Consider the following 72,089-nt stretch of genomic DNA (forward strand, 5'->3'; position numbering starts at 1 on the left):
TTTAGCGCACACATATTGCTCCTTATAGAAACTCTACATTCTGTATGAAGGTATATGTTGTGACCATTTGAGGGGATTAGATACCATCTCCTGGGGTAGATGGCAGCAAACAGCAGCAATACAGTCATACAAGTCCATTATTTTCAGTGTAACTGGCCTCAACCAGTTTTATTAGCATAATCAAAGTAAACAAAACATAAATAAAAACCTTGCCTGTCCGGCACTTACTTAAACAATTGTGTCAACGCACTCTCCTGTACAGGACATTATGTCCCACACATAAATCAAACATGTATTATTGCTCACCACAGCAGAGTCTCTCAGGAGTCAACTAACCTCCTTGTCACGGGCACTAGGAGTCTTTACCCAGGTATCACCAGATGATGGACTTACCAGAGTAGTATAGTTGGTAATATGGTACTCTGGTAGCAGGGTGACCACGGAACAGGAGACAGCAGATGGTGAGAGAATGCTTGAGGAAAGTCTATGACTAGCAGCACTGGTAATGGGTAGATAACTGTACACGAGGAACTAGATGGACAAGGAAACGTGAGGGTAGTCAGTGGTCTGCGTATAGCAAGTTGTACCACTGCTATAGTGAGGAGGAATGTCCAGGAGTAGCGAGGAGGTGGTGAGAGTCAGCGGTCTGCGTGTAGCAAGTTGTACCGCTGTCTAGGTGAAGAAATGGAATCCAGGTGAAGGTAGGTAACAGGGAAGTTAGTGGTCTGCTTTAGCAAGTTGTACCACTGCTATGTGAGAGGATACTTGAAACTGGTGTCACAGGGAACAGGAGACAGTGGTCTGCATATAGCAAGTTGTACCACTGCAATATATATGTGAGGAGGAGCACGAGGAGATGAATGCAATGCAGAGTATACACGGGCACACGGAACTTGATCCCACGATGATATGCACAATACAATGATAACTGAGCAGCACTGCATAAATATACAGAGTCACAATAACTATCCAGGCAAATAGGAAACACAGTCAAATGATAGCAATAGTCTAAGTGGATAAGGGACTCCAGAGGAGAACACAACTCAGTCCAGCTAGATATGCAATACACCAGCACAGTCTATGAGAAGTATGCATACCGCGGTTCAGGAGAGCAGGCTGTCAGAGAGACGTGCAGGGATACCTGAACGGCTGAAGGTGGGCAGGAGGAGAGACCACTGAAAGGTGGAAGTGGTAATCAGGTTGGTGCAGCGCATGGTAGGTAAACCAGCAAGAACGAGGCAATACTCAGGAAGCAGTAGTATATGGAACTGGACACCTGAAGAACACGGGAGAGTTGAGGCGGTCTGATATCCAGTAGCAGAGATGAAAGCAGCGGAGCGCTGACCCGATGAACACAGGAGAGTTGAAGTGAGCAGGAACTCTGTGGAAGCACGGAGACAGCGGATAGGAATCAGCTGGCTGCAGACACGATGAACACAGGAGAGTTGAAGTGAGCAGGAACTCTGTAGAAGCACGGAGACAGAGGATAGGAATCAGCTGGCTGCAGACACGATGAACACAGGAGAGTTGAAGTGAGCAGGAACTCTGTAGAAGCATGGAGACAGCGGATAGGAATCAGCTGGCTGCAGACACGATGAACACAGGAGAGTTGAAGTGAGCAGGAACTCTGTAGAAGCACGGAGACAGCGGATAGGAATCAGTTGGCTGCAGACACGATGAACACAGGAGAGTTGAAGTGGTCTGGAAACCACAAACGAATAACAGGAATCAGCAGGAGCTGAATACACGAGGAAACACAGGAACACCTTCAGAGGCTCATGGGGAATGAGACTCCAAGATCAGGCAACGAGGTATTGACCACAGGTGCTTTAAATAGGGAGTGTTGCCTGATCAGCCAATTAACTAAAAGCTACAGGTACTGAAGGCTTGAAAGGGCTGCACATGCGCAGACCCTCAGGATGGTGGACGGCCACGGTTCCTAAATACACGAGAAGTAGCACTCACAGTCCGGTGAGTGACACTCCTCCCCAGGTCTGAAAGAGAGATTGAGGGAGAGCTGCAGCCTTTTACAGCCATCACTCAGGTGCAGCTCCTAATTAATCTACTGTGAGCCTGCAAACCAGAAGACCCGGTCTGGGCCTTTTGCATGTCCACCCTGCTCTCTCCATACAAAACACCAGGGACCTTTAACAGCTTTTCCTGAAGCCGAACACAATCTTTTGGATGCTGCTTCCTAGACAGAGCAAACTCTCTGGTTTTAGAAGCCTGCAAGTCTGACAGCCTGAGACATGAACACCTGCCATACAAACCAGTGACTCTGTCACAATGTGTGTATTCCGAAATGTTAGCAGTTGAATTACTATTATTGTATATTGCATTACATACTATTAAATGCATAAAAGAAGACTGGGTATTAACAAACAAAGAGGTAACCGGGTCCTGTTCACAAGGTTATAGGACAGGAAATCTAAATTTAAAATAAGAGGTTAAGGGCCTAATATTGCATAATGGGACATCCAGATTGCAATGGGAAAAACTGTTTTGTGAAGCTATGAGCCAGCTGTACAGCAATGTTGGTTTGTTATCTGAATGTTGTTTCAATATAGACAGAGAATAGATGGAAGATTTGAACTGTATAGATGGATGGTAATCAGGGAGAATAGCCTAGGGAAGTTTAGAATATGGTTTGGGAATTTGATAAGCTTGCATAAAGAGGTGTGTTTTCAGGGAACACTTTAAGTTCCTGGCAAGAGGAAAGTTTTATTGTATGAGGAAAGAAATACCAAAGAATGAGTGGTAAAGAACAGGCAATTAATGTAGGGGCTGACAGAGCAGATCAGCAGTACAAGGAAAATCAGTCTAGCCACTGCATTCAAAATCCATTTTAGTAAGTGGTTAGCACTTCTGCCTCACAGCGCTGGGGTCATGAGTTCAATTCCTGACCACGGCCTTATCTGTGTGGAGTTTGTATGTTCTCCCTGTGTTTGCGTGGGTTTCCTCCGGGTGCTCCGGTTTCCTCCCACACTCCAAAAATATACTAGTAGGTTAATTGGTTGCTATCAAAAAAAATTGACCCTAGTCTCTCTCTCTCTCTGTCTTTCTGTGTGTGTGTATGTTAGGGAATTTAGACTGTAAGCTCCAATGGGGCAGGGACTGATGTGAATGAGTTCTCTGTACAGCGCTATATAAATAAATGGTGATGATGATGATGATAATGAAAGTCTGACTAGTGGATTGCAATAGTCTATGCGAGAGATAATAAGTGCATGAATGAAAGTTTTTGTAGTGTTTTGTGTAATATATGAAAGTCTACTTAGATGTATGTAAAAGGATTTGGATACAGATTAGATGTGGGCAAGAATAGTTCTGAGTCAAGGATCAGGCAGAGAACTTGAGAAATTATTGAGAACTCAGCGGACTCCTGGGGGTCTGATGATCAGGAACTTCATGGCTCAGAGGCTACTCACCCATTCAGCACCCAACTGTTGTTTTACTTAATGCTTGTCAATACAACTGAGTGGAAAAACCCTAACATTCATCCTGAGCTGTGGTTCAAAACATCCTCCTGCTTGCAAGTGTTTACAGATATCAGCTTAAAGGTACTTAAATGTAATTAATTAAGATTCAACAAACAAGTCATGTTCCAACAGGTCAATTTTATTTAAATGCCACTTTGAAATTTGTGTAAGTAGAATATTTAATAGGCAATGATGGAGTGAGGAATATGTTTGCTATATGAGCTTGATAATTTATAACATAGACCACAAAGTTTCACAACTAAACAATGGTATAAAATGTACTATATTCAGAATTGGAATTTAGTGGGCTCAGTGTACTGATACACCATTTCTTTTCATCTTCCCTATCATTCCATTCAATGCTTGGAGATCAGATTACTGCTAATTTGACAACACACCATTTTATTCAAAAATCCTATAGTGGTTTTGCTACACTGGGGTATACAAAACAACAAAACTTAAATCATAGTCACTATGACCAATGCCAGATGTTATTTTTTTATCAGCATTAACCTACAGCTATCCAAGAGCTCTCATTTTTCTCGAAACTATCAGTACTCCTCAGACATGCTGACATAACCCATTTCATGAGGGATACATTTGTCTGGTTTCTTACTTCACCCTTTTGACCAAACTATCCTGGGCTCAATTGATGTAAAAATATTATTTTGCATCAACTAACTAGCTGAGCCCAGGTCACTTCTGTCAAACAATTAGTAGGAAATGCTGAAGCAGACAAATGATTCCATCATGTAATAGATCATGATAGCACGCCTGTCTTCTAGATAGATATGAACTGCATAGACTCCAGCTGGGATAGAGACACTGGATAACCCACCTGAGAAATTAAACTGGATTACACCAAGTGAATCTAATAAACACATAGGAAATGGAGAGTCCTGCGTTTAGGATTATTATTATTATTATTATTATTATTATTATTATTCAGATATTAAAAAAATATGATTTTCCCGTTTTAAAGCACACATCACTATTTATATTTGAAACACTAGGAATATTTCCCCAACAGTAAATTTTTAGCTGTAGTTGAAAAATACATTACCTATTGTAATATGAAGCTGTACATTCAGGGCCTCATATACCAGCTGGTTACAGCTGCAAAAGTTCATTACACCAGAGTATAATTTACTGGAATCAACGTGTAATTGCTCTGCCCATTGAATGATCAGTAATAGTTATTATTCTAAATTAGAAACTCCATCACTTGCACTTCAGTTTTACAGACCACCATCATAGTAATAATTCTACCTATAAAATATTCAAACATACCTCTCCTGACAACTGTTTGCTTTTATTAAAGATGAATAATCCCATTAGCTCAGCATTATCCATCTGCTGTTGTCAGTTTTCTGGCTTCGGAGTCTCAAAAACAATTCCTTTCTACTCCAAAATCCATTACAACCCCCAGAGCAAAGGTGTAATATAACAAGAGACAAAAAGTCTCTATGTTTAGAAGACGGCTTAATTCCCCACTGAAGTACCAGACGTGTCATTTCTGTGAAAACCCAGATTTTTACATTCTCTGCACATTTGTAGACTCACTTTAATAGCGGCCAAGTGAACTAAACCTCATGTTCTATTTCTCTTCAGTCAGAGAAAAATTACAAAACAAATTTAATGCTGACACACTTAGGAGCAAGGTTTGTAGAACACTGATATAGAGTTTGAGCTACCAACAGGCAAACTGGTATCAGATTTAGTGGAGGTAGAAAGAATTCATTTTGATTAACCAGGGTATCCCATCCATTTGGACTAAGCCAATGGAACTCTAGCCCCATCCAACACGGTTCTAGATTTTCCAATCCCAGGTGCCCCTATGGTCACGCCGGGTGTTACCGAGGTTATATAACTTGGACTAGTGTTGATATTTCTGATTATCTGTGTGCAATTGATGAACCCTGTGCAAACTGTTTAATCCTATGTAATGATTATAATAACTGCATTGGTAGTGTGTTTTAAGGGCATGCTGGAAGCAGAAGTGTAGCCACCCACTACCTCCTCCCTTTTGTTCACATATCCCAAGGGGAGGGGGGCAGTAGCTTTTCTTTTGTCCAGAGACTGTAAGTGTAACAAGAGAGAAGTTGTAATCTCTACATGAACTCTCAAAGATTGGTCTAGGAAGTACTTGCCAGCTGCTCATAGTGGGTGAGGATAGGATGCAAGGGGGTTCTGGGAAAGATCCAAGGTGGCACTGTTTGGCCACATGACTGGAATTCCTTTTGGTCTAGAGGGAAGCGCCTACATGATGGAGCCAAAGTGTTTCTAAGAACAACAGAAAAGATGTGAGTGTGAGCTAACTGCAGATTCTTGGGCTAGAGGTTATCTCCCATCCAGATGCAGAGGTCCAGCCTTTCCAGGGCCTGTGACTGTTTAATTAGATACTCTGAGATGTTGTTGCCTTTTTATGTCATGTAAATAAATGTTATATGAGTAGATGCATTGTAAATGCCATAAATAAAAGTAGTCTTTGCTTTCTGATAAACCTGCTTAGATGTGAATAGTGAAATCATCAACTAAGAGTCTGTAAAGTGGAAGCCTTACCCTGAGTTGACCTAGGGGTACACTCCAGGACCCTCTAACTTGATGGAGACAAATCTCCATCCTTGAGCCGTGACCTTCATATCTTTCAAAAGGTTCATTTATTTCTTAACCATACAGAATTTTTTTTTTCATTGCTCTCTGTTGTACAAACTAGTTTACTTTCATGTGTGTATCTATCATTCTGTTGTGAAGCTAATTTAAACAAACTCAATTTAAAAAATAAATAATGAAGTATTAGGTATTCATGTACATATGCTACCAAACAACAAAATGTTTTGTGAAAAAAATGATATATGAATACGAGCAGCATGGTAGCCCAGTAGCTAGCATTGCTGACTTACAGTGCCAAGGCCAAGGACTCTATTTTGTGCAGGGCCCTATATGTATGTAAAGCTTGTATGTTTCCCCATGTTTGTGTGGCCACTCGGGTTCCCTCCCATAGTCCAACAAATTACTGGTGGGTGTGTGTTTATGTGGTAGAAAATGTAGACTGCAAGGTCTGCTGGGGCAGGGACTAGTGAGAATGATTAAAACATTGTTTGTATTGCCCAGTTTAATATGATGGCACCATATATATATATATATATATATATATATATATATATATATATATATATATAAAACGGTAAATAATAATATACATAAAATATTGATATTTGTTTGAACAAAGAACAAGGGGGTTGGAAGGAGCGACAAGTATAAGATGACAGTAAGTGTGAGAAGGCAGTAAGAACACAAGCTAAATGTATCTCACAGAAACCAATGGAACACCTTTACGCTTCCGGTTCCTAAAACAGAAAACAACACAAATGAAGAAACTGCCAAATGTGTCGTCACTAAGGACCATTGAGGACCACAAAAGTGTAAAACCACAATGCAACTGCTTTTGCGTGATGCCTCATTTCTACTTTTGTGTAATTGTGGAGAAATGCCTGGATTTGGAGAGCAAGGTGGCAGTGTCTGCAGAGGTGTAAAGGTTTGCATCAGCCAATGCTCTCTGCCACCTCTTTGGTTCCAGAGATCAGGGCTCGTTCATATACATATAATGGAAAGCATTTTGTAACTTCTAATTACACCTCTTTGGGAAAGCACATTTGTAGACACACTTTGGCCAATCTAATAAAAAGTTTAAAACACATAAAAAAGACACATGTAAAATAAAGACAGATTCAAAGTTCCTGCTCTCTTATGATTCATTTCAGTCAACGATTAAGTTTAAACAACTAATATTTCAAGAAAAATCTGAAACATTTAAACAAATAAAGGTGATGCTCCTGAAGTGGAAGTAGGTTGAAGTTTGATTGGACTTTGATATGACATTTTTATTGTTAAGTTCTCCACATTTTTTGGACCATAAAGTGGGTGTGCACATTGAAATGTACTTGGCATAGAAGCTCACTTGGGCACATAAATAAGCATCTATTAACAGTATATGAAAAAGATTTGCCGTTGTGGACTTTCCTTGCCTGTGGGCACAGAAGCAGATGTTGTACTGAGCATAAAGGAGGTTGGCAGGACAATTTCCAAAATGTGTACAAAGATCAAGCATAAAGTTAATAGTTTAAAAAACACATACTCTATACTTGAATGCAAACCATCTTCTTTGATAGCTAACAAGATTTTAATATTATCACCCCTTTTAGGTTGAAACTTATACCCCATTCACACTGGCTAAAAAACCTGTTTTTTGCCGGAGCGAGCTCCGACGACCCAGGTCGGGGCTCAGTGTGAATGGGGGTCAGTGTAAAATCCTGGTGACCTGGGAATTAGACCTGGGACCTTTGGAGAGTTATTCTCATTTCAGTTTTTCAACCCGGGTCTCACAGAAAGAAGCTGAAAAGGGGATTAGGGATGCTGGAGGATGACGTTATTTCAATGCTGCAGAGAAGAGAGAAAGGAGCACATATGTGTCTAAACTGCATATTTGTATATGTTTTTTTTACTTTTATAATATTCTGACGTTTTGGAAAAAACACGCACGTTCTGATTTATATTGGATTTATATTGGTACATATGACATAATATGTACCCTTTAAAAAAGTATTTTACACTTTGAATAAAAATCTTTTGTTCAGGTAACCCTTTGTCTGCTCTACTCGATTAGTGATGATCGATCAGCGGTTATGTTGGTACGACTGAGTTCTGCAGAGGTATTTGTACGTTCTCCCTCATATGTTGTAGAATCCACAGACAGAACATATAGTTCAGAGTCCTGTACGTTTCACTCTGGTGGAAACTGCTCTTTCTGTATTTCACAAATTTTGTGTAAAATACAGCAAGCAGTAACTACATGGGGCACAAGTCTGGCAATGCGCTTCAATAAACTCTGCCAACGTCCTTTCAATCGTCCAAAGACAGAGCTGAGGGTATGGGTGAAGCGAATTTGTTCCACAGAAAATTGATGTCGCTGTGTGAAGCCCTTCATGAACCATCGGCGCAAAGGGGTAAGCTGCATCCCCGATGATGTGTCCTTGGATCTCCACCGCATTCACGGTCTTGAATTTCTGCCTCACCATTTTTCAGCCAATCAAAGCTCCTCTTGTGATGACTGACACTTATTTCCAGGGCAGTCCCGGGTTCAGTATTAACAGGGTCGACCATGGATGGGTCCAAGGTACAGTGTGCATGGGGTCTCTGAGATGGGATTGTCACATGCTGGTCTCCTGCGGCGCCTCCCCGGGAGCCGGCGTGTGCATCTACTGCTCTCCCGCTCCGTCCCTGCCTGCCTGTCTTACCTGCATAACCGCTGCGGCTGTCCTGACGCCTCGCTCCAGCGTGGTCTCTGTCGGCTGCTGTCAGCGGTGCTGCGCATGTGCAGAACAACCAATCCCTTTCTCTCCTTCTTCTGCCTCTTATTGGCTGCCCTAATGAACCAGCCCTATATCTAACCTCTCTACCCTAGAGTCTGGGCTGGTTCTTTCAGTCAATTTCTACCTACTGTCCTGGAAGAAGCTTCTGTTCTATTTCTTTCCTGGTTCCTGTGGGTTCCATAGCCTCCATCCTAGTGTACCTGCTTCTCCGGGATTCAACGCTGCAAATCATCCCTACCAACCACTTCCAAGTGGCAACGCTGCAGAACATCCCTTCTAACCACTTCTTAAGTGCCAACGCTGCAGATCATCCCTACAAACCACTTCCAAGTGGCAACAGTGCGGATCATCCCTGCTAATCCCTTCCAAGTGGAAACGCTGCAGATCAACTCTGCTAATCACTTCCAAGTGGCAACGCTGCACATCATCTTTACTGTCACTCCCTAGTAGCACGCTGTGGATCATCCCCACAAACCACTATCCCTAGTGGTAATTTCACAGATCATCACCAAACTCCAGTTGTCAGTAGTAATGGCTACAGATCTCCAGTTGCTCTACATCTTCTATATCTTCCGTGGCTTACTACCTATCAAATCCTTCGCTCATTCTCTTGTGGTTTGCTGGGAACTTCGCTAGGGGGTCGCGACCTGCAAGTGGAAGCCGCGAAGTCCATATTCCCTTGCGGGAATCCCTGGCGAACACCTTTCACTTGTTAGACTCCGCGCCTCTAGCTGAAGTCACACCAATCCCAGCTGAACTGCCAGGATCTAGCTGTCCCTCATTGGTATCGTGACAGGGATGCTCTGTGACTCGGCAAAAACCCAGCTTGAAAAAACTGGGATATTGCAGTGGCGGCAATGTGAAAGTGATATTACAGTGTAACTTTCATACATGGGTGTTATTCACTCAATTAAAGGAATGTATATGATAGAGAGGGGTAGATTTAACAAACCTTCTAAGAAGGAAAAGTTGAGGTGTTGCCCACAGCAGCCAATCCAATTCTAGTTATCATTTTCCAGAATGTACTAACTCAGAAAAAGTACTACCCCAGAGAGTTCATATGCTATCCACACAACTGCAATATTGCAGCCGATATCAGACAATTTACCCGATGTTGAAGAGTATGTGACTATAAAATAACTATGATGACTACTACAAAAATGATCATTTCCATATCCGCCATGTTGGTAAATGTGGTAGAAGGATCAATAGTATCGGCTGGTATGCTGTTATATTTTGACCACATACCAAGCCCCAGTTATGTTGGAAATTATTTGGCTGAATTGCTGGATCAAGCTAAATTCAACCACCTACATGTGTGGCCAAATTGCACATTTATCCAGTCACCCCAGGACTCACGGCAGGATCAGCCATTGTGTAACTATTTCTAAATAGTGTTATCAAGTTAATCAGATCCATGTTCAAACATTGTGGTTTTTGTTATACCATATGGTACTAGCAGGATAATCTATTGATCATCGTTTATCAGACACACAGTAGGGAGGAGCACTTTAGCGCCATTTAATGGACATTTTTACTCCAATTATATTTGCAAGATGATATAAAATTCCAAGTACTTATATGCATAGGACTCTTACAAAAGTTTGAAAGGGGAATAAAGAAATCAGGAATCTTTTTTTTTTTGACAATTCCATAAGATTATGGAATTTTCAAATAACTATAATTTTACTTGTTCCTCAGTTTTTATGACTGCCCTCTGTCTGTTACATGGCTATGATGCTATAATCCCAAAAACTGAATTAGCCCTACAGCTTATTCTAAAACAGTGACAGCACTGGTCCTAATGCAGAATGAGTTCTATACCCCAGTCATCCATCATCCAGATGATCATCAGCTATGTTAAATCTTATGTTGAATCCTATTAGTTCATTAAATAGTTATTCTCACTAATTATGTTAAAAAAGGTAAAGCCCTCCTGCTATGTTTTACATATTTTTATAGTTAGAATGACAAGATACCAATGAGCAACACAATGTTAAGTGATATAATCTTAAATGATTGAGGGTGGGCAGTTTTAGTGCTTTTTCAATACTTGAAACTTATGCAGGATAGGGCATGTGACCTTCTTCAGAGGACATACACCAAAGACATTAGGCTCCTAATTTTTAGATCATTTATATTCTTAGTAGGGATACTGTTATTATTATCCTTTATTTATAAAGTTTAAACTTTATGCAGCACGGTACTTTGAAGGGATTGTAATTTAAACAAATGACATACAAGACAAAGTGAAGTTGTAAATTTGGCCCTGGGGAAACGAGTTTACAATCTAAGAGATGTTGGGTACACTTGATGTATAAGGAAGCAGGATAACAATTGTAGCTGTTGGTGGGGATACACGCTCACAAATACTGGCACTATCCTAGCTACTGCCAGTGTCCTAGTTCCTGGCTCCAGATAGTTGATGATTATAGGCACTGTGCTAGCTCCTGGCTTCAGGCAGTTGATAATTACAGGCACTGTGCTGATTACTGTCTCCAGGTAGTTGATTATTCCTGGTGCAGAGCTAGGTCCTGGCTCTGGGCAGCTTCTGATTACAGGCACTGTGCTAGTTATTGGCCCCAGGTAGCTGATAATTTCAGGTGCAGAACGAGTTCCTAACTCTGGGTATATGGTGATCAACGGCATTGTGTTAGTTCCTGGGTTACTTGTTCTGGGCAGTTAGTGATTATAGTCACTGTGCTAGTTCCTGGTTTCAGGCAGTTAGTGATTACAGGCTCAGCACTAGTTCATGGCTTTGGCCTGTTGATAATGGCATACACATTGCTAATTCCTGGCTCCAGGCAGTTGATAATTACAGGCACAGTGCTAGTTCCTGACCCTGGCTGCTGGTGAATGTTCCTGACTCTAAACAGTTGATAATAACAGGTACAAAACTGTTTCCTATCCATGGCTCGTTGATAATTACAGGCACTGTGCTAGATCCTTGCTGTAAGCAGTTGAAGCTGGATGCTACCAGTCTTTACAATAGAGAATGAGTTCTGTATTGTTCACTAGCCACTAGTGATCGGGTTCTGCACTTCAGTGTTGTACACTAGCCGCCAGATCATGGGGTCTGAATTGTACATTAACCCTCAGGGAATAAGAATTGGATTAAACATTAGCCATCAGAGATTGGAATGTTTACTATTGCATATGGGCCAGCAGAGAATTGAATCTATATTGTACATTAATCGACAGAGAACGGGGTTTGTACGATGTGTGAGATCACTTCTGGTATAATGTTTTGCACCACTGCTGGGTTTTAATGTTAAATGGAACCACTGAGTATAATGTGTATATAGTAATGGTTATAATCGGAGATAGGGCTTGTGCCTAGCTAGAGGAGTCAATTTAGTCTTCCCTTACAAAAAATAATAATGTAAATAAGAAAAGGACAATAATATTGGCAAACTGTTTTTTTATACATGAATGAAAAGCAGTGTACTATTCAAAATTGTAATGTTGCATCTATCAAGATTTGTCAGTGTTAATTTGTGTCTGCTCACATGGGCTTTCAAAACATTACAAATAAATACACAATGGCCAAAGATGTAATGAATTAACTAGAAACAACACACAGAAAATGGTTACTTTTCTTTTTTAAGCAACTCATCTGGTGAAATGTGAACCTTAGTGCTGAGAGATTTTTATATGTTGTTTATTTTGTTTTCAATTTGTAGGAGCTTCTATTTAAATACAGCTGTAGTTTACACTTGTATTAACTATGGATGACACATTCCCCTAGGTAGTATACTGTATATGTTACAAAACCATGTGGTATCATTTCACTCCCAGTTTAGTTCATCTTAGCTGCAGCTGAGCCCTAAAATATACAGTTATAATACATGAGTGGAGTGAATAATTGTACAAAAGTATAAACAATTGTGAATTATATTCTGATCTTTTGTGTTTAGTGATGTCATAACTTTTTATCTGGTTTTAGTGATGTTACAAAACTAATATCACAATATATTTTACAGTTGGTATAATTTGTGACACCTACTGCAAAGAAAAAAGGTGGTCTTCCTCATAGCAGCCAATCAGGTTTTAGCTTGGCAGTTACAACCACATTGGATGTTAATCTATGATAGTAAAACCTTTTGTCATAATTCACAGAGGACCCTTTCCCTTTCCTTTTTTCAGACAAATTAAATTTATGCATTTCCTTCAAAACGTATCCATTCTATCTCAGCAGTGGTTAACTCACCCCTTCTCTGCGGCAATAAGATTTGGTTCTGGAGCTATCTCTGGTGCACGGTCAGCCACAACTCACCCCTCTTATGTGGGGTGACATCACTTATTTACTTGGGCTTCTACACTTTCTCTCTTGTGTAGCTCAGGCCCTGAGCTCTGACACTTCCTCCAGTGTAGCTCTCAGCAGCTTCAAGAAAACCAGAATCCAACTCCTCCCCATTTGGTGACGCTGTCACCCATATAATCTTCGATTCCCTTCCCATGAGACACAGCACCTCAACTTCATCTTTTCCCCCAATGATTGGTTTCTAATCTGTAAGCTCATTCAGAAAAATTGAGAACTTGATTTAATTGACATGTTCCCTTGCTCAACTAAACCTATCTCCTGAAGCCACAGGATATTATGAGATAAGACAGTTGTTGTCAGCGCTTATCCTTAGCAGCATGGCAGAGTGCGAAGGGGAGCCAAAGCAGTATGGCAGAGTGTGAAGGGGGGCCAATGTAGCATGGCAGAGTGTGAAGGGAGGCCAAAACAGCATGGCAGAGTGTGAAGGGGGGCCAATGTAGTATGACAGAGTGTGAAGGGGGACCAAAGCAGCATGGCAGAGTGTGAAGGGGGGCCAATGTAGCATGGCAGAGTGTGAAGGGAGGCCAAAACAGCATGGCAGAGTGTGAAGGGGGGCCAATGTAGTATGACAGAGTGTGAAGGGGGACCAAAGCAGCATGGCAGAGTGTGAAGGGGGGTCAAAGCAGCATGGCACAGGCTGATGATTGGGTGCCTGGAGAAGGGGGGGGAGCAAAAACAGCATGGCACAGTGTGATAAAGGGGGGCCAGGAGAAGGGGGGAGCAAAAGCAGCATGGAGGGTGCAGTGTGATCAAAAGGAGGCACAGCATGGTGATGAAGGGGTACAGTAATGTGTGTGTGATGGCACAGTAGGCTTGTGGCAATGTAATGTGTGTGTGTGTGGCAGGTGGTGGGTAACTAATGAGTGCTATTTTGTTTGTGAGGTGATGGTGGGGCAGTTTAATTTTATAGTGGGGACTATTAATTTAAGATGGGGTGGTTTGGGCGCTATTAATTGAATGCAGGGAGTTTGAGGAGCATGAAGTCTATTTATTAAATGTGAATATGAATTATTTAATGGCAGTGACGGTTGCGAGAAATAGGTATATTTATTATATTATATTATAAATGCTATTAATTTATTGCTAGGGCTGTCTGGAGGGAGGGAAATATTATTATTATTATTATTATTATCTTTAATCTATAAGGTGAAACAAAGGGTGCGCAGCGCCGTACATGACATATACAGAAACAATGAACCATAACACAACATGATACAGGAAGAACAAAAAATTAACAAAAATATATACACACAGACACTAGTAACATGGTAATGCAAATCAAATTTTTTCTGGGACAATGAGTGAAAGTGATGGTAGAAATCAGCAAGAAGTAGGCCGAAACTCAAGGAAATAGGGCTAAGGAAACAGACCAAGAGGTACAGAGGGGGATGGAATAGTAGAAGGAGCACACAAGGAAAGAGGGCCCTGCTCCTGAGAGCTTACATCCTAAAGAAAAGGGGGAGACACAAATAGGGTGGTACTAACTGGGGGATAGAGCCGGGACAAGGGAGTTAGAAGGAGGACTGATAGACTTGAATAAAGAAATGAGTCTTAAGGGCACGCTTGAAGCCTTTGAGAGTAGATGCTAACCTGATGAAACGTGGAAGATCATTCCACAGCTTGGTAGCAGCCCGGGCAAAGTCCTGGAGACAGGAGTGAGAAGAGGTGATCAGTGAAGTAGTGAGGCAGCGGTCACAGGCAAAGCAGAGGGGGCGGCTAGGAGCGTAGGTAAAGATGAGATTGGAGATGTAGGGAGGGGAGGATTAATTAAGAGCTTTAAAGGTGTGGGTGAGGAGTTTAAATTTAATTCTGTAGGCCATGGGGAGCCAATGTAGTGACTGTTGAAGGGAGACAGCAGAGGTAGAACGGAGGGAGAGAAAAATTTGTATTGATTTATTAAATGGGAATACTATTACTTTAATGTTGAGGCTGGAGGAAGGCCTAAGTATTAATTGTGGGTCCTATTGATTTAACTCCAGGGCTTGTTGGAATTTTCTAAATGTACCCCTTTTTTTTCCAAATAGGGCCCCCAACATTCCAGGATCCAGACAAGCCACAACTAAAGAAGCCAGCAGCCACAGGTGGTGAAAGTGACAAGAACAGGCAGGACAGTCTGTCAAATGTTCTGAGTTTAGTGGGACAATCCTGATTTTTGGTGACTGTTCAGCCCAATCTAAGGGGCAGGTCATGTATTCTTTATATACACACTGCATTCTATATATACTACACTATGGTGCCAGCTGTCCTTTGTGGGCTGACCACTCCCCCTCTAGTGTCTGGACTCACCTCTTTGATGGCTGGCCACACCCCCTCTGGTGGGCCCCTAGCGTTGCAGTCCCCCAGTGGGCCCTTCATGCCCCAGTCTGTTACTGCTGGCAGCCATTAAGTTGTGTAGGGATTTAAGATAACTGCTTTGGGCTGTTTATCCCCTTACAGTAAACATCCAAGTTAAAGACACAGACCTAACAACAGAGTCACAATAATATATATTATACATAATAGTATGTAATATAGACAGGCAAACACACACATATATCATAAATAAGCATATTACATATGGACTGTGCATACTACTTAGTCGTCCCTTTTTGGACCCAAATCACCTGTTTTCCTTCCAAATTTACCCCTACAAATCAGGATCTGTTTGAATAAACTCTTCTTTAATCTTCCCAATATATCTGTTTGGCTCCTAACTATAAAATGTAATCCACCCTATATATTATTGTATCTAATGTGTGCAATGTATTTGTGTATAGTAAACTGTGTTTTCTAATTAACCATATCCAAAATTCAGAGCACATGCAACAGATATGAATTGCTTTAGCTTTTTGAAATGCTGAGAGACAGGGAGAAGTATATGAACTTATACATGCTGATTTGTTTCTATAAACACAACTCTGAGGTTTGTTTATTTTGCATTCCCATTTAATCTACCAACCACTGCCTACGCTCCACCACCTGCTGGGCCTGCTGCCATAACCTGTCTCACAACAGGGAAAGAACATCATCTCCCAAATCTCAAGATACAGATAAAGAAGATGTGTAAACAATACCATCTCACCACAGGCTTAGGAATTCTTGCACGGCTTCTATTGCGTTACTGTTAAAAGTATACAATACGCTGATAAAGATTAACTGTTGTGAAGGTTTATTGGCTTGTAGGATGATAGTGCAGATATTTTCTTGGGTCTTGTTTTATAAACCTGTACCAATTAGAAGTAGTTCCCTGTGGTTTTGTGTGAAGATGAGTAAACCTGTCATATTTTGGTTTATTATATAACCCATGTGGTTGGGTTTATGCATGAATAACAATGGTGAACAGCAATACTTCAGGTGGAATAGTCTGATGATCTGATGTCATGTAACCTTATAATCTATTGTAAACTGTGACCATGTGATTTCTCTGCATATCACAGCATTCAGATATCCAAATCTTTAACCGAACCATCTTTCACTCTGAAACGTTGCCTGAAAATCCAGAGTTATTTCTATGAAATAAAAAACTGCCTGACAGTTAGAGTACAATTTAGTAGAACCCCTGTAATGCATTACTGTGCAGATGTCACAGAATGTCACACATACAGCCCATTCATTTCAATGGCAAAGCTGCGATAACAGTTGGGTACATTTATTCATAAAATAATAGTTTTCTTTGGTGAAAAAATGTAAATACAATTAAATGTAATATTAAATTGTTTAAAAATAAGACATATTAGTAGCAAATAAGAAAACTCTTAAATGAGGTGCAAAAAACAAGAATGCTGATAATTATTGCTTTTAAGGCCACCTCCTACTGGCATGACCGGAAACTCTTTTGATCTAGGTATGCAGTGCAAATATTATAACTACAGTATGTTATTGCACTCACACTTGTGCCATGGGAAAAATAGAGATTGAAAATGTGTGGTAGGATAATTGGTAAATGGTACAAAAGTACTAAATTGAACACGTTTGGCCCTATGCTGAGCTAGGAGCAAATCAAAAAAACAGGAGTAAATTTGCTCCTGGACAAACCATGCTGCCATGCAATGGGTGCAAGGTTTTTAGCATGCAGGAAAACACTGACTGCTTTTGCCTATAGCACAAAAATTAAAAAAAACTGAAGAGATTTATTTTTACACAGCAATTTAGAGAGCTAAGACACTCTCACTTCTAAATCTAAATATGTCCTCACATTTTAGGCCCCCTCCATGCTACATGATTTTGCCAAGCAGAAAGTGTGCTCCTATTGTTTGCATTACTCCTAACTCAGCATAAGGCCTTTTAATTTCAGAGATCCTTTTATATACCTATCTCAGTTTGAGATCATTGTTAAGATAAGTGAGCTAAATACTTCCATATGTATCTCTAGTTGTGGGATCCTTGGGTACATGTCAGAAAGAAACCAGTCAGTAGCACATACTTGCTCACTCTCCCGGGAGTAAATGCATTAAAGTGTGGATTTTGCAAGTCGCCAATATTCAGCAACTTTGCAGGGGAAATTTGAAACAGTAATGGCTTTAAAGGCAAAACTTGCCTTTATAACCATTGTACAGCACTCTGAATTGTAGTTTCCTCTTTTTCAAAAAAGGATACTGCTTGAAGCCCAACTACCTGGCTAAAAAGGGATCACACCCTGCCTTGGCCTGATTATACAATAGGCTGACTAGACTGCAGCCTATGGCATGAGACTTTTTGGGAGTGCAAAATTCTGACAGAGAGCTATAAACTGAAATTAATTTTAAAATGTAAGAGAACAGTAAAAAGAAAACATGACAGAAAAATGTAGTAAGGTTTTAACCTTCCCATGTTAAAGACTGAAGACAATGAGGATAAGCGAGTACAGTCATGGCCAAAAGTTTTGAGAATGACACAAATATTATTTTTCACAAAGTATGCTGCCTCAGTTTTTATGATGGCAATTTGCATATACTCCAGTATGTCATGAAGAGTGATCAGATGAATTACAATTACTTTCAAAGTCCCTCTTTGCCATGACAATGAGCTTTCCCCCAAAAACAACATTTCCACTGCATTTCAGCCCTGCCACAAAAGGACCAGCTGACATCAGGTCAGTGATTCTCTCATTGACAAGACGTAAGTTGATTGACAGCATGCCAGGGCGAATTGCAGAGGTCTTAAAAAGAAGGGTCAAATATTGACTCTTTGCATAAACTTAATGTAATTGACAAAAAAAGCCTTTGACACTTATGAAATGCTTGTAATTTTGCCTCAATATATCATAGCAACATCTGACAAAGGTCTAAAAACACTGAAGCAAACTTTGTGAAAACCAATACTTGTGTCATTCTCAAAACTTTTGGCCATAACTGTATAAAAGAAAATAATGGGGCCAGGTGCACACATGACTGGCCCTGATTGGTTAATATGTCCCCTCACTGGCTCCAATTATTTAAGGCATCTGGACCAATGAGTGGGTTCCAGTTCTTTTAGTCCTATAACCTGAGTAGTCTTGGATTGGTTGGCTCTCTGTATCCTTATATCCTGTACCTGCAGTGATTCTGTTGTTCCTGGTATCCAGCATCTCCAGCTTCTAAGCTAAACCTGATATCCTGTACCCGCAACGCTCCTGTAATTCCTGGCATCTAGCGTCTCTGGCTTGTAAGCTAAACCTGATATCCTGTACCTGCAGTTCTCCTATTATTCCTGCTATCCATCGTATCATGCCTCTAGCCGAACCTGGTAACCTGATATCCTGTACCTGCAGTTCTCCTATTATTCCTGCCATCCAGCGTATCCTGCTTCTAGCTGAACCTGGTAACCTGATATCCTGTACCTGCAGTTCTCCTATTATTCCTGCCATCCAGCGTATCCTGCTTCTAGCTGAACCTGGTGTAACGCCCCCTGCGGGGAAAAGACAGGGACAGACGCAACAGAAAATAACCCACCTTGTAAACGATGGTCACCTCCAGTCCGCTTCTGATTTCCCAGCTGCGATCCGATCCCAGCAGATCCGCAGCCACCTCCAATCACGTCCCTCTAAGATAGAGGCAGAGATTACGGCCGTGCCTACCAGGTAAGGGCTGTCCGAGACTACGGCAAAGGACAAGGACACGGTCAGTCCAAGCTCCTTGCCGCCTCCTCACTTTGTTCTTGCCAAGACGCGGGGGACTACAGGCACTGAAGGCCAAGACTAATCCGAGGACTAATCCCGCCTCAAGTGCCTCACACACCTGCCGGTGAGGGCCTAACCGAAAGGAGGAATCGAGCGTGATACTCACCGGGACACTCCCACTTCCGATCCGGTTCTCCTGCACCTTCCCGACTCCTGCGGATGACAAGACACACAGCCTCCCTCTACGCTCTCCGTGAACTAAGATGGCACCCACAAACTGGACTAACTACAACGGCGACCCGACCCTAACAACGTTCTAATGGTCGGCAACGCAACTAAGTCAAACACTAGGACTAACTAAATGTGGTGCACTAACGGAACTACTAGTTACACGCTACGGGGAACACCAGCCGGTGTTCACAGCCTAAACCGGAGGGCGGTTCCTAACCCCCTCACCCAGGTCGTACCAAGAAGCTGCCTTCTTGCTATGGAGTCACACACAGGCCCTAAGTACGGGTTCTTTAAGCCCGGCTGAGGCTCAGTAAAACAGCACACTAACCCGCGGGCCGACTGCCGCACGGAACAGCCGATCGAACTGAACCGCCCGACTGCCTGTACTCGGGTATCTCACACGTGTCCCTACGTCCGGAACCACAGGTCCACCTGCACGGAACCGGCCTTGAGGACCCTTGATCAGAACCACGGCCGCCCCTGGAACTGCCTCAAGGTGTGCTGTACTGCCACCAACTCACTCAGCCACCCCCTCTGGGTACCAGTGTGACCCCGGGGACCTAAGGGACAGGGAAACTACATGTGTTCTCCCCTGACTATGTGTATGCTGGTACTTACACTTGTCCCCCACAGCACGGGTTAGCACAGGAAAACCACAGGAAACAAGAGCCTACCTTTAATGGGGGCCTGACGTCTTGCCCCTGGACACAGCTAGAAAGCACACCAAAATACTGTAATGTAAACTACACTCGCCACACAGACAGAATAAATACAGTCTACAGTACTTTGCCGCTACTTACCCGAACACACCGCTGCTAGCCAACCAGCAGGTTGCTACAGCACCACGGGAGCCTACGCTCGACCGTACCTCCTAACCACGTGTGCTCACCTCACACAGGACCGCGCCTACTCTCACGAGGCTCCCACGCCTCTACCTCACACCACCAGGGCCTTATGCCCTATACACCATGGGTCTCCGCCCAGCTACACGCAGAGCCTTCTGCTCTGACTAATGGGCCTCAGCCCCCTCTCTAACTCAGGGCTCTGAGCCCACTCACTAGGGCCTTGTGCCCTACTACCTAGGGGTCCTAGCCCCTGCCTAAGGCCTGTGGCCTTCCTAACTAACTGAGGGCCTTGTGCCCTTAATAGCAGATGGGCTACCAGCCCCTAACCAGGCCCTCTGGCCTTCCTATGGCCTCTAGGCCCCTAACTACCTAAGGGCCTTGTGCCCTTGTACACCTGGGGCTCTGAGTCCCCCTCTCTAACTAACAGGGGCTTGTCCCCTTTATATAGATACTAATGGCCTACTGGCCCACTACCACGTTGGGGCCTAGTGCCCAGGTCCCTGGGCCTTGTGCCCCTAATTTACAGTGCCAACGGGCCTTGTGCCCGGCTGTGCCCACGGGCCTAGTGCCCGAATTCAACGTTGAGTATACTTACCTGCTCTGCGCAGGATACTCAACTTGACACGCCGTCTTCTGTTTCTTTCTTCTCCGGGCCTTCCAGACCCTCCAGCCGGCGGCGCCTCTTCTCCGCTTCGGCGCTGGGTCTCCAGTTGCAGCTGGGGCGGGGGCGCTCTCAGCCCTGACAAGGGCTCCCCGCCGACGATCTCCGCTCCGGCGGCTTGATTGAAGTCTTCTGGCGGCAGGGTAGCTCACGGCCCTTACAAGGGCCCCCTGCCGCCGCTGCTGCTGGCTCTGTTGATGGACGTCTTGAAGAGACGTCCTCTCTCTTCTCCGCCGACGGACTTCTGCCAAAATGGCGCCACCCGGCGACTTATATAGTCGCCGGCGTGACGTCATTAGCCGGCGCGAGCGCTGATTGGCTCGCGTCGGCGCCAATCTTTTGAATGGCCGGGCGCGAGCCGCGATTGGCTCGCGCATCCGGCCGCTGATTGGCCAGCGGGGAAAGATGAGCCCTGATTGGCTCATCCTTCCCCCGCGCACAGGACCTGCAAAAAAGAAGTTATACTCACCGCCGCTGGATCGATGGACGGGTGAGTACTTCTCCTCTTCTTTCTTGTAGCTGGGCACCATCGGGGACCTCTTCAGCCCCTCCAGGGGCACAGCGCTGCCGGATATCTTCGCCCTCTTCACGGGCACCGGCTCCAGCGTCTTCTGTCCCTCCACATTTCCGCCGCCTTTTTTCCATTGTGGTCCCCACAATCAACGTCTTCTCCTCTACGTCCACCTCCAAGGGTCGCTTACCGGCATCCCTGACTTGCGTCCACCGGGTCCTTCGCGGTAAAGCCCTCTCGCGCAGGATCCACACCATCCTGGCAACTTCCTCGCCCGAAGTCGGTATCCAGGGAGTCTCTTCCTCGGCGCATGCCGGAACCTCCCATCCGTCCGATACCTCCTCGGTTGTGCGGGAAGCTTCTTCAGAAGGTGGCAACATCCACCACTCTCCAGCTGCGCTCTCTAAAGTACAGTCTTCGTCAGGCAGTACTTCTTCAGCAGCTCTCTCTTCCGGGGTACTGATGGCTTCCATCCTCTCAGGTACCACCGGGCAGACATCTTCACATGTCTCCGGACACAACGTTGCCCCGTGGAGGGTCTGCTCAGTTCTCCCTTCGTCTTCAGGGACCAACTCTTCCACAGCCACGGACAAGTCGTCTGACGTATCCGACGTCTCCAATACCCCGGCTCCAGCATCCGGCTGACGCGGGTATTCCTGTCGCGAATCTTGCTTGGACGGGACGATCACCTGCGATCCAACAGTCAGCAGGCTCTGCCGATCCTTCCCTCCGGATTCCGACTTCTCTTGAGACCATGGATGGAAGGCTTCCTCGTCCTTCCACTCGAAGACTTCTACGTCTTCCCATTCATCGGAGACTTCTTCGTCCTCCCATTCATCAAAGAGCTCCTCGGCAACTGGGCACTGGTATGCGAAGTGTCCAGGCAACCCACACTTCCAGCACAGCATTTCTTCCACCGGTTGCCGTTTAGTACCTTTGTTCTTCTTCTTCCTTGTCTCACAACGTTCCAGGATTTGCTTCGTGAACGCTGCCACTTCGTCACGAGAGATGACACAGCTGTATCCCTCGTACAGCGGAATGATCCCCCGATGAGCCATCGTTGATCCTGCCGACTACGCCAAAATGTAACGCCCCCTGCGGGGAAAAGACAGGGACAGACGCAACAGAAAATAACCCACCTTGTAAACGATGGTCACCTCCAGTCCGCTTCTGATTTCCCAGCTGCGATCCGATCCCAGCAGATCCGCAGCCACCTCCAATCACGTCCCTCTAAGATAGAGGCAGAGATTACGGCCGTGCCTACCAGGTAAGGGCTGTCCGAGACTACGGCAAAGGACAAGGACACGGTCAGTCCAAGCTCCTTGCCGCCTCCTCACTTTGTTCTTGCCAAGACGCGGGGGACTACAGGCACTGAAGGCCAAGACTAATCCGAGGACTAATCCCGCCTCAAGTGCCTCACACACCTGCCGGTGAGGGCCTAACCGAAAGGAGGAATCGAGCGTGATACTCACCGGGACACTCCCACTTCCGATCCGGTTCTCCTGCACCTTCCCGACTCCTGCGGATGACAAGACACACAGCCTCCCTCTACGCTCTCCGTGAACTAAGATGGCACCCACAAACTGGACTAACTACAACGGCGACCCGACCCTAACAACGTTCTAATGGTCGGCAACGCAACTAAGTCAAACACTAGGACTAACTAAATGTGGTGCACTAACGGAACTACTAGTTACACGCTACGGGGAACACCAGCCGGTGTTCACAGCCTAAACCGGAGGGCGGTTCCTAACCCCCTCACCCAGGTCGTACCAAGAAGCTGCCTTCTTGCTATGGAGTCACACACAGGCCCTAAGTACGGGTTCTTTAAGCCCGGCTGAGGCTCAGTAAAACAGCACACTAACCCGCGGGCCGACTGCCGCACGGAACAGCCGATCGAACTGAACCGCCCGACTGCCTGTACTCGGGTATCTCACACGTGTCCCTACGTCCGGAACCACAGGTCCACCTGCACGGAACCGGCCTTGAGGACCCTTGATCAGAACCACGGCCGCCCCTGGAACTGCCTCAAGGTGTGCTGTACTGCCACCAACTCACTCAGCCACCCCCTCTGGGTACCAGTGTGACCCCGGGGACCTAAGGGACAGGGAAACTACATGTGTTCTCCCCTGACTATGTGTATGCTGGTACTTACACTTGTCCCCCACAGCACGGGTTAGCACAGGAAAACCACAGGAAACAAGAGCCTACCTTTAATGGGGGCCTGACGTCTTGCCCCTGGACACAGCTAGAAAGCACACCAAAATACTGTAATGTAAACTACACTCGCCACACAGACAGAATAAATACAGTCTACAGTACTTTGCCGCTACTTACCCGAACACACCGCTGCTAGCCAACCAGCAGGTTGCTACAGCACCACGGGAGCCTACGCTCGACCGTACCTCCTAACCACGTGTGCTCACCTCACACAGGACCGCGCCTACTCTCACAAGGCTCCCACGCCTCTACCTCACACCACCAGGGCCTTATGCCCTATACACCATGGGTCTCCGCCCAGCTACACGCAGAGCCTTCTGCTCTGACTAATGGGCCTCAGCCCCCTCTCTAACTCAGGGCTCTGAGCCCACTCACTAGGGCCTTGTGCCCTACTACCTAGGGGTCCTAGCCCCTGCCTAAGGCCTGTGGCCTTCCTAACTAACTGAGGGCCTTGTGCCCTTAATAGCAGATGGGCTACCAGCCCCTAACCAGGCCCTCTGGCCTTCCTATGGCCTCTAGGCCCCTAACTACCTAAGGGCCTTGTGCCCTTGTACACCTGGGGCTCTGAGTCCCCCTCTCTAACTAACAGGGGCTTGTCCCCTTTATATAGATACTAATGGCCTACTGGCCCACTACCACGTTGGGGCCTAGTGCCCAGGTCCCTGGGCCTTGTGCCCCTAATTTACAGTGCCAACGGGCCTTGTGCCCGGCTGTGCCCACGGGCCTAGTGCCCGAATTCAACGTTGAGTATACTTACCTGCTCTGCGCAGGATACTCAACTTGACACGCCGTCTTCTGTTTCTTTCTTCTCCGGGCCTTCCAGACCCTCCAGCCGGCGGCGCCTCTTCTCCGCTTCGGCGCTGGGTCTCCAGTTGCAGCTGGGGCGGGGGCGCTCTCAGCCCTGACAAGGGCTCCCCGCCGACGATCTCCGCTCCGGCGGCTTGATTGAAGTCTTCTGGCGGCAGGGTAGCTCACGGCCCTTACAAGGGCCCCCTGCCGCCGCTGCTGCTGGCTCTGTTGATGGACGTCTTGAAGAGACGTCCTCTCTCTTCTCCGCCGACGGACTTCTGCCAAAATGGCGCCACCCGGCGACTTATATAGTCGCCGGCGTGACGTCATTAGCCGGCGCGAGCGCTGATTGGCTCGCGTCGGCGCCAATCTTTTGAATGGCCGGGCGCGAGCCGCGATTGGCTCGCGCATCCGGCCGCTGATTGGCCAGCGGGGAAAGATGAGCCCTGATTGGCTCATCCTTCCCCCGCGCACAGGACCTGCAAAAAAGAAGTTATACTCACCGCCGCTGGATCGATGGACGGGTGAGTACTTCTCCTCTTCTTTCTTGTAGCTGGGCACCATCGGGGACCTCTTCAGCCCCTCCAGGGGCACAGCGCTGCCGGATATCTTCGCCCTCTTCAAGGGCACCGGCTCCAGCGTCTTCTGTCCCTCCACATTTCCGCCGCCTTTTTTCCATTGTGGTCCCCACAATCAACGTCTTCTCCTCTACGTCCACCTCCAAGGGTCGCTTACCGGCATCCCTGACTTGCGTCCACCGGGTCCTTCGCGGTAAAGCCCTCTCGCGCAGGATCCACACCATCCTGGCAACTTCCTCGCCCGAAGTCGGTATCCAGGGAGTCTCTTCCTCGGCGCATGCCGGAACCTCCCATCCGTCCGATACCTCCTCGGTTGTGCGGGAAGCTTCTTCAGAAGGTGGCAACATCCACCACTCTCCAGCTGCGCTCTCTAAAGTACAGTCTTCGTCAGGCAGTACTTCTTCAGCAGCTCTCTCTTCCGGGGTACTGATGGCTTCCATCCTCTCAGGTACCACCGGGCAGACATCTTCACATGTCTCCGGACACAACGTTGCCCCGTGGAGGGTCTGCTCAGTTCTCCCTTCGTCTTCAGGGACCAACTCTTCCACAGCCACGGACAAGTCGTCTGACGTATCCGACGTCTCCAATACCCCGGCTCCAGCATCCGGCTGACGCGGGTATTCCTGTCGCGAATCTTGCTTGGACGGGACGATCACCTGCGATCCAACAGTCAGCAGGCTCTGCCGATCCTTCCCTCCGGATTCCGACTTCTCTTGAGACCATGGATGGAAGGCTTCCTCGTCCTTCCACTCGAAGACTTCTACGTCTTCCCATTCATCGGAGACTTCTTCGTCCTCCCATTCATCAAAGAGCTCCTCGGCAACTGGGCACTGGTATGCGAAGTGTCCAGGCAACCCACACTTCCAGCACAGCATTTCTTCCACCGGTTGCCGTTTAGTACCTTTGTTCTTCTTCTTCCTTGTCTCACAACGTTCCAGGATTTGCTTCGTGAACGCTGCCACTTCGTCACGAGAGATGACACAGCTGTATCCCTCGTACAGCGGAATGATCCCCCGATGAGCCATCGTTGATCCTGCCGACTACGCCAAAATGTAACGCCCCCTGCGGGGAAAAGACAGGGACAGACGCAACAGAAAATAACCCACCTTGTAAACGATGGTCACCTCCAGTCCGCTTCTGATTTCCCAGCTGCGATCCGATCCCAGCAGATCCGCAGCCACCTCCAATCACGTCCCTCTAAGATAGAGGCAGAGATTACGGCCGTGCCTACCAGGTAAGGGCTGTCCGAGACTACGGCAAAGGACAAGGACACGGTCAGTCCAAGCTCCTTGCCGCCTCCTCACTTTGTTCTTGCCAAGACGCGGGGGACTACAGGCACTGAAGGCCAAGACTAATCCGAGGACTAATCCCGCCTCAAGTGCCTCACACACCTGCCGGTGAGGGCCTAACCGAAAGGAGGAATCGAGCGTGATACTCACCGGGACACTCCCACTTCCGATCCGGTTCTCCTGCACCTTCCCGACTCCTGCGGATGACAAGACACACAGCCTCCCTCTACGCTCTCCGTGAACTAAGATGGCACCCACAAACTGGACTAACTACAACGGCGACCCGACCCTAACAACGTTCTAATGGTCGGCAACGCAACTAAGTCAAACACTAGGACTAACTAAATGTGGTGCACTAACGGAACTACTAGTTACACGCTACGGGGAACACCAGCCGGTGTTCACAGCCTAAACCGGAGGGCGGTTCCTAACCCCCTCACCCAGGTCGTACCAAGAAGCTGCCTTCTTGCTATGGAGTCACACACAGGCCCTAAGTACGGGTTCTTTAAGCCCGGCTGAGGCTCAGTAAAACAGCACACTAACCCGCGGGCCGACTGCCGCACGGAACAGCCGATCGAACTGAACCGCCCGACTGCCTGTACTCGGGTATCTCACACGTGTCCCTACGTCCGGAACCACAGGTCCACCTGCACGGAACCGGCCTTGAGGACCCTTGATCAGAACCACGGCCGCCCCTGGAACTGCCTCAAGGTGTGCTGTACTGCCACCAACTCACTCAGCCACCCCCTCTGGGTACCAGTGTGACCCCGGGGACCTAAGGGACAGGGAAACTACATGTGTTCTCCCCTGACTATGTGTATGCTGGTACTTACACTTGTCCCCCACAGCACGGGTTAGCACAGGAAAACCACAGGAAACAAGAGCCTACCTTTAATGGGGGCCTGACGTCTTGCCCCTGGACACAGCTAGAAAGCACACCAAAATACTGTAATGTAAACTACACTCGCCACACAGACAGAATAAATACAGTCTACAGTACTTTGCCGCTACTTACCCGAACACACCGCTGCTAGCCAACCAGCAGGTTGCTACAGCACCACGGGAGCCTACGCTCGACCGTACCTCCTAACCACGTGTGCTCACCTCACACAGGACCGCGCCTACTCTCACGAGGCTCCCACGCCTCTACCTCACACCACCAGGGCCTTATGCCCTATACACCATGGGTCTCCGCCCAGCTACACGCAGAGCCTTCTGCTCTGACTAATGGGCCTCAGCCCCCTCTCTAACTCAGGGCTCTGAGCCCACTCACTAGGGCCTTGTGCCCTACTACCTAGGGGTCCTAGCCCCTGCCTAAGGCCTGTGGCCTTCCTAACTAACTGAGGGCCTTGTGCCCTTAATAGCAGATGGGCTACCAGCCCCTAACCAGGCCCTCTGGCCTTCCTATGGCCTCTAGGCCCCTAACTACCTAAGGGCCTTGTGCCCTTGTACACCTGGGGCTCTGAGTCCCCCTCTCTAACTAACAGGGGCTTGTCCCCTTTATATAGATACTAATGGCCTACTGGCCCACTACCACGTTGGGGCCTAGTGCCCAGGTCCCTGGGCCTTGTGCCCCTAATTTACAGTGCCAACGGGCCTTGTGCCCGGCTGTGCCCACGGGCCTAGTGCCCGAATTCAACGTTGAGTATACTTACCTGCTCTGCGCAGGATACTCAACTTGACACGCCGTCTTCTGTTTCTTTCTTCTCCGGGCCTTCCAGACCCTCCAGCCGGCGGCGCCTCTTCTCCGCTTCGGCGCTGGGTCTCCAGTTGCAGCTGGGGCGGGGGCGCTCTCAGCCCTGACAAGGGCTCCCCGCCGACGATCTCCGCTCCGGCGGCTTGATTGAAGTCTTCTGGCGGCAGGGTAGCTCACGGCCCTTACAAGGGCCCCCTGCCGCCGCTGCTGCTGGCTCTGTTGATGGACGTCTTGAAGAGACGTCCTCTCTCTTCTCCGCCGACGGACTTCTGCCAAAATGGCGCCACCCGGCGACTTATATAGTCGCCGGCGTGACGTCATTAGCCGGCGCGAGCGCTGATTGGCTCGCGTCGGCGCCAATCTTTTGAATGGCCGGGCGCGAGCCGCGATTGGCTCGCGCATCCGGCCGCTGATTGGCCAGCGGGGAAAGATGAGCCCTGATTGGCTCATCCTTCCCCCGCGCACAGGACCTGCAAAAAAGAAGTTATACTCACCGCCGCTGGATCGATGGACGGGTGAGTACTTCTCCTCTTCTTTCTTGTAGCTGGGCACCATCGGGGACCTCTTCAGCCCCTCCAGGGGCACAGCGCTGCCGGATATCTTCGCCCTCTTCACGGGCACCGGCTCCAGCGTCTTCTGTCCCTCCACATTGGTAACCTGATATCCTGTACCTGCAGTTCTCCTATTATTCCTGCTATCCAGCGTATCATGCCTCTAGCCGAACCTGGTAACCTGATATCCTGTACCTGCAGTTCTCCTATTAATCCTGGTATAGAGCGTATCCTGCCTCTAGCTGAACCTGGTTACCCGATATCCTGTACCTGCAGTTCTCCTATTAATACTGGTATAGAGCATATCCTGCTTCTAGCTGAACCTGGTAACCTGATATCCTGTACCTGCAGTTCTCCAATTAATCCTGGTATAGAGCGTATCCTACCTCTAGCTGAACCTGATATCCTGGTGTCGGTCTCACCTGGTACCCATCTGGGGAACCATGAACTGCAGGGTGATGCCCAAACATCCATGCAGGGGTCCCTGGTGAACACCTTCACCTGTTAGACTCCACGCCTTCAGGGTGGGTGGAGTCAAGCCATGCAGACCATGAAGTTCTGCCTTGTTTTGTGACATCTTGTAATACTCTAGAAATCAATAGCTCACAGCTTATATAATTTTATCTATCTATCCTTACGACTGGATTGGCCAAGCTCCCATCTATCTGACTTTATTTTGTGAAATTTGGCTAAATTAATCCAATGTTCTGTCACTTAGAGCTGTTGAGACATCATGTAACTTACAAAAATACCACATAAACAATTGTGTGCTGAGCCTGACTCTAAAAAACCACATACCTGTCTGCCATCAATGTATATATTTAGTGTACACAGAGAGAATTAATGTTCAATATGAACTACATCGCCCATGATATTTGCCACAGCTGTATGGTATGTCTTCAGCTAAGGCCAAGTGTTGGCTCCCCCAGCTACTTAATATAATAGTAGATTTTGTACCCAGTACTAATACAGAACTTGCAATCTCCTATCACAACCTGGATACATTTCTCAAAACAACAAGGTCAGAAAGTTAAAATGATATTGTGTTATCCAGTCTGCAATGAACGCAATCCTGGACCTGTTGGAATGTGTGGAACAAAGAAATACTGGCTTAGGGAAAAAAAAATCCAGCCGTTTGCAAGAAAACAGGAAGTAGAGCCCAGTGGGGATAAAATCAGAAATGCTGCCACAGACAAAGGATATTAGTTTTGCAGACAGAGACATTGAGAAATAAGATGCTGAGTACATACAAAATCTATGTTCCATTACTGGCCCAGTAAGAGGTCACCAGGAGGAAATGAAATCTCAAGCACTGGACAAGGAACACAGACAGTCTGATATTTATTTCATCTTCTTGTTCACCTAAACTATTGCAGAGAATATATTTGAGTATGTGGCATTTTACAATGGGCCACAATGATTAGTTGTACTTTTAATATGGCATTTCTAAAATTATACCTGGCTACACCTGGCTTTACCTGACATTTTAGTGCCTTACAAGTAGTTATGCCATGCACAGACTTCAGGAAGGCTAGATCTAAATGTACTAGGTAGTGTTTAATGGGATTTATCACAGGGACAAAACATATGGTTTTCATTCCACATGTTTTGTCAAATGCCCCATCAAATTTTTTATACATGCACTGAATTCATGTTCTATACCTACATATACGGCTTTAAAGCCCTCCAAAGGGCTGCACATAAGATTTACATTTTTCTATTTGTTTTAAAAATTCAAGAGGAAAAACAAGAATTAATTTTATATTTACTGAATATATCACCTGCAATTAATTCATGATATCTACCGTGGTGCTGGGAGACTGTATTGCAGTTAATATTAGCCACGAGCACTGAGGATCTTGAATATTGTGAACCACCAGGTACTGCAGAATACAAAAGCAACGGAAATAATGCCTGGCAATAAATACAGCAATAATAGTAATGCACAGCAATCAATGGTTGATTAAGCTTATGTGGGGCCAATGGTGTATGTACTTATGCCATGGGCCCCTACTCCACACACAATTCTCAATTATATGTCAGACATGAATTATGTGCTGTACTAGGTACTATGGGGAGTGGTAAAAATTATTTGGTAGATACTGCTGACAGATATGACCTTTGACAGCCAGAAATATTTATGCACAATTATGGGGGACACCCCAAAAGCACTGGGGAGTGCCAAATATTACAAAAATAAAATAAACCTCTATCCTCCTCTCTTCTCTAGCGATTTTTGTTACAGCAATTGGAATAAGAATATTGTATTCTCTGTCCCTGCTCTAATCAGCCTGTGACTACACCCTGCGCTCTCTCTCTCTGTCAAATGGCGATGGATTGCTGTGGAGGCGTGTATTTATAATCTTGAAGTATCGCGAGAACCGAGCCACGAGATCCGACGACGTCACGATGACGTTCGGCCTCGATTTGGATTCGGAGCGGGCGGGAGAGTACTGAGCTACTCAGCTCGGTACTCGGATACCAAAAGTTCGGGTGGGTTCGGTTCTCGGGCAACCGGACCCGCCCATCTCTAATTAAAATACATTAATCCCTTGTTTAGACACAGTGATTTACTAGAAACTATTTTGACTCGATCAACTTCAGATATTGGGATACAGATCATGACAACATTTCATAATTATCATGATTAGGCTGTTATCATGACACTGGGCACAATTAACTTGTCGATAAATCGACTAATTACTTTATAAGTGTACCAGACTTTTTACATCATTGATTAATTGATATGCAAGCGAGCTGGTTTTCATAATCATCATCTACATCCATTATCTATATAGCACCACCAATTCCACAGCGCTGTACAGAGGATATTTTTCATGAATATCAGTCCCTGCCCCAGTGGAGCTTACAGTCTAAATTCCCTAACACACACAGACTAGCTATGATATGGGTAATCGTGAACTCCTTGCCGTAAAATGGGCATTTGAGGAATGGAGGCATTGGATGGAGGAAGCCAATCATACTATAACCATTTATACAGACCACAAAAACTTACAATATTTTGAGGCAGCAAAATTATTGAACCCAAGATAGACTTGTACCTGAACCATTGAAGCAGACAGTCCTTATGGAAATACATGATATCAAGCTATCCGGTCAATTATTTCCTCACTCGCCCATTGCTAATAGACGATGGACAAATATCTCTATGGATTTTATCACTGATTTGCCATTATTGATAGGGTATAATTCTATGTGGGTAGTGGGGGACTGCTTCAGAATAATAGCTCATTTTATTTTTTTGTCTAAACTTACAACAACTAAAGGTTTGGCCCAACTCTTTGTACAGTATAATTTCAAACTTCTTTGACTACTAGCCAAGATTGTATCTAAATGGGGTTCTCAGTTTGTTGCTCTTTTATGGAATTCTTTTTATGGACTTCTGGGACGTCCCCAAACTATTGGCCCGACTGATAAAGTGACTCAGTCTTTTGAACAATATTTAAAATGCTATTTTTTTGGCATTATATTACAAGAGGTCTGGATACTTTGCTTGGATGGAAGGTGCATACAATATTTCTCTCCCTTCTTCATCTCGATATTCTACATTCTTTTGCATCTATGGTCCAGATCTTAATTCATCTTCCTTTTACAATTTGAGTCCTGCAGATTTTCCTGAGATGGCTCATATTTTGAAATCAGTATGGGGAAAAGTATATACTGCACTTCCACAAGGCGCTGTTCATTCAAAATGCTTTGTGGATTGTCATCGTAAACCCTGCACCCTAATAGGGTTATTTTTAGTATGGGTGTCTACCAGGAATATTAAGCTTAAACAGCCTTGTTTTCAGTTTGGGTCATTCAAAATTACTGAAAAGATCCAATTAATCCTACCTAAATTGTAAACATTTCCAGAACTTTTCACTCCTCATTATTGAAGCCTGATTTTCCCTCGAAAGTTCCAGAGGAAGCAACCATCTAAACCTTCTCCTGTCATTGTTCATGGTCAATCAGAATATTTTGTAGATAAGATGCTGGATTCAACATGGTTAAAATGTCAGCTTCATTATGTTATCCAATGTAAGGGATATGGTGCTAATTGTTCAGTATGTGATACAACCTCTTAAAAAACAGACACTCACAACACTATTGAACAATATACTGTACAAAACAATTCAGATTGACCAGCATATAATGTATACTCAGGTGTTAAATATATAATTCAATCCATGATTGTCCAGTATATTGCACTGCCAAGAGGCCAGGATTATATTGCACTGTCAGGGGGGATAGGTAACAAAATCCCTGGTGCAACGTATTAGTACAGTAGAAAGCACTAACAATTTGTACTTCTTTTCACTTAATCACACTAAGGCTACTTTCTCTTGGAGTAGGAGCTTACTGAAAAATAAACAGCCAAATTATAATTATTTTTCAATATGAGAGCAAGCTGATAGTACTGCCTACAAAGTTATAGAAAGACCAGTGCTGCCTTCCATAGCCTGAGGAGCTAGTGCTAACCCCTCGTCATATTTCCGAAGGAAGAAATGCCGACACTTATCCTGCTGTCATGAAAATGCAGACAGGGTAAATGGTGGTAGTTCAATTTGTCCGACACTGATAAAATAGCAACATTGTGATTGCCCACAGTCAAAATGTCAGACAAATTAAACTACCACCATTTACCCTGTCAGCATTTTCATGTCATCAGGATAAGTGTCGTTATTTCTTCCATCGGAAATATGTACCCAACCAAAACCCCAAAGTCACAGAGGCCAGACAGCAGCACTCAGTTCCAGGTAATAAGGGAACCCCTTATTTTTAACATGAGCACATAAAAATCAGGGATTGTTGTTTAAATTAAATAACCCTTTTAAAGAACATGTAACCCTACTATTTGATATTAGCACATCATATTAAGGGCCTAAATAATATAACTTAAATGCTGCATGGGAGGACACCGTTTCTCTATTCTGAATTACTTTTGGGCAGTCCAAAGCAAAAGTTTGCAGTCAACTATTTAACAAAAAAAACTCTGTTTTTTTAAAAAGTTTGTACACAGAGAAAGCAAAAGTAATGTATTAAGACTGATTGAAGAAGTATTAAACTGCATCATAAATTAAGTATTGTCCTTTGAACCATGTGTGGTTTAATTTAAAGATTGCAAATGCAATAATTTAATTAATGAATTACACATAGAATTAGTTTCTCTTTGAGCATTCTATGGTGTCCACTTCGTAAGGAGCAGCTATCACTCATTGTTCCATTGGTAGTATACTAAACAGCTGACAGCCTTGGAATAAGCCTTAAAGACTGATGCCTGACGAATTTAAACCCAGCAGCATTCATGAGCAGGAGAATAAGAGAGAAATGGATGGTTGCTAAGCAAACCCAGAAAATCCGGGCCTCTCACTATGCTGCAAAGTTACTGTATAGCTCCATGGCATTGAGGCCTCAACCTGTCCCACTTTGTGCATTGTGGGGCTGAACTACTAACAAATACTCTGCACATGCACTTGGAGGTCTTCCTAGTGCTGAGCGCTCATTCCACCCTAGTACTGACTGTACTCAATCCTCTGTGAAAGATGACGTATTTGGGCAGAGTAATATCTCAATGATACAAGACAAGCGGTAGGAAAAATCTTAAAATTCTTCCTAGAGGAGAGTCTATATATGTAACAGATTCTGGATACTTCAACTACTAATCTTGATTAGCGCTGGCTTACCTGAGGTGCGGAGTCTAACGATCTCCCCGGTGTTCACCAAGAACCGCCGCAAGGCGGGGTGGGCTTCGCTGCCAGGAGTCGCACGTCGCGGTCCTCAGGTTCGCCCCAAGATGTAGTACAGCGGAGTGGAGCTGAGGTTGCGGAGTCAGTCAAGCCGGTTCGGTACACAGGAATGGAGTCAGGCAGAATCAGAAGGCAACTCGGAGTCAACAAGCCAGGTTCTGTACACGGGTCACAAGAACAGAGGAATGGTCAGCAAGCCGGGTCAGTCCACAGGGATAGGAGAGCCAGAGTAGTCAAACAGGCAGAGATCAGCACACAGGAAGACACAGGAGACTAGAAGACACAGCAATCCATGAAGCACAGGAGCCAGGAACAGGTAAGCGTTGCTCTGACACTCAGCGAGTGTCAGAGTGAGGTTTTTATCCTGATAGGGATTCAAAATCCCCGCCTCTAGGTTGCAGTCATGTGACCGCCTCCGGGTGCGGTCACGTGGTGTTGGATGCGGAAGTGCGGCTTCCGGGACGGCGGAGAAGATAAGTCTGTTACAATATAACAGACTTTTCATGGAGAACCTCTTATTACAAAGAGGGAAGAAGATTTTAGTCCTCTTAGTAAGAAGACACTTTTCCTCTAGGACTTTCTTCTACCAATGATATCAACTTACATTTAATACTATTATGCAAAAGTGGTATTATCTTTTTGATCAAACACAATGTTTTCAATATAAATATCATACTGTTTTTAATGTTTTATTTAAGGCATTCCCAACTGTATACTTTTGTAGAGATATCCCCAAGCGTGACATCTGCTTTCCACCAACATTTCTGTAAATATAGATTCAGCTGTCTGTCTGGGGTCACTCAGTTGTATTTAACTTTTCTTTGTTTACTTTTAGCCTTTGTACGGTGAAACATTGTAAATCAACTCTGTACACTTAATATTAACTTTAACAAATCAATACTGTCTCCAACCGTCAATGCAATATTTCATTTATGATCGTGGAATAAGTACTAAATAAGTACTGTACATTAAAATATATTTGAATCTCTCTAAACAGGGGTGTAATTAGGCATTTGTGGGCCCCTGAGCAAACTTTTGTAAGGGCCACCTTGTACCTCCTGTACCTATGGTAATTACAACCTTGTCTCTAAATTATAATAGAAGGGGAAATGTCATTTTTTGGTGCTTTGTAAATCACCATATATCGCCACCGATGTTCAGCTCCAAGTTACTGTACTTACTATCCAGTAGTTTGGAGGGTGATAACTGAAGTCATTAGCAATGGGATAATAAATATGTATCACTATATTAAGGTAGTATATAATTATATTATGAGGACAATACTAATTTTGATACCAGCGGCAATAATAATTTATTTATGACAGGGCAATACTTATTATTTCTAGATGGGACACAAATTATAGTGCACACTTGTGACACTACAAGTGCCAGCAAGTCTGGTTTGGGGAAGGCCAGTAAAAAGGGAATTGCAATAGTCAATGCATTCGATAATGAGTACATGAAGTAAAGTTTTTTGTAGTGTCTTGTGTGAGATACATTGTTCAGTAAATAATCAACTCAAACAATATAATATTGATTAAACAAAATATTAAATATGTTATTTAGTATTACCATAAATGCCTTGTTTACCACTACAAACAACATGGGACCCAGGTTTTGGATTTTGACCCACAGTTCAAGAATCCTTAGACAGCCCCTAAGAATATCAGCTACAGATTATGTAGAAATAATCTTTAGATAAAGTACATGATTGCCATCTAGTGGTGAAAAGATAAAATAAATGAGACTGCACAGAAAATAAGCTTAATGGGAAAATCTACTAAAGATAGGTTCTTTTCATCTAAATTCCAATTCTCAAAAAATATTTCAATGAGACTACAATGTATCAATAATGAAGATTTCTTTTATATTTAATAAAGTACTTAATGATGTTTTTTTTTACTGTTTTGGTATAATTGACAGGATACTAAGGGTTTACTGTGCATTACAAACCACTGGGATGGCAACGTTGCCAGTTCTAAAGGTGTCAATCATCTTCATTACCCTATCCATCACAGCCAGAGCTGGTAGTTTTTGAGTGGAGGTGATTGCACTGGGGTGTTTTTATCTCCACCCCCATAGAAACACCAGCCCTGCGCTGACCATTTACACACCAATATAAAAACATTATCTGCTGTTTTTTCTATAAAATGTTGTTTTTTTAGCTCTATTTATTAGAGCATCAAAAGATGTTATCGTGGAATGATATTAACTGTTTTCCACATTGAAATCTGTTGAAAGTTTACAGTATACTGTATTTAAAGTATTAACGAAGTATTAACAATATAGTGCAAAGCCACTTCTCTGGAAAAAACATTTGGTCATGTCAGACAGTTCATTCAAAGGGTTGTTCCTGACAGCCAAACTGTGTCATACCATCATTTGACTCTTTCACTCTAGAACAAGGGGCATAAAATGCTGCAGTAATAGCAAAAAAAAGGATGAAGGTCCAAGCCTGACTTTCATGTGCCAAGGCCCCAAATTCCTTCTCTTAGGTATCTGTAACTTGGGCCAGAAAAAGAGTTTGCACGTACAGTGTGTCCAATTTATAGCTGCAGCAACTCATTAGCATCAAGCTAAAAATAGAAGTTCAGCAGCTGTCATAGATGAGGCTAACGAGGATGTAGCTATTTCAGAACCCCGTCAGTTAATCCTGATACAGAGATGTTTTAACTATAACTAGTATGGGAGATATTATTGCTATAGCAGGGGAGGAAACAATGGAGGACAGGGTTTAGAAAGATGCTGAGCAGATCCCGCAATTTATGTCTCAATTAATGCAAGACCACTGCAAGAGTTAATAGTACCTGATAGTAGCCCCCTGTCATCAAGATACAAATGGCCTTTGTGAGAGGATCTTTAGGCAGGGATTGGGGGAAACATTTTCACCATCTCTTCTTCACATACTGTATAGAGAAGTATTCTAAGAATCCATAAGATTCTCCTCCTGTGAGCTACTGTATGGTAATAGGGTGAGATGCTGCCTATAGTTAGTTGGAGGTGCAAAATCAGGGCCACCATCAGGAGGGTATGGGGAGTACTAATGTAAGGGGCCCGGACTCTCCAGGGGGCCTGCCGATGATCGCGGTGGTGGAAAGCTGATGGAAGCCCTGATCAGAGTCACTGGTGCACATACCTACAGAGCCAGATTAAGGGAGCATGTCTCCTGGGCCTCTCTCTCTGTCAAGGAGCCCCCCCCCCCCAGCATAGCCATACCCATACCGACAGTGGCACCTATCACCCCTCCCCCCCCCCCCACCGGCCCCTAGCTTGTGCTCTCTGCCCCTCTGCCCTGAAGCGCCCTGCGGGTGACATCATCACATTACTGTGCAGAGGAGCCGACAGGAACAACCAACAGCAGCAGAGACAGGTGCTGGGGGAAAGAAGACAAGAGAAGAGGAATAATTGGAAGACAAGTGGAGAGAAGATGAAAAAAGAATCAGAGAGGAGAGAAGACTGTAAGCAAAGTACTGCAGCGCAGGAAGTGCATTATAAGGTCTGGTGCCAAATCTATAGGGGGGGCTGTTAGATGAGACTATTCTGCTGCCCAAGCTATAAAAAAAATTAGTAAGGGGGGAGCTTGACATTACTTATTTGCCTAATCTGGCTGGGGAAGCAATTATCAGCATTTTATTACCAAACAGTATTTAGAGGCAATTTCTAAGTGAATGGATAAGCTCTGAAGGGTGTGTTGTGCGGTCTGTGGGGGTTGTGGTTGTTCCAGGTGCGATGGCTCAACAGGAGGGTTGGGTTACAGGTTGAGGAGGAGGGTAAATGGGGGCATCGTCTTTTCAGTTGCACTGGGCCCCACAATTTCTGATGGCAGCCCCGGGCATACTTAGATGGCATTGCAATATTTAGTCACATTTCAGTCGAATATTTGATACACTTTAGCGCTGTTATGGGATACACATAAGGTTACAACTTTACTATCAAGCCATATCAGATTGACATTAAGGAAACAGGAGGGGTTACTCTGCGTTCAGCTGTCTGTAACATAGAGGCCATCACAGCCTTGCTTACACCACAAATGAAAAAACAGAATACGTCTTTCATGAGCATTGTATTAAATTACCCCCTAACTACAGTGCTATTTGGAAACCACTGATAGATTTGACTTACTAATATGCAGTCCATGACACTATATGGATTATTTCTTAACAGTGCTCCCATCACGACAATAGGTATGATTTTTTTAATTTTTTTATTGGCGCTTATGAACCACATTTATGAAAAAAAAATCATAAAGTCAGCTGAGCGTTACTCCGCTGCCCCGGGGACACTGTCCTGGAGCATTAAGAGCCAACTCCTGCTGAGCCGGTCTACATAGCTGTGCTCATGCATCCAACCTGCCAGCTCACACATGTATAATGGAACTGAGAGGACAAATGTGTCTTTGAAATCCATTTAAGTAATATTGTGTGTGTGTGTGGGTGTGTGTGGGGGTGTGGGTGTGGGTGTGGGTGTGGGTGTGTATATATATATATATATATATTTGTTATATTACATTTATTTTTAAATTGAAATAACTATTTTGAAATCTTCTGTCTCTGCCAGCGATAGGGCTCTCCACCTTTTCAGAAATAGACCTATGTATTTGTAGCTTTCTCTGTCACACCTTGAAACATCCACTTGTTCACAACCAGTACTACAAGCTCCAAGATGAGGAGTTTTTAGTGCAGAAAGATGCCTCTTCCTATGGTCTGTGCTCAATCAAGTAAACTCTGTCGGGGAACGAACATTGGAACCTGTATCTAAGCAGTACCATATGCTGTGGAGGAGCAAATATGTTTAGCTGTAGTTTGAGCCTTATAGAAATTACAGATATGGCTCCACATTGACGAAAACCCATTGTACTGGTAAATAGGGTTGCAGGTACAAATGGCAATCCTGCAACAATATAATTTCAATGTACACAATGTAACACAAGAAAGAAAGTTTACATGTGTATAAATTTACATGTGTGTGTCAGCAAGCTAAATATAATCTTGCGTGTTACGATGTCTCGCCCTTTCTTCCTCCCTTGGCCTCACGCAGTGGACCTCTTCCCCCACCCACTGCCTTGGTCACTCCCTTGACCTTGTTTTCTCTCATCTATGTGATCTCTCTGACTTCTCCAACTCTCCCTTCCCACTCTCTGACCACCATCTACTCTCCTTCAATCTGTCCTCTTCCCCTGCTTCCCCCCTCCCTAAAACTACCCTCACTAGCCGTAATCTTGCTGCTGTTGACTCTACTTCCTTTTCCTCCTCTCTTGAAACTCTGCTTTCCCCTCTTCCCTCCCTGGTCTGCCCTGATAACGCCACCTCTCTTTACAACCATTCTCTCACCACTGCCTTGGACGCTGTTGCCCCTGCCACTTCTGTCCGCCGCCACCGCTTAATTCCCCAACCCTGGCACTCTAATTCCACCCGCTTCCTCCAGAAGTGCACTCGTGCTGCTGAACGCCTTTGGAGGAAATCTCGCTCCCTGGCTGACTTCCTCCACTTCAAGTTTATCCTCTCCTCCTACTGCTCCGCCCTTTCCCTCTCTAAACAATCTTTCTTTAAGTCCCTCATTTCTTCTCAGTCCTCTAATATCCGCCGCCTCTTTGCCACATTCACCTCTCTCCTCACCCCTCCCCCTCCTCCTATCCCACTCTCCCTCTCTGCTACAGATTTTGCTTCATTTTTCTCCTCCAAAATTGAGACTATCCGACTCGATATATCCTCATCTCCTTCCTCTCCGGCCTATCTCTTTGCTCCTCCCTCTCCCCTTATCCCACCCTGGGACTCCTTCCGCCCTACTACGGGCGATGAAGTTCACTCCCTCATTCTTTCTTCTCCCCGTCTACCTGTCACCTGGATCCCATCCCCTCTCACCTTCTTCGCTCCTTCTCCCCCACTGTCTGCGCTTACTTAGCTCACCTCTTCAACCTGTCTCTCTCCACTGGTACTGTCCCCTCCTCCTTCAAACATGCCCTCATCTCTCCTATTCTAAAAAAAACCTAATCTCGATCCCACCACACTCGCCAACTACCGCCCCATTTCTCTTCTCCCCTACGTCTCTAAACTTCTCGAGCGTATTGTTTGCAACCGCCTCACCTGTCACCTCTCTGACAATTCCCTCCTTGACCCTCTCCAATCAGGCTTCCGCCCCCTCCACTCTACTGAAACTGCCCTGACCAATGTAACAAATGATCTCCTCTCTGCTAAATCCAGGGGTCACTTCTCCCTGCTCATCCTCCTGGACCTATCCGCAGCCTTTGACACTGTGGACCACCCCCTCCTCTTGCAGACACTTCACTCTCTCGGTCTCTCTGGCTCTGTCCTTACATGGTTCACCTCCTATCTCGCCAACCGCTCTTTCTCTGTATCTATGTCCGGTTCATCCTCTCCCCCCTCTGCCCTCCCTGTAGGAGTCCCTCAGGGCTCTGTTCTTGGCCCTCTACTCTTCTCACTCTATACTTCCTCTCTTGGTGCTCTCATCACCTCATTCGGCCTTCAGTATCACCTATACGCCGATGATATTCAACTTTACATCTCTTCTCCTGATCTTTCCCCTCCCCTCCTCTCTCGTGTATCTGACTGCCTCTCTGCCATCTCCTCTTGGATGTCCTCTCACTTTCTCAAAATTAACATTGAAAAAACAGAACTTATTGTTTTCCCTCCGTCTAAGTCCTTATCCCATCTGGATCTCTCCATCACTATTAACAACTCCACCATTTCCTCCGTCCCCCAACTACACTGCCTGGGCGTCACCCTCGACTCCTCCCTCTCTTTTACCCCCCACATTCAATCTCTTGCGCAATCCTGTCGATTTCAACTTCGTAACATTGCCCGCATCCGGGCCTTTCTATCTAATGAAGCAACCAAAACTATTATCCACGCGCTCATCATTTCCCGGCTGGACTATTGCAATCTTCTCCTCACCGGCTTCCCCCGCTCTCGCCTTGCCCCCCTTCGTTCTATACTTAATGTGGCGGCGAGGCTTATCTTCCTTTCTCGCCGCTCCTCTTCTGCCTCCCCTCTCTGCCTTGCCCTTCACTGGCTCCCCTTCCCCTATCAAATTCTTTTCAAACTTCTTACCCTCACCTACAAGGCCCTCTCCCAGTCTACTGCCCCTTATATCTCCAATCTCCTCTCCATCCACACTCCCGCCCGTTCCCTGCGCTCGGCCAATGACCGTCGCCTCTACTCCACTCTAATAACTTCATCCCACTCCAGAATTCAAGACTTCTCCCGAGCTGCCCCCTTGCACTGGAATGACCTCCCTCGCTCCATCTGTCTATCCCCTAACTTGTGCTCCTTCAAACGGGCACTTAAAACTCATCTCTTCCTCAAGGCTTACCAGCCTTTCACTTAACCCTCTTTCCATGCTCGCTCTCATCTCCTGGATCCTCCTTTGAAAAGGGTGCGCTTGCTCCCCTCCAATAACTCCCTCTGTGCCGATTGTCTGTTGCCCTCCCTTTAGGATGTAAGCTCTAATGAGCAGGGCCCTTCGCCCTCCTGTCTCTCTACCTTCTCTTCTGCTCCAACCTCAATATTCTTGATTTTCCTGGAGCATCTGAAGTCTCGGTATTACTCGTTTATTGTTCTGTACTGTTTTTCCCTGTACTGTCCATTGTTTGTACTGTGTTCGGCGCTGCGGAAACCTTGTGGCGCCTTATAAATAAATTTTAATAATAATAATAATAGCACAGTTATGGAATTAATCAATTACATGGCCTTTATGCTTTAACAACTTACTTATCTAAGGCAATGAAAATCCAGTCAGAAATGTAGGAACATTAATTTCTTACATCCATGCCCAGCAAACAACAATAATTGCAATCTGGACTCCACAAATACATATAAATGCCAACACACAAGTATACAAATGAAAAAAAACAAAATAAGAAATAGATTTAAGATGATTCACTTTAGACGGGCTAATTATCTTCTCACTCGCCACAAAAGTATTAAGCAGCCGATACATGATCGGATAATGTATCCTTGTGCATAAAGCACAAACACCCCTTCAGTCCACATAACTGGACGGGAAAGTGTTATTTAAATACAGCTAATTACTACCTACATCGATTAACATAAGTTACTCACTGTGCACAAAGTTGTTAAAAAAACACATGATCAGTACAATATTACCCGTTAACCATTCGTCTGAGCAAAACAGAAAGCCCATGCATGTAAATCAGTATGTAACACATTGTTAAACAGCCAAATAGTTAGATAACCGATCACATGGTCAGAATTAGAAGCCCCTAAACATAAATGTCTAGAATAGCAGAGCAAGATGATGTTGCTTGCTATAGATTACATCTCCATGGTAACTGTATCTAAGCCAGCATAACTCTATCTTAAACTAAACATAAAAAATGATCACCAAACCAAATAGCACTACCCATAATATAAACAATATACACAAAACTAAAACGTAAAATATAAATGCCCAGAACATTTTTTAAATAAAATAGTGTTCCCAAAATCAACAAAAATATAAAGACTAAACAAAAGACAAAAAAAAAAACAGAAAAAGAAAAGAAACCACGAAAAAATGCTGAGCAAAAACACAAAAAATCAAACTCTTAGAATACTGCAAGTTAATAAAAAAATTAATATTAAACATTTCAAAGAAAACTTACATTAATATATATATATATATATATATATATATATATATATATATATATATATATATATATATATAACTGCTGGCAATCCATAAGTATTCATAATTAGTATAAATGCATTTGAAACAAAATGATACACACAAGAGAGAAAAATAAAGTATATATCAGGGCATGCCAGGATGTTTGCTAATATTTAGAAACATTTATTTTATTGATGTACATTAAGAGAGTTGTATTGCTGGTTTCATAAAGGTCACGAATTATAAAAACAAAAAGTGGTAATGTGAAGTGAAATACAAAAAGTGTTGTAATTAAAATGCAGATTCAACTGAAGTTGCTTTGTTATCTCTTTAGTTTTCCCATTAAATAAACAGTTTTAATTTGTGTATCGTTATTTACTCTCATATAATTGACAATAGTCTTCAAATAGATCCTATTTCATACAATATATTATTATAATCCATCAATTGATATACATTGATTCCATGGTAGTTAGACTTGCAGCTTAATTTTCAAAAATGAATAATGCAATTCACCTATTCATATAGGTCTTTATAAATTATATATATTTCTCAAATGACAGATAAATTATCCCAATATAAAAAGGGATTTTATTTAGCCCAGTCAGTGGTTCCCTTTAAAAATTAATTCAAATCTTGAAGTTGATGTGTTGGAAGCAAGAAAAATGGTCAAGTGTAAGGATCTGAGCATCTTTGACAAGGGCCAAATTGTGATGTCTAGCCAACTTGGTCAGATCATCTCCAAAATGGTAGGGCTTTTGGGTATTCCCGGTATGCAGTGGTTACTATTTACCAAAAGTGGTGCAAGGAAGGACAACTGGTGAACCAGTGACATTGTCATGGCGCCCAAGGTTCATTGATGCGCGTGGGGAGCAAAGGTTAGCCCGTCTGTTCCAATCCTACAGAAGAGTTACTGTAGCATAAATTGCGTATATGGCTACGTAGCCACAGACCAATCAGAGTGCCCATGCTGACCACTGTCCACCACCGAAAGCACCTACAATTGCACATGAGTGCCAGATCTGGATCATGAAGCAATGGAAGAAGATGGCCTGGTCTGATACATCACATTTTCTTTACATCATGGGTGCGTGCTGTGTCGTTTACGTGGAGAAGAGATGGCATCAGTATGCACTATGGGAAGAAAACAAGCCAGCTGAGTTAGTGTTATGCTCTGTGCATGTTCTGCTGGGAAACCTTGGGTCCTCGTATTTATGTGGATGTTACTTTGACACGTACCACCTACCTTAACATTATTGCATACCTTCATGGCAACAGCATTCCCTGATGGCGGTGGCCTCTTTCAGCAGGATAATGTGCCCTGCGACACTGCAAAAAGTGGTTTGAGGAACATGACAAAGAGTTCAAAGTGTTGACTTGGCCTTCATATTCCCCATATCTCAATCCGATCAAGCATCTGTGGGATGTGCTGGTAAAACAAGTCAAAGCCATAGAGGCCCCACCTCATAACTTACAGGACTTAAAGGATCCGCTGCTAACGTCTCCCAACATGAATCCCATACCTCAGCAGTCAGAGCTGTTTTAGTGGCATGAGGGGGACCTACACAATATTAAGAAGGTGGTTTTAATGTTGTGGCTGGTCGGTGTATATATATATTATTTATTTTAAAGAATTTACAGTATATTTTTAACAATGCTCAAAAATGCAGATGCACAAAGCTAGAGATATTTTCAAATACACTGTTATTAGTTATAATTGCAGCTCAATATGCTTCTGCCAAATATTAAATCATAGAAGTAACACACGCTGTCAACAATTGTTTGTTTTTATTTGTATGTAGTAAAAAGTTTTAGAGTTGTTTTTATTTGAAATTGCAGAGTATTTTGTGTTCATCAGTTGTAAGAATAAATTACCAAAAGAATAAATCACTGTCAATATATATACCACAATATTAATTATAGTACAAAAATCAGAATATTTCATTGGATGAAACCTAATAAAAATAGTTGGATACAGTTTGCAGTCTGAACACTAGATGTCACTGCCCTTACACAATTCATTGACAAAATAATGTCCGGTAGAATGTGGTATTATTTTACAGTTGGAACACCACAGCAACTTGTTGCATTTGATTTTCTGATTGTATAAGAGCTGTGTACAAAATAATGTTATTGTTCTATGAGGAAGAAGACATGCAACAACATAAACAATTGGTGTTATTTGCAATATCAACCTACAGAGCCTACAGTGGGGTAGCAAGTCATTTTCATATGAAATATAATAGCCGGTAAATGAAAAACAAAAATCTGTTACTGATTATACCTTTTACTGTCTAACTAATTCCCATCAGAAATGTAAATATGAGAGACTAGAAATCGGTATGGAATATAGATTGATCGATAGATAGATAGATAGATAGATAGATAGATAGATAGATAGATAGATAGATAGATAGATAGATCAGGGCCATAACTAGGGCTGTGCGACAGGGGGCGACCGCCCAGGGCGCAACACTGAAGGTGGGCGCAATTTAGTAATATTTTAGGTTAATTTTATTAAAATTGAGGGCTAGGGGGGTGACATTTGTCTTTCTCGACCCAGGCGCTAGAGTTATAAGTTACAGCTCTGAGATAGGTAGGTAGATAGATAGATAGATAGATAGATAGACTGTAGATAGATAGATATAGATATATACATAATGTATATAGATAGATAGATAGATAGATAGATAGATATACTGTATATATATAGATATATACATACTGTAGATAGATAGATAGATAGATAGATAGATAGACTGTAGATAGATAGATATAGATATATACATAATGTATATAGATAGATAGATAGATAGATAGATAGATAGATAGATAATGTAGATAGATAGATAGATAGATAGATAGATAGATAGATAGATAGATAGATAGATAGATATACTGTATATAGATATACTGTATATAGATATATACATACTGTAGATAGATAGATAGATAGATAGATAGATAGATAGATAGATAGATAGTTAGATAGATATTTGTCACTTGGATATTTTGGCACTTACACTTGGCAAACAGAGACAGGCATGAATGTCAAACCACACTCCTCTGTGCTAAGAGAGAACCACCAACCCAAACGCTGAGAGGTGACTGTAAATGCTAAAATGGAACAGTGCATCAATTAACATAAGCATCAATCCTCAAGTAATTCAGCTCCGTAGTAATTTGTCCTATAGCTGTATATAAGTTTAAGGCAATATCTAGTCATTGATGCTTATAGAGGATTTGCACCGGTTGGTGCTATAGGAAGTAAATGTATCTTGTTGTAGAAACTATTCGCTGTCCCTTTTTTATCCCTGAAAAATAATATATTTATGTATAAATATTATAGGAAGCTTAACCTGGCCAGGACTTATGTTTTACTATAATGTTGACTGTATTGTTTGTGGTACCACTTATCTGGATTTGATGATGTTCAAAAATAGTTGAGTGATGTTTATAGCTGCTGTCTCCTGGTGTGGACAGGTTTATTCTTGCAGTGCATTATTCGGGAAACTGTTCTGTCCCCAGTTCTGCCAAGATTTTTCAGCTGCTGCTGGAACCTTTCAGTGTCCTGTTGTCAAAGTTACACTTTCCTAGAATTCCTAGCAAAAAGGTGGTAGAGTTGTTTATGCTGCCCTGAATAGCATAGATTATGGATTTCAGAGAGTACAAAAATGTATTCAAAGACATTCGCGAGACCCTGAAAGGTCCATCCGTCAAAGTAACAAATAATGTGTACAAATGTTCAACTAAAAAGAACACCATTTTGTGCTATCAGGCAAACATCTAGAAACCCCTTTCTCTGGGTGCCAGACAGAGGGGAGGCATCAATGTGGATAACAATTAAATATCTATGTACTGTTAACAAAAAAAAATTCCATTAACTTGTTAACATACTGAATTTAATAACTTTTCCTTTATTCTGCTTATTTGCTCTGAGTGACTAGTTGTTTATTTTCCTAACAAACAAGCAACCTGTTCTATAAAGGCAGGAGTATATAAGAATTTTGATTTGCTTTCCACCACATCCCATATCTAGAGCCACTCACATTATAGCTACCGTGGGAAAAACAATTGTGATTGAACAATAGTTGCGATCAATTGCGTTCGCTGTCATTCTGAGGTGGGGCTCCAAACAGAGTATTTTGTGTCATTTAAATGCCTTTTTATTTTCCTTTCCAGTGGATTACAAGATGATTAGAGTAAAAACAAAAATTCTAGATTTCAATATATCTTGAATCTACATTTTAAGCATGTCCCTGATTCGCGAGCAGCCATTTATTATCTTCTAGCCTGAAAAATATACGCTTTATTAACTGATTTGAGATGTATCTCCTTTAGAGAAAAGAAAATACCATTTTACCTTGCTTGTAGATACATATACTATTGAGTGTTTGGAATAGAGTATTTTTATTTATAGTCTAATGTGTAACGCTGGAAAGGTCAGCTAGGGAAAATAATTGATTTGATTTGAGGACAATATTTGGCCTAGTTAGCAATTATAAATGTAATTAATTCCATTGTTTTAGCATTTTATATTTTGTATAATTAAGTTGATATAAATTATGTAATTGTGGAAAGATATGGATTATTGTATTTCATTTTTTGTAAGCTAATTTAAAACTAGAAGATAGTCAATGGTAAATTCAGGGTCAGTAAGCAGATAAATCCAAATTTATTAAATATATTTTTCAAAGCAAAATAATTAGTTAAAATGTTTTATATTACCTAAAAGTTCCGGAAACAAAACTCTGGTGGTTGCGAAATAAACAAATCAAATAGTGTCAGCATGCATTATTTGTTATTTCAATACCTGAAAACTTGTCATTGAAAAACAAAGCCAACGCTAGTGGTTTTAAGTCAAGAGTAAAGAGTAGTGGTGAGATTGTGCAGCCTTGTACATTTGTATCTTTGTCAAAAAGGTGTTGAAAGATAGCTATTAGCAATTACTTGGGTGAAAGAATTAGAATATATACTCTTTAAATATTGTGCACATTTTCCTGAGAAACCAAATTTACTTAAGGATTCTAAAAGGTAATTAAATGAAATAAGACCGAAAGCCTTTTTTAGCAACTACCGGTAGTTGGGATTTGTGATTTTGGAGAACCAGTTTGCTAAGTTACAGTCTGGTCTTTTCTAGTATTTGATACAAGCGCCTTCTCCAGATATATCCTGTCTGATCCTTATGGATGTCAAATATTTTTTTGACTTTCAGTGACAATCTTAAATGTATTATATTCAACATTTAATAAAGATATCTAAAAGAGACCAGTAACTATGTATCACATCCTGTTTTGAGAAAAACCTTTAAATCCTCCAGTAGTTTTTGGGACTCTAGGGGGTAAATGTATTACGGAGCGATTTTTGCAAATCGACGATATTCGGTGACTTTGAAAGCTAGATTTAAAATGGCAGCTAGATTTTAAATGTGTTTAAAGGGAAATCTCAAATTTACCCATAGGATACAATTAAAGTAATTTTATTGGTGTTTCCCAAAATGGATCTTTAAGTTTTAAAAAGTTTCTCTACACAATTAGGATCAGTACCAGACATATCCATCCACCATTAACAATCTCTCTTAATAAATGGTATATTATGAATCACTGATTCCTGTCATATCCAATAGGTGGTGCACCTCTGAATACAGTATAACCATTGCACAAACAAGAGAAAACAAAGTGTATTCCTATAGAGGGCACTCTAGGTCTGTGTTAAATAAAATAATTTTTTTTGTTGATGCATTCAAATTAATATCCACTTTGTATTGTAGGCAAAATATCTAAAAGCAAGGTGGGATTTTAAAAGTTGAAATATTTTTATTAAAATATAAACTATTGGTCTCTTGTCCTAATATCTATTGTATCATTTAAAGATCTTACTTCTTGCTTTAATAAATTGTCGACTCCACAATAGATTACAGCAAGGATTGTCAACCTTTTTCTGTCAGAGTGCCGGCTAAAATCTAGTCAAGCCCAGGTGTGCCAGTTGGGTGTATATATATATATATATATATATATATATATATATATATGTATATATATATATATATATATACACATACACACACACACAGGCTTGCCTAGAGAAATTCAGGGCCCCGGTACAGCAACTTTATGGGACCCCCCTTATAATTGAGCATAGTAAAAAAGTGTTGCACCGCCGCTGCGAGTGGTCATATAATTGGGGTTGTGGTGGTGCATCATTGGGGGCGTGTCTATCAGGTGAAAAGCACTAGGTCACCCTTTTACAGAAAAATGCATTACTCACACATGCCCCCTCTGCCCAGCAGCTTTGCTCACATATGTCCACTCTGCCCATATGCTTTAATCACATGTGCCGCCCTCCGCCCACATGCTTTAATCACACTTGGCCCCTCTCTGCCCAGCACCTTTAGTCACTCATGCCCCCTCTCCAGCACCTTTAGTCACAAATGCCCCCTCTCCAGCACCTTTGGTCACACAAGCCCCTCTCCATCACCTTTAGTCACAAAAGCCCCCTCTCCAGCACACCTTTTTCTTACCTTATTCCTCACTGCACAGCACACAGGACGGGAAGATATCCAGCAGCCCACCTGCACTGAGTACCATGTGACCGCTGCAGTCACATGACCTGGCATCTGAAGGTACCTGAGCTGAAAGGAATTTAGCCATACTATTACCCCCTGCACTCGCGAGTGCGCGTGTGCAATCGATAGCCACGTGCGGGGAAAAAAATAGTACTTTTAAAATATATTTTTTTTTTTGATAGGTCTCTTTTAAAAGACAGGTCTCTCTCTCTCTCTCTCTCTGTATATATATATATATATATATATATATATATATATAAAATTACGTCTCATTTTATGAGGCTAATATCATATTAACAGTAACGGGACCAGCATAAAAACATTATACCACACAGTAGTGCCCCAGTTCACATCATGCCTAATAGTTGTGACCCCAATTCATACTATGCCACATAGCTGTGCCCCCAATTCATATCATGACACATAACTGTGCCCCCGATTCATACTATGCCACTGTTGCCCCTGAAATTCATAGTATGCCACAGTTGCCCCCAGAATGTCATAGTATTATTATTATTATTATCATCAGTTATTTGTTAGGCGCCACAAGGTTTACGCGGCGCCGTACACAGTGCAAACAGTAGACTATACAGGGTGAAACAGTACAGAACAATAAACAAAAAATAGCAATACTTCAGAAACTCCAGGTAGGCTAATGCAGTGAAGACGGAGCAGAACAACAGGTATGGAGACAGGAGGGAAGAGGGTCCTACTCATACGAGCTTACAACCTAAGGGAGGGTAAACAAAATCAGGCACAAAGGGGAGCCAGTTGAAGCATGGGGGGAGAGAAAGGGGGTCGGGAGGTGAGAGGGGAGAACGAACGGAGGAGATGAGGGAGTTAAGTGGATGGTTGGTAGTCTTTGAATAACAGGTGAGTTATAGGTGCCTATTTGAAGGAGCCCAGATTAGGAGAGAGACGGATGGAGTGAGGGAGGTCATTCCAGTGAAGGGGGACCACACGGGAGAAGTCTTGGATTCTGGAGTGGTAAGAAGTGATCAGAGTGGAGGAGAGGCGACGGTCATTGCGTGTCAGAATTACTCTGTGGAATTGATGATACCTGCCAGCAGTTGGCGCTACTGAGTACTGAGGCGCGGAGTCTAACACGCCCCTGGTTTTCACCAGGAACCCCCGCAAGGAGGTATGGACTTTGCTGCAAGGGACGCGCAGGTCGCGGCCCTCAGTATCAGTCAGCTGGTGAGGTAACAATTGAGGCAGCGGTGACAGCCCACCAGGATGCAGATTGGAAGAGTAGTCAACAAGCCGGGTCACAACCAGAGGAACGGATATAGCAAAATCAGAAGCAGGAGAATGGTCAGGAAGCCGGGTCAATACCAAATATCAGACTAAGCCAGAATCAGGAACCGAAGGAGAAGTCAGGAACAAGCCGGGTCAGAATCCAAGTAACAGCAACACAGGAACAAATGCTGGAGCAAGGCTGAAGACCAAATACTCTGGCACTAGACATGTGTCAGAGGCTGCCTTATATACCCTAAGGTGCCTCCTGATAGGGTTAGGAGTGGAGTGGACCCAGATGGATGTCGGGTCAGGCTCACCGGAGTGCTAGTAGGGAAGCAGGTGTGCTCGGAGGGTAGGGCCCAAGCCACGGTCTAGAGTAGAGGTAGCAGTCGGGGAGCGGGTCGGCAGAAGAAAGCACCCAAGTGAAGGATGGTCGACTTTGTGAGCAGTAGTAGCCATAAGCAGCAAGTAGCGGCAGGCATCAAAAAGACATCTCCAGGGGTAATATACAGGTCCCAGAAGCAGTTTCTAGCTGGGCTCCAACGGAGAGCAGGCAGGACATGTCAGATCTCAGAATGTAATCTAGTTTTGCATCTAACACAATTTAACTTCCACATCCCCCGTTCAGATGTTCTGTCTCCATTGTTCAGAGTTCCTATCTGTCTAACAGGACCTGCAGTCAGGTAATGGCCCCATGTTTTGCATTCAAGTGTTGGTCACTCACATTGAATAGACTTAATTAGCCTTAATGAGGACAACCTCTACACTACACAACAGACTTACAAATGATTATCAGAAATCAAACATATACCTTAGACATGAATGCATTTCCTTGCACTAAGATATGCAAAAGGCTTTCAAAACAAAGACATATTGTATCAAGTATACATCAGAAATAAGGTATTTGCTTTTGAAAGGTTAAAACAGAAAAAACGAATTTTCTACAATGGTCTCAGAAATAACGATTTCCTATCTCACAATATACACAATATCAAAAATAAGTGCATGTGCAATTATATAAATCAGCGGCCTGCGCTATTTGCTTTAAATAAATTTATCCCAAAAGTTATTTAATTGAGATCCAGTCACAATGTTACGTAAGGAAGCTCTTTATACTAGATATATCTTTAAAATTATTAATATTTATTCATGCATGTATTACATCCTCATAACATACATATGAGTAATGAGGATATGGACTAATATGCATGTAATGTGGATGTAATAAGTGTTCCAAAATACCTGCTTCTTTGCCCTATCAATTGGGACTAGTTTATATAGGTGTAAATCCCTGAAATGACTTATTATATCTTTATGCAGTGGTTGAACTGGGGGTGTATACAATGGTATGCATAGCGCCACTTCTCCTACTGCCTTCATTGTAAAACTATCAATTCCATTCACTTACATTTTCCGTACAGTTAAATTTACAAACCGCTACTTCTAAAAATTCCACTTCGACCACTGTCTTTATGTTCGCAGCATAACTGACCTTGCAGTAATATTGGAATGTGGTCTCTCTCCTTTCAATAAGTTAGAAATTATCCTGCCAGGTCTTTGCTATCATATTTTGGATCCATATGTCAGCTTGCCAGATAAGATGGGAATCTAAAACCAGATTATCGTATCCAGAGCTTTTTTTTTTGTAAGAAAAAAGGTGCTGGAACTCACATCACGTAGTCAATCACTGTACACACACCCACACACGTCAGTTGTATAACTAAACATGACGGTTGCCGCCCACAGTAAGCACTCAGTGCGCGACCACATGACCAATCAAAAGCTGAGCAGCGCAGCAAGCTGAGCAGTGCCATCACAACCAGCGCAGGCGAAGCGCGGACGAAGTACGCATGCACCGGACTCGACACACAAGCAGCCCGCAAAGTTACTTTTAAAACTTGGAATATCCATCGAAAAAAGGTGCGGGAACTCAGTTCTGTGAGTTCTATGACAAAAAAAGCACTGATCGTATAATCAGATAAGGCTAGTGGGCCCATATCCAGTTCTACCCACGTTTGCCAACATTTGTGAGGATAAAAGGATAAAACATACAAAAAAACTTTTCAGCAACAAACAGTAGTTGCTAAAAAATCATTGCTTTGATAAAGGGTGTGAGTGCAAATTGCTTCCAATTATTTGTACCAAGGGGCCAATGCCAATATATATATATATATATATATATATATATATATATATATATATATATATATATATATATATATATAAAGTATATAATGTGAATTTTGTGTAATGTTTTGTATAATGTGAGTTTTTTGGAGCATCTATTAAAATATATATGAAGATTTTCACTGCTAGATGCATTTTCTTTATTTTCTCTCTGCTTATAATTGCGCCATATGGTGAAAGACGAAGGAAAGGATTTCGGGCCAGAAGAAGCAGATAAGATAACCTCCTATATAGAAGTGACAAATAGATAACTTCTAGTAAGAAGTGTGGCACTAGGGAGCAGTACGTGTGAAGAGATTCTATATAAAAAATCACTTGGACAATAAGAAGTATCACTTTACACACTAATGGGATATTATATAGAAAAGCCTATCTTTGTTTGAATGTCACACTGATGCAATATAAATCACTAAATTGATATTAGTGTTTAAACAAAATCACACTATTTTCTAGTTTCTGTTTTTTGTTTTTATTTTGTCATTTTTTTCGAGAACAATGGCTCTACAGACCCACTAACAACAGGAAAGCAATATAAGTATTTCTTTATTGTTTAAATATTTTGAGATCTAGATAAGATACATCGCTTGAATTATTCTTAAAAATAGTTTTTTCCATATCACATATGTAAATTGGTGTATAATTTACGTTAGAACAATTTAGGCTGCAGTAGTTGACTGTGGTGCGCTGCAGGAATTTATATATTTTATACTTAATATAAAGTATCACTTTAAATTTAATATGGGTCATTTGCAAACCACACAATTTGATTTCTCAGCTGACCAGCTGAAGATAGGCTCTCTGTTTCTACGGAAGCCCTACACAGCAGGGTGAGTGGGGAAGGGGCGGTTTTTCGGGTTTCACTGTGTATGTTCCAGCCCTGCACATGTTATGAAGAGCAGAGTTTGGACTCAGGGGGTGGACTGGCATAGCTAGGCACTCCGACAAATTTTGCTATGGTGCATAACAATGCCGTGTTTCACCTTGTTAAACCCGCCTCCGTATCTTTTTCAGATACTTAGATTCTGTTGAACTTTGACACTTTATTGCTACCATGTATTGAGAATACTCAATGGATTCTGAGGATACCATCCAATCTGAACTTTAGACACAAGAAGATTTAGAGTGCTTTAATTCAAGAGTCTCCCTACTTATTAGCCTGAAGAATGTTCATTACAGTAGTGGCACAGTACACAATAAAGTAGGGAGAATGAGGAAGGAAAGCTCTTTTCATCATGAATGCTGTTTTCTTCAAGCATGGATCATTTATTTTAAATATCAAATTTATCGTATCACTAGTATTCTGATTAACTAAAGCTACAAAGAGGCAACTAAGCACAATGTCTTCACTAAGGCTCATTTAAGATCATAAAAAATGCAAATCCACAGTGCAAATGCTTTTTTGTAATGTCACACTTATTCACATACTTTTGTGCAAATGCATCCAAATATATGGAAAAGTGCATGGATATGCAGGCCAAAATGGCCACGTCTGAAGTGGTGCACAGGTTTGCCCTCGCCACTTTGCCAATCAAGGTAGTTGGTGGAGCCTGGGTGTGCCTTGCTAAGTATAAAGTAGATGCATGAATGCTCCTAGTGTTGCACTGTAATAGAAAAAAAAAATATTTATTAAAAGAGCTAAAGGGGTTGCAGAAAGTACATTTAGGAAAGAATTCCAAGTTTAACAGCATTTTCCCCCATAGCAAAGGGAACATATGTCCTGCTGCTCACCAGGCGTGGTCATTTATTTTATATATTGTGTGTGTGTGTGTATATATACATATATATATATATATATATATATATATATATATATATATATATATATTATATTTTTATTTTTTTGATAAAGCATGGCATTCACTGGAGTCTCACACAGCTTGGCTGAACCTTTTCACTGTTTATTAGTTGTTGTCAGGATCTTTTAAATAGTGTCAGCGGTAGATACAGCAAACATATCCAGTAAAATCTTCACAACTCTCATACAGCCCTACGTCTAGCTGAACAGTAGTTCCCTCACTACTACCCAGCCACTAACTGGCCCCGCCCACAAATACCAACAGTGTCTTTATCCTCCAGCCAAGCACTACAAACAAATCGCAGCAAAAACAAACAAATTACACCCATGTGGGACACCTGTGTGTGTATGTGCTGAAAGAGGATCCCAGGGAAAATTTAACCCTGTCTGCAGCCTGCTGCTGCAAACTAACTTAGTTTTACCTGTTTTCTTATAGAGGAACTGTGACAAATATGCCACTTTGCCACATACCCCTCCCCTTAGCGTTGCCGACCTCGGTGACCCTGACACTACGGAGAGCGCATCTCGGCGAGAAAGGGTGTCTGCATTTTTGTGCAGTCTACCGGGCTTATGCTCCACTGTGAAGTGTTAGGGCTGCAGCGCTAGGAACCACCTAGTTACCTGGGCATTCACTTCCTTGTTTTTATGTATTCACTTCAGTGGTGCATGGTCAGTGACCAAGGTGAATTCTCTGCCCAGGAGGTAGTACCTGAGAGCCTTGGTGGCCCATTTGATGGCTAGACACTCCTGTTCCACCGTGGAGTATTTCTTCTCCCTGGGCAGATGTTTGCGGCTCAGATAGAGGATGGGTTTCTCTGTCCCATCAAACCTCTGCAAAAGCACGGCACCCAAACCTATTCCAGAGGCATCAGTTTGGAGATATAATCTTCTGCTGAAATCCGGTGCTTGGAGTATTGGTGCCGAACACAAAGCCACTCGAAGATCCCGCCAGGCAGCTTCCGCTGCTTCCAACCAGACCAACTTGTCTGGACAAGCTTTTTTTAGGAGCTCGGTAAGACGAGCAGCCCTAGTGGCAAAATTAGCCATAAACCAGCAATAGCACCCATCTAGACCCAGAAATGTTCTCAGCTGGGTCTTCCGCACAGGCTTGGGCCAATCTCTGACAGCCTTTACTTTGCCCAACTTGGGGTTTGATCTGAGCTTTTTCCACAACATACCCGAAGTATTTGGCCTCACGCATGGCCAATGCGCAATTCTCCGGATTGGCGGTTAGACCCGCCTCCCTGAGTGTGCCTAATACTGCCTCCACTTTCTGTATATGTGTCTCCCATGTTGAAATATGTACAACAGACTATGGGTTTGTTTATATGCATGTAGTTACCATGGAGGGTCAGCAGATGGCGCTGTATTCATACAGAGGTGTATTGTTTGTCTGCTGTATATGCATGTACTTGTTTGTATATTTCCTGTCTCAACTCTCTGTGTTCTAGAAGAAACTCTCTGAGAAAGGAGGTGAGCTGAGTAGCTCATGTTACTGATATGTTATGTTAAGAAGCTATTACTGAAAGCTGTTGTTATACTGATCCTGGTACTTAGTACTATATAAAGAAGATATACATCTCAAGACTCGTTCTGTCTGAATATAAGGTAACTCCTGAGGTGATTCTTTATCTATGAGACCTCCTGCTGCACGCCTATGGTATCATCCATCGCAGAATGCCAATAGGTTATGGGCCCAGACTGGAGTCTATACAATATAAAGTTATCAGGAGTGCATCCTAAGCAGCATCCAGATCACGAGCTGCACTGCAAGTCCCAGCAGGCACAGACAGCAGACTGTGTAACGTACACAAGAAACACCCAGGAGAACCTTGGAGAGAAAACTGTGAGTAAAACAAGTTTAATACCACAGAAGAATAGAGAGATTCATACAAGGAAGGGTTATGGCCAATTACACAAATCTCAGACTAGCTGCTAGCAAGCTTTCTAATGAGAACTATCAGACATGGAAGTTTAAAGTAGAAATGCTATTAACCAGAGATGATTTATGGGAAGTCATAAGTGCAGACAGACCAGAAGGAGAGGATCAGCAGTGGATTAAGAAGGACAAACAGGCAAGAGCCACCATAAGTTTACTGGTGGAAGATGATCAGCTTATACACATAAGACAAGAGAGTACAGCTAAAGACATGTGGATTGCATTACAGAGGGTGCATGAAGGATCAAGTTTGAACAGCAAACTATTCCTATTAAGAAAACTATACCAAATGAGATTTAACAAAGGCAAGACAATGCAAGAACACATCAGTGCACTACTAGAGATAACCATACAGCTCAAGTCAATGGGAGAAAAAATCAAAAACAACCACATAGTAGCTATCCTCCTGTGCAGCTTACCAGATACATACAGTGCACTAATAAATGCACTAGAAATGAGACCTGAAGGAGAAAACACACTACACTTTGTGAAGAACAGGCTTATAGAGGAGTATCAAAGCAGAAAGGAGCTTGCAGAGTGCTATACTGAGAGTGACATAGAGAAAGCACTTAAAATGGTGGACACTAAGCCACACACCAGGGAAACAAGAGCATGTTTCAGATGCAAGAAAGTGGGTCACCTGAAAAACGATTGCACCATATGGAAGACAGAGCAGCACAAACCACCAGAAAGATTACACAAACAAAGAGCCAAAGCCACACTTACAGATACAGGAGCACACAATTGGAATGGAACATTTAAAGCGACAGTAACCCAATTGTCGGAAAAGTGGTATGTAGACTCAGGAGCAACTAGTCACATGACAAACAACAAGGACTTCTTTACTGAACTTGATTTGAACCATAAAGAAACAATCTACCTGGCAGATGGAACAAATATCATTGCAGAAGAGAAAGGGAATGGTCAATTCCTATGCTCCAAGGGTAATGGCAGCTATGCAGAGATACCCGTAACAGATGTGCTATATGTTTCCAAGCTTGAAGGAGCACTGCTGTCAGTAAAGAATCTAGTAGAAAAAGGACTTACTGTAAAGTTTCAGAATAATAAGTGTTTTATCCAAAATGGAAGAGAAACGCTAGCTACAGCCAGAATAAGAGAACATTTATACTGTCTGGATATCGCAGAACAGCAGGCAAAGCTGAGCGCACAGAAACACGCTGACTGTATTCACAAGTGGCATAGAAGATTAGGACATAGACACCCAGATTGCATAAAGGAAATGCAGAGGAGAGACCTAGCCAGGGATCTCACAGTGTCAGACTGTTCGGAAATGATAAAATGCCAATGCTGCATAAAAGCAAAAGCAACAAGGATGACAATTCCTAAGAAAAGGGAAAACAGAGCTTCCAGACCACTAGACCTGGTACATAGTGATGTATGTGGACCTATGAAAACGCGAACCGTAGGAGGCAAAAGGTATATGCTGACATTCATTGACGACTATTCCAGGTTCACAGTCACTTCTCTAATACAAAGTAAAGATGAAGTCTTAGAAAAGCTGCAAGACTATGTGACCATGACCGGAAACAGGTTCAAGAGGAATATGCTAACTCTTCGCAGTGACAATGGAGGCGAGTTCACAGGCCAGAAAATAGAACAGTACTTAAGAGGACTCGGTATTGAGCATCAGAAGACAGTACCATATACACCAGAGCAAAATGGTGTATCTGAGAGGAAAAACAGATCACTAACAGAAATGATAAGGTGCATGCTTACAGATTCAGGACTACCTGACAAATATTGGGGTGAAGCAGCAGCGACAGCCACCTATCTTCAAAATAGACTACTTTCCAAGGAAGTAAGGAAGACACCATACGAGCTGTGGCGTGGTAAGAAACCCAGCTTAAAGCACATTAGAGTTTTTGGATGCAGAGCCTTCGCCTACATACCCGCTGAAAAACGAAGCAAGTTGCAGAACCAAGCAGTAGAGGGCGTTCTAGTTGGCTACAGTGAACATTCAAAAGGCTACAGAATCTTAAATTCAAAAACTGGAAAAGTAATTATAAGCAACAGTGTGACATTCATAGAAGAAACACGAAATGATGTCATAATTCCAGTAGACTCTACTGAAGAAGAAAGTACAGAATCCAAAGAAACAGATGAAGTAAAGATCACTCAAGAAGTTGAAGTACAACACAAGACAGATACCAGCGACACTCGGGAGAATACTTTCAAGGGGGTGAGACGCTCTTCAAGAGAAAATAAGGGAAAACCACCTGCACGTTTATCTTACAAAGCAAAAGCTATTAACATACAAGAACCTACATCATGGGAAGAAATTGCCAATTTTTCAGAAAGAGAAGCACAGAAATGGTTAAGAGCCGCAAAGGGAGAAATGGAATCAATGGAAGACAACCAGACATGGACATTGACCAGACTACCAGTAGACAAAAAGGCCATAGGATGTAAATTGACTTTTAAGGTCAAGTATGATTCTGAAGGAAAAATAGAAAGATACAAGGCAAGACTGGTCGCTAAAGGATATTCACAGAAATTTGGAGAAGATTATGATGAAACGTTTGCTCCAGTTGTGAAGCACACTACCATTAGAACCTTACTCCTAACAGCAGCCATAAAAGGTATGCAAGTGAAACATTTCGATGTAAAGACGGCTTTCCTACATGGTGAACTAAAGGAAGATATATACATGGAACAACCACCAGGCTTTGTGAATTCTCAAAACCCAGATCATGTATGTAAGCTTAACAAGAGTATATATGGTCTTAAACAAGCAGCAAGAGCATGGAATACAAAGATAAATGGAGTTCTGACAGAGAAGGGATTCGTCAGAAGTAAAGCAGACCCATGTCTCTATACAAAGTTGGTAGAGGAAAGATGGTTCTATGTATTGATCTATGTGGACGATTTGCTAGTTTGTTTCGAACAAGAAGGGGACGAAATTGAATTGCTACAAGAACTAAACCGTCAGTTTGAAACAAAAGACCTCGGCCACATAACACATTACTTGGGAATGCAAATCTCAAGAGAAGATGATGGAACATTCACACTAAGTCAGAAATACAAGATTCAGGAAACCATTGAGGAATTTGGTATACAGGAAGCAAAGACAGCAAGCACTCCTATGGAGACAAGTTATGTAAAGGAACCAAATGATCAGAGCAACCTGTTACAGGATAACCATCTATACAGAAAGGCCATAGGAAAATTGCTATATATTGCAACCGTCACTAGACCAGATATCTCCACAGCAGTCGGGATTTTAAGCAGAGAAGTTTCTAAACCAACCAAGATGGATTGGAATGCAGTTAAGAGGGTAATTCGTTACTTAAAGGGAACGATTAACAAGAAGCTTAAGCTCTCAGCAAGCACAAGTCACAAGTTAACAGGATATGTTGACGCAGATTGGGCTGGAGACACAAGTGACAGAAAATCCACAAGTGGATATCTATTCTCTATCGGAGAAGGATTAATCAGCTGGACAAGCAAGAAGCAGTCTTCCGTGGCACTATCTTCTACAGAGGCTGAATATATCGCGGCAGCTCACGCCAGTCAAGAAGTGGTATGGTTAATGCAACTACTATCAGACCTAGGAATGCCTCAAGAAGAACCTATCAAGATATATGAGGATAATCAAGGATGCCTTGCATTAGCGCAAACAGAAAGAGTGAACCCAAGAATCAAGCACATTGATGTCAAGCATCACTTCCTAAGGGATCTACAGGAACAAGGTCTTATAGAGTTGAACTATTGCCCAACAGAAGATATGACAGCTGATATCCTGACTAAGCCTCTTGTCAGAGAGAGACATTGGAGACTTACGTCAAAGATGGGTCTAACTGAAGAAACCCAGTCTGTTGAGAAGGGGTGTTGAAATATGTACAACAGACTATGGGTTTGTTTATATGCATGTAGTTACCATGGAGGGTCAGCAGATGGCGCTGTATTCATACAGAGGTGTATTGTTTGTCTGCTGTATATGCATGTACTTGTTTGTATATTTCCTGTCTCAACTCTCTGTGTTCTAGAAGAAACTCTCTGAGAAAGGAGGTGAGCTGAGCAGCTCATGTTACTGATATGTTATGTTAAGAAGCTATTACTGAAAGCTGTTGTTATACTGATCCTGGTACTTAGTACTATATAAAGAAGATATACATCTCAAGACTCGTTCTGTCTGAATATAAGGTAACTCCTGAGGTGATTCTTTATCTATGAGACCTCCTGCTGCACACCTATGGTATCATCCATCGCAGAATGCCAAGATCCCAGTCCTGGGAGTGGATGAATATGTCATCTAAGTATGCAGCTGCATAATCCTGTTGCGGTTTTAAGAATTCATGGCTCTTTAAAAAGGTGGCGGGAGTCCCATATAGCCTGAAAGGCAGTACCTTGTACTGGGATAACCCATCTGGGGTTGAAAAGGCTGTCTTAGTCTTGGCAGATGGTGTTAGTGAAATCTGCTAGTAGCCTTTGGTTAGATCTAACGTTGTGAGGTACCGATTCTTGGCCAAGGTTTCCACAAATTTATCACTTCGGGGCATCAGATATGTGTCAAAATGGGAGACTTCGTTTAATTTCCTAAAATCGTTGCAAAAACGAATACTTCCTTTTGGCTTGGTCACTAATACAATGGGGCTATTCCAGTAGCTATTGGATTCCTCAATGACATTGAGGTCCAACATTTTTTTAATCTCTTGTTTCACAGCTACACATCTAGCTTCAGGAATGCGGTATGGTCTTACTTTCACCACCATCCCTGGAGGTGTAACTATGTCGTGTTCTATGAGTGTGGTACGGCCTGGTACTTCAGAAAACACGTCAAGGTTCCTCTGAACCATTTCCTCAATCTGTCGTCTCCGCACTGGCGACAGATCGTCCCTTATGGGTACTTTGTTTTCCTGTACAACTGCGTTTACCAACACGGCTTTTGGCTCCTCCCTATCATGCCAAGGTTTCAGCAAGTTGACATGATATGTCTGAATAGATTTTCTCCTGCCTTCCTGCCTGACTTTATAATTAACAGGCCCCTCAGCCTCAATTACCTCATATGGCCCCTGCCAATGGGTGAAGAGCTTACTCTCTTGTGTGGGTACCAGGACTAGAACTTTGTCACCTGGTTGGAAAGCCCTAATTACAGCTGACTTATCGTAGTTTCTTTTTTGTCTCGCCTGTGCCTCACGCATATGTTGTTGTACCAACGGGGTGATCTTCCCCAACCTGTCATACAACTGGGACACATATTGGATCACATTGGGTTCTTTTGGACTCTGTTGCTCCCAGCCCACCTTGAGAACATCCAAAATGTCCCTTGGCACCCTGCTATGCAACAATTCGAAGGGGCTGAACCCTGTAGATGCTTGAGGCACCTCCCTCACTGCGAACATTAAATAGAGTAATAACACATCCCAGTCCCGTTTTTCCTGCGCCACTGCCTTTATCACCATATGATTGAGTTTCCTATTAAAATGTTGCACTAACCCGTCGGTTTGCATGTGATATACTGATGTTTGTAATGTTTTTACTCTTAACAACAGCACAGCTCTTTCATTAGACAGGACATAAAGGGAGTACCCTGATCAGACAAGATTTCTTTGGGTTTACCTAACCTGGTACAATACAGAAGGAGTTCTTTTGCTATTGTACTGGACTTTATATTGCGCAAAGGTATAGCCTTGGTATATCTGGTGGCAAAGTCCACTATGACCAATACATACTGATGGCTGTGGGCTGACTTTTCTAATGGGCCTACCAAATCCATACCAATATGCTCAAACGGGGTCTGCACCACAGGGATGGGAACTAGCGTGGCCCGGTAGTCTGGCTTTGGACATGTTCTTTGACATACTGGACATGTCCGGCAAACCCTTTTTATTGCCTCATACATTCCTGGCCAATAGAACCTGAGCAATATCCGCTGCTGTGTTTTATCTTCCACCAAGTGTCCCCTACACAGATGTGTATGTGCAGCTTTGAGAACAAATGGTGTATGGATTTGTGGCACTAACAATTGCTCTACAGTTCTACCTTGTACATTAGCAACTCTATACAACAGATCATTCTTTACCATATAATAGACAATACCTTCTGCAGGCTTGTTAGTCTTCTCTACACCATTAATCTCAACTACATTCTTATAGACATTAGCTAAGGCAACATCTCCAAGTTGGTCTCGGCCAAAGTCTCTTAGTGGAAACAAGTTAGACAATCCTGCCCAGTGTGAGTCCTCATTGGGAGGCGTGGCCGCTTCACCCGAGGTCTGGCCAAGAAACAATGCCAGGAACTGGTTCTGCATTGGCACTTGTGCAGCTCTCCTTTGTCTATGCTCCAACCTCTTAGGAGGTGTATTTATTGAAATGTCTGGTTCAGGTTTCTTGGTAGATCACGACACTTTCCATTTTCTGTTCCCTCAAGCTCCTCCGTCAAGGCTGGACTTTCGGACGGTGCTTCAATTGCCTACGTGTCTGTCTGGATTTGCTCCTGGAGGATCTGCTTGAACAGTAGCAAGTCTCTCCAAGGATTAAAGGGTATGGCAGTTTTGGGGCAACTGCCGCTATCACTGTAACTGTCTGTCCATTCACAGTAGCAGGCAAAAGGGTCCTGTCATATTTCTCGGCCGTTCCATGAACACAAAGTACCTTCACTTTGGGCAGATTATGAGTCAGTTTCTCTGGTAATATGGAGTTGGAATCCAAGGACAGTTCACTACCTGAATCTACCAGAGCCAGCACCAGATGGTGATTTAGAAAATAGTCATGGGGAACAAGCAGGACTTCCCGGTAATCGGAATCATTGTACAGCAGCTCGGATAGATTGGTTGTTTGTTCGCTAGTGAATAATCTGTATGTTCTATTAACGTTGGGCACTGAGCCCTCAAATGTCCAGGCTCTTTTCACTCAAAGCAGATTGGACTTAATGCAGGTTTGGCTGCCTTTTTATCAAGCAACGTCCGGTCCACTGTTCCATATGCCAGATTTTGACCGAGGCGCAAACTTTGAAGCGGGCAACGGAGGATTGGGCATATGCTGCAAGGTGCTGTATCTCTCCACTACAGCAGCCAATTCCTCATACGACTGAGAGTCTGCCTGTAGTGCCCACCTTTGGAGCCCTCGGTCCATACCCCGGATACAATGGTTAATGGCCAGAATTTCGATCATTCTGCCCGCAGTGTTCTTTTCTGGCTGCAGCCACTTCTTTAGTGTTCTACCAAGTTCAGCAAGCTGAGCCCGAACCGGTAAATCTTTGGAGAGTCTCAAGTCATGATATCGTTGGGCCTCCCCTGCTCTGGTGACTCCAACCCTCGCCAAGATGGCGGTTTTCAGCTGCTGATAATCGCTAGCCTGGCCCTCATCTAGGTCTATATAGGTGCGCTGTGCTTCTCCTGAAAGACAGGGAGTCAGGTGTTAGGACCAAGTCCCAGGTGGCCACTTGGCTCGGGTTGCGGCAAGCTCCAAGGCTAATAGATATCCCTCATGTCATCATCAGAAGTTAATTTCTGTAGCGTGGGGGTAGCTGGGAGCTTCCCTGTCCCGTCTCCCCTGAGCGATCTCCTCATGTAGAAGAGGGGTATTTTCCTCCTGCACTGCTGCAACATTCACTAGGGTTCTTAAAATGTCTTCATGTCTTCCATTTCACAGGAGTTTGTGCTGGCAAATGAAACCTAGCTTCTCTCAGCATACACAGACAAATAACAAAACTGTGTGGACCACACCCAATTCACAACTCAGTGACCCACAAGGTGTGGCAGGACAATTACCAGAAAAAAAAATGTTGTTTGTTTTGGGGGTTTTTAAAATCCCTTTTCTTCAAAGCTGACATGTGCTTTAGAAATCTCACTGGTAAATAGCAAACAAACCAAAAAAATTCTTCTTTTTGGACCACAGCCAACTCACAGTTTGATCCTTTAACAAGTGTGGCACTACAATGACTAGCAGTGTTTAAACGTTTGCTTTATTTTGCAACCAAAACAGCTGCTAATCAGTTCCCAGTACACAGGCTTGTCCCTCCACAGCAACAATATTTGAAGCAAAGCATTACAACAGATTGATACATTATAGTGGTTTTTAACAGACTCCATTCACCACCTTTGCATCTGGAGGCTGGGAGGACAGCTGTGTTTTAGCTGTCCTACAGATCCCACGGTGACACCACATGTGATAAAGCACGGCATTCACTGGAGTCTCACACAGCTTGGCTGAACCAAACTGCTGTTTATTAGCAGTTGTCAGGATGGTGTAAACAGTGTCAGCGGTGGTTCCAGCAAACATATGCAGTAAAATCTTCACAACTCTCCCACAGCCCTACGTCTAGCTGAACAGTAGTTCCTGCACTACTACCCAGCCACTAACTGGCATCGATGGCCCCACCCACAAATACCAACAGTGTCTTTATCTTCCACCCAAGCATTACAAATAAATTACAGCAAAAACAAACCAATTACACCCATGTGGAACACCTGTGTGTGTATGTGCTGAAAGAGGATCCCAGGGAAAATTTAACTCAGACTAGCTGTATTTTTACCTATTTCCTTATAGGGGAACTGTGACAAATATGCCTCTTCGCCACAATATATATATATATATATATATATATATATACACGGCTTGGGAAAACTCAGTTGCCCTTGCAGCCAGAGCCAGGATGTCACATCCTCCTGCTGCGAACAGGCCTTATGCCGGGGCAACTAAGGTGCCCTCCTCTCAGCCTCTGTGTCCCGGCAATTAGTCCAGCTGGGGCACATGGATAGAATTAAGTATTAGCCTCATGTGGCATGGAGAGCTTATAGCATTGGCGCTGAGCATTTGCTGACCTGCTCTTTAGAACTGTGGATACTGTGCTGATAGCTGATTGACTCCTGTTGTGATCCTTGGCTTGTTCCCTGGACCCTGCTTGCTTGATGACTGCCCCTGCCCTTTGGCTCTGTCTTCTGGGTTATCCTTGCTTTCTGCCAGCCCTGACTTTTTGACCTGCTTTGCGATGCTCCCTGCTCACTATTGACCCACGACCACTGGCCTGACCCTGGATATCCGTGTACCATGTTGCCTGCCCTCTGTCTCCGTGTTCCCGGTTCCTGTCCATAAGCTTTTACTATGTTGAGTTAAGTCCTGGGGCATCCGAGTACCTGTGAGTGCATCTAACTCTACAGGAGAGGCAGCTGCTATAGGTGAAGACCTCTACCGCTAGTTCTAATAGATTATGACAGTCACTAGAGAGCCGTAACTATATATATGTGTGTGTGTGTGTGTGTGTTTTTAAATAAACATATTTAGGGTGCTTAATAATCATATCCTTTGATACAACTTATTCCTTCATATTAACAAGTAGCTGGTTACACATTAAACCATTTATTATATTCTGTTGTCAGCAGTTCGGATGGTGGGAATATTTTCAATTTTAAGGTATATAATTTTATTACAAATAACTTTTATTCTATATGTAAACAAAAAAGTGTGCAATAGTGAATCTGTAACCACAAAACAAATGTGAACCATAGATCTTATTAAAATATTTATTTAAACATTAAAAACATCAAATCCAATAAATCAATACAATAAATAATAGATCATATATGGATTTCTTCAAACTGAATGTTATAGATAAAACATACAAAACCACCCATTAATAAGAGATTAAAATAGCTTGTACTCTCGGGTCTATTGTCATGTGTCAATTCCAATATATGCTATCTGTGGATCAATCAAAGGAATTCTTATATCATGCATGCATTGATCGATTGATTGAACAATTAGAGAACAGAGAGAACACAACACCATCTCTTGTGTGTATAGAAACTATTCTGTCTATTAGAATCAAAATTACACATTCTTATAGCACTCAGAAACTTTTTCTAACATGCAAAAAGATATAACACCTGGCATCATATGTCTAAAATATTTGACACAGGTGGTGCGGCAGTGAACTTGCTTCCTTCACATACATGTCCCCAGAAGATAGTTCCTAGCTCCTCTTCAGGCATTACTTCCGTATAGAATAAGACTCTGGTACAGAACAGCAAGCCAACTTGATTAAAATCTGAAAGATAAATCCTGATGACAGTAGTTTCCTCTCCCAAAGGGGTGGTATATTGGACACTACATATGTTGCAGTGAGATCAGACTGACGCGTTTCCTCACCTGGGGACGACTTTCTCAAAGACATGACAAGACGTTTATTCTGTACATAACTGCTAGTTATATTAAGTTTAAACTCAAAACAAGTATCTGGATTAAATTTTTTTTTTTCTTTTCAATGATTTCCAAATTTCTAAATTTCCTATATGTGGAACAACTACCTATCGTGGTTTAAGAAGACCCTGAGGATGCATCACTATGTCAACGGACGTCAGACGTCAGACGTCAATGCAGGGAGAAGAAATATGGAGCTGCTGACTTCTCTGCAGCAAATGTATTACCATCAACAAGAGGAGATTGGTGGCAGAGATTGGTGCCATGCAGAGCATAGGATGGTCCCCACAGAGCCAGAGCTTGACATTGTATTTGACCCCAGTGAGCTGGAGCCAGACAGAGCAGAAGGCACACAACTGCCTCTCTTCCTGCAGCCTCCACTGCTCAGGCCACACATAGCCTGGTGCAATGGGGTCATTCCAACATCAGTCCTGGGGAAACAGATTTTACTTGGTTATAATATAACCAAACAATATTCAATACTTATTTGAAAAATTTACATTTTTTAAAATAATAGCCTTTTTTCAATTAATCCTACATTTAGTTTAAAGCAGAGTATATATTGTTCTTTGAAAAGATGGTCAATAGACTTTGCTGACTTAAAAATATATGCTGCAAGGTGTTGAGACGATCACCACTTCTGTACAGTAACATAAAAAATTACTTATCAAAATTATCTACAAACACATCTCAGCATGCTTTTCATACAGCATGTATTATATGACCATTTATACATAAATGATCCCAATTTACAAAATAAAATAAAAATGGTTAAGGTAATCAGCTTGTAGCTGATTTAGTTGTAAACAGAAAATGGAAAGATATACAGTATTTGTGTTTCACAATATGTAATTTTTTATTTGCACTTATAACTGAGGAACTATTGAATAACATAATCTTTAAAACGCTGGTTTTCCTCCATTGGTGAAAGTTCAATATCATGATCTCCTGATTTCTCAAACATAATCTCTACCTCCTCCTGAATGGCATTCTTAATGGCGATATTGTGAAAAATGGCACATAACTTCAGGCATACATAAGGTCTCCTTCAGACTGATCAAGCCAATGAAAATGAGCTTTGAGAAGGTCAAATCTCCATTCAATGACTGATTTATTGGAGGCATGTGTAGAATTGTATGCTACTTGTTGCTTTGTGGCTGGATTTAAAATAAGAATAAAGTGCCACTGCCAAAAAAGGTAGGCACTGTCTCCTGCAAGTGGAACAATCAGATGTTATAAATAATAACTTCACTGATACCTTCATACAGTAACATTAAAGTCTCTGAAATGTGCAGTTTTAGAGGGGAAAATGCATTCAAATTATTTATTAAAATCAGCTACATTGTGAAATATATAAATACATTGAGCATTGTGGCAACTATAGTACATTATATACATTAATACAGAACCAAAGTAAATGCCACTCATTTCCACTTTCATTCCATCAACGGATTGACTTTTTCCCCATGATACCAGGGCTTCAAGTGTACAACCCATTCCCCCTGTCATGCACCAGACCCGGAGTTCGACCGTTTAAAACTGGACCGAGTATACAGCTGTCCGCCTCCCTGCACCATCTTTAGTATCCTCTTCTGCTGCTGGTCCACTTTGTATAGTAGCGAGCACATAGCTCTGTTGGATGTTTAAACCTGCAGTCATGTGACCACTAACATCACAACCCACCCAAATTTAACTTGTTCTGTGCACAGTGCTTTGCCAGAGTATTAGGCTTCTACCTGTACTCCAGCACCCCTGTACATTTTGTAGCTTTTGTTCCTAGTGATTCTAACCCAGACCATTCCAGGTTTCTCTCTTGCTTGTCTTTTTGGTACCGCTTCTGATTCTGATTGTTGCTGACAAAGCTTGTACTGATAATTCTTCTGGATATTCATTTGACATTTTGTAGTCCATGCATTTACCATTTTCACCTATGTCGACCAATTCTTCTCTTTACCTGGCACCAGCTTATCACACCTGGGTGCAAGGGAGAGGTTTACAACTCTTGTGGGGGTCCCTGATCAAAACCAGGGGTTCATTAGACTATGCTCATCTGTCACTGCCAGCACTAACCCAGGTTGTCAATAGAGTATCCACTATATTTGCTTGATTCGTGACAGTCCCTATGACATATGGAAATTAAGCACTGAATTAAATTTTCTGCATTATCTGCAAAAGGGATTACTAATCCAATGGCGAATTAACAAAGTGCCTGAGGTGCAACAGGAATGCCTGTAGTACCCACTTGAGTACCCGATTAAATGCAGTCTGTGACATTCTTGCCATCCCACCCACTGTGGTCTGGAATGAGACAGATGCACAGAAATGCATTTGTGGTATTACTCTGAAATGACAATCACAGGTTTAAGGTCTTGCTGCACAATATTCAGGGTTGCCAGCATGACATCTGGTGGGAGTCTGAATTCGTAACTCACCTCTGTGTTGGCAGATTGACGTAGTGGAAGTACAATCAGCAATGCACTGGGCCAAGATAAATGTATATGTCAGATAAAGAAACAAATTCATTTAAAAAATATAGTTTAAACATTTTGAAAGATTATTAAGAAATAAGACAGGATTAATTAATACAAATTATGTTAGCAAAAAAAAATCTAAAAACATTTACATAGGTACTGTATGTCATCCCAAATACACATAGGTTAATAAAAAAAGATAATACAATTATTAAAAATTACTTATAGGAATCCTGTGATGCTTTTTTATTCAAAGAACAAAATATCTAAGGGAATAAAAGTACACAAATAGAAGAGTGTTGACAAAATTTCTAAACAAAGTAGTGTGTTTACAGTAATAACTTTAAAAGCATCAATCTCAGTACACTAACCATACACAATCACATAAACCTAGCCAAGCATAATTGAAATATAATTGTACAAAGCAGAAAAGCAGTTTGTTTACATTCATTTTGAGAGCATGATCCACATTCCCTATTTGGTGTAATAACAAATAAATAACATACCTGTATAGAACTCCAGTGACAATCTTTATCCTACTGGTCTGACTGCAAATAGCAAAAAATACCACACTAACAAACGAACACTAAATGATATAATATAGGTGCGAGCAATCAGTGCCGTAACTAGACATTTCAGTGCCCTGGGCGAGACAGGGCACCGGCGCCCCCCATCGAAGTGGGAGTGACATTTCCCAAGTGGGTGTGGCCAACCTAATGTGGGGGTGTGGCTAGCACTTTACTGAAATAATTCTGCTACACATATTTGCAAATGCATGATATATATATATATATATATATATATATATATATATATCTCTATCAGAGCCAGATTTACAGCCCATGGGGCCCTAGGCAAGATATTGGTTTTGGCCCCCCCTTCACACACACAGTGGCCCCTCACACACACATAATTCACACACACAGTGGCCCCTCACACACACACACACACACACTATTCGTGTTTAATTAATAACATGGTGCAGAAGAACTGCTAATGTAGAAATATACAGTTGGCAGACTGTCCTGCTCTCTCCTACCTGTTCTTGTTGCTTTCCCTACCTGTGGCTGCTGGTGTCTCTTGCTCAGTTGCCACTTTTCTGGATCCTGGAATGCTGGGGGCCCTATTTAGAGAAAAAAATGGGTACATGACATTTAGAAAACTCCAACCATTCCCGGCATTAAATAAATAGCACCCACATTTAAAAATTAGGTCTCTCTCCAGCCCCAACATTAAAATGCTAGTGTTCACATTTAATAAATAAACCTATTTCCCTCCCTCTAAACAGCACCAGCAACAAATTAATAGCATTTACGTTTAATAAATATAACCATTTCCCACAACCATCCAGGCATTAAATAATTAATATTCACATTTAATAAATAGCCCTCTTTCCCAAACTCAGCCCCACATTCAATTAAAAGTCCCTTTGCCATCACACATACACAACACTGACACCAGCCCCCTTGTCAACACACACACAACACTGACACCAGCCCCTTTTGTCAACACACACACAATACTGACATCACACATTCTGCCTTCACACTTACCTTGCAGCTGCGCATTCTTCTCTGCTCACATGGAACGATGGCACCTGTCACATGGTGTGCGTCCCGTGTGACATCTAGTTCTTATGGGATTGGCCACATATAGGGGGAGGAGGAACGGATTCGTGACCACTGGAAGGGAGGTGGCTGGTCCAGGGAAAGGGTACTAACCACCTTCCTTGCTTAAAAATATATATATATATATATATATATATATATATATATATATATATATATATATATATGCACAGCACACACAACAACATCTAGTGGCGCACCAGGTACACTGTCTGCCATTTGGTTTAGTTCAGTAGCCCAAGGGTGCCCCAGTATTGTTACTACTACTTCAACTTCATTAATAAATAATTCTACTGCTGGTGGCATCTTGTTGGGAATTACTTCTACTGGTGGCTTATTAATGGACGGATGGTTAAGTAATGAAGATCCTCAGTGCTAATTTTATCTTCCTATGTGTTCAAGGGCAGGTGCATTACATTTTGTACTCAGTATTTCAACTCTTCTGCCGAATTTTAAACCATAAATGACCCCCCCCCCATCTGTTTTACTAGTGATTTTAGATTCAACATACAATATCTGGTACCAGAACATCTCAGAAAACAAACATTATTTCCTAATAGATATTTAGTGTAAATAATCCACATACTTACATAGACTCAGACTAAAAAGATAGGGTTAAGTATAACATCCACCTCTTCTACACTGAATGTATTCTGTTTGCTCTATCATCACACTGCTGTCTGTGCATATACCCTAACAATCCTGTAGAACTGTTCACAGACTTGGCAGTTCCCTGTGACCTGTCATCCACAGCAGTGTGCAGGGGAAGAAGGAGAAAAAAAGGATGTCTGGTAACTTCCACCTTGCATATCCTGCTATTCCCTGGCGGTGCAGGCAAAGATGATGTGTAACAGTGATTTTTTTTCTCCCCCTCTCTATTCCGTTTTGTTTTATGACTTTGGAAAGTGAAAAAAACCAACATGCTACTCCAGACACTGACAGCCCATGCTGAGTGAGTAGCAATAGAGTGGTGGGAAGCAGGAAGGGGAGGGACGAAGAAGAAAGCAGACCAATGCCGGGGCTGGCCACTAGTTAGTCAGGGCGGCCCTGATTAGCTCGGGCTGATGATGGTCCTTTTCCTACAAAAAATATAAAATAGATTTAAATCCGCCCCTGCCCCCCTCCC

The sequence above is a fragment of the Mixophyes fleayi genome, chromosome 1, assembly GCF_038048845.1.
Source record: "Mixophyes fleayi isolate aMixFle1 chromosome 1, aMixFle1.hap1, whole genome shotgun sequence".
Classification (NCBI taxonomy): Eukaryota; Metazoa; Chordata; class Amphibia; order Anura; family Limnodynastidae; genus Mixophyes; species Mixophyes fleayi.